The 60,948-nt window shown below is 38.5% G+C and overlaps 1 protein-coding gene across 1 annotated transcript; it reads left to right on the top strand.

Annotated features, from left to right (window-relative positions):
* Nucleotides 1–11,778: 11,778 nt before the first annotated feature.
* Nucleotides 11,779–28,267, top strand: CDCA7 (cell division cycle associated 7). Its single transcript, XM_044666501.1, has 10 exons — nt 11,779–11,799; nt 16,466–16,591; nt 17,013–17,255; nt 22,110–22,352; nt 22,750–22,827; nt 23,597–23,791; nt 24,448–24,585; nt 25,521–25,670; nt 26,457–26,593; nt 26,925–28,267. The coding sequence occupies exons 1-10, from the start codon at nt 11,779–11,781 to the stop codon at nt 26,959–26,961; spliced, it is 1,368 nt and encodes a 455-aa protein (XP_044522436.1). The 3' UTR covers nt 26,962–28,267.
* The last annotated feature ends 32,681 nt before the right edge of the window (nt 28,268–60,948 follow it).

The raw sequence follows: 60,948 nt of genomic DNA, 5'->3' as shown, positions 1-60,948 counted from the left end.
GAATTAAAGTTTGGGGGGAAGCTATGTGACTCAGTGGATTTAGAGTGGGGCCCAGAGATGGAAAGCCCTGGGTTCAAATTTGATCTCAGACATTTGCTAGCTATGTGACCCTGGGCAAGTCACTTAACCTCCATTGCCTAGCCTTTCCCACTCTTCTGCTTTTGACCAATACACAGTATTAATTCTAAGACAGAAAGTAAGAGATTTTTGTTTGTTTGTTTTTAAATTAAAGTCTGACAGAGTAACCATTTATTCTAAAGAGGAATATAAAGATAAGCAGTCTTAAAAGACTGATGTGTCTGCATAGGGAATCCATCAATCACTCAGACTTCAAATAGGCTACAGAAAAATGGAAGAGTAAGAGTCAGTAACAGAAGATATGTACAAAAGAGTGGCATGGTCCCATTAGAACAATAGAATACTAAAGCTCAGAACAAAGATGAAATCTCAAGAAAACAAAAAAATTCTTGTTATTGTTGCTATAATTATGTCAGCAGTAATAAAAGATTAAAAAGGGCTAATATATACATATAAATATGAAATCCTAAAGAATCAACTAAAATAATTAGTTGAAACTATCAATAATTTTAGCTAAGTAGCAGGATATAAAATGAACTCATATATCATTAACATTTCTATATATTAACAACAATGTCCTACAAGAAGAGATAATAAGAGATAACCCATTTAAACTAACCACAGATAGAATAAAATACCTAGGAGTATGTCTTCCAGAACAAAACAAGAAACTATATAAACATAATTATAAAAATTTTTATAACAATAAGTCAGATTTAAATAATTGCAGAAATAGTCATTGTTTATGGATGTACAGAATCAATATGATTAATAATTATTATTATTATATAGGTTAATAATAATCCTATCTAAACTAGTCTACTGTCACCCCAATTAAATTACCAAAAAAAGTTTTTATTGAACTAGAAAAAAATAATAACAAAATTCAATTGCAAAAACAAAAAATCAAGAATACTAGAGGAATTAAGGGGAGAAGAAATGTAAAGGAAAGAGGTTGAGCAAAACCAGATTTTGAACTATATTATAAAGTATTAATGCTTAAAACTTTCTATTACTGCCTAAAAAACAGAAAAGTAGATCAGTGGAACAAACAGTTATAAAAGGTTATAGTAATAAATTTGTTTTACAAAAGTAAAGATCCAACTTTTTGGAATAAGAATTAACTATTTAGTAAAAATTGTTGAGGAAAATGGAAAGTAGGCTGGCAGAAATTAGAGTTAGACCAATATCTTACACCATTTACCAAGATAAGATCAAAATGGATACATGAAAGGGAAATATCATAAATTAAAACAGGGAATATACTATCAGATTTATGGATAGAAGAATTTAAGAATAAATAAGAAATAGAAAGCATGGTGAAATGTAAAATGAATAATTTTGAATACATTAAGTTGAAAAAGCTTTGTACAAATAAAGCTAATGTAGCCAAGATTAGAAAAAAAAAAGTTGGGAGAAAAGTTTTATAGACAGTCTCTCAAATAGAGGTTTTATATCTAAAATATATAGAAAACTTTGTAAAATATGTAAGAATATGAGCCATTCCCCAATTGATAAATGAACAAAAGATATGAACAGTTTTTAGATGAAGAAATCAAAGCTTTAACTATATGAAAAAATTATTTAAATCATTATTAGAGAAATGCAAATAAAAATAACAGATATCTCACACCTATCAGATTGTCTAAAATGACAAATGTTGGAGAGGAGGTGGAAAAATGATAACACTAATACACTATTGGTTGAACTACAAACATCTAACCATTTGGAGAAGATTGGAATTATGCCCAAAGCGTTATAAAACTATATATACCTTTTGACCCAGCAATATAGCTATTAGGCTTATTTCCTAAGGTGATTAAGGAAAATGGAAAAAAACCAACATATATGTTCCAAAATATTTATAGCAGTTATCTTTGTGAAGGCAAAGAACTGGAAACTGAAGGGATGCTCATCAATTGGGGAATGACTTAAACTAAGTTGTGGCATAGGATTGTGAAGGAATACTATTGCATCATAAGAATGATGAACAGATTAATTTTGGAAAAACTTAGAAAAATCTATATAAAATTATGAAGAGTAAAATGAGCAGAACCATGAAAACATTATCTAAAACAACAGAAATATTGTTTGAAGAATGATTTGTATATGTCCATCTTCAGAGAAAGAATTGATAAATGGAAATATGTAAGATATAGTTTTATATATACCTTTTTGTCAAATGATGCTTTCTCTAGTGGGGGGAGTGGAGAGAGTGGGAAGGAGTTAACTAAGTATTTTAACACAACAAACTAATAAACATGTATTTTTTAAAAGGCCTATGACCAATGGCTGAGATGGATGGGACAATGGAAATTACTAAAGAAAGGTGATAGAATGACTATGATTTTGATCCTGTTTGTTGTTTGTCTATTTTTCTTCCCTAGGAAAATACTCTTAGACCTGGAATGGAAGAAATAAAAATAGTTAAATAATCATTTTGGTGCTTTAAAGTTTATGACCTGTTCACTACAGCAATCTTATGACTACTGTCAGACCAAAAAATTCATTTCCATTCCTTCAAATTCTGAGTGATGTCCTGGTTAAAAGACATTAATTTTAAATTTAATCAAAACTCAATTATAACTGAATTAGGGTAACTGTATAAAGAAAAACAACTTTTAGACCTTGGCCTAGAAGAGCCAGCTAGACCTCTCTCATTCTTAATGTGCCAGATATAATGAACAGCTTTTATCTACAATTGAAAAAGAAAGGGGGAAAATAAGCTTTTTTCTTTTAATTTTGTATTCCCCTTTGTTCTTTTTACTATGAATTTAATCATCAGCAAACACAAACATGCAAAGAACAAAAAAGAAAACTGTATATTAGGCCCTAATCTTCTGTTATATACAGTTTTTTAGAGTATATGTTATATTTAGTAAGGTATTAACAAAAATGACCTGTTTATATCCCCTTCTGAACTTGACAGGGAGTCTTCTAACCAGAACATCTCTTAGAATTTGGAGGATTGGAAATGGAAGAAGAGAGGAGGACTACAAAGACACAAGTAAGCAAATTTATTCCAGGATCATTCTGTTTCATTCATTTTGTTGTTACTACTGAACATTTGGAAATTATGATTCTGTATGCATTACTAGAGAAGAACTCTGTTCTTTTTTAAAAGTCCGATAATTTCACTCAGTAGCCTATAGTGAGCAATGGTTCAAAGCATACCTAATTGTGAGAGATCCATTCCATGGCAGTTTGGAGACATTCTGCCCTGTGAATATCCTCTCTTAGGTGTGAAGCTATTTTCTCTCTTCTGTTTCCGTAGGGTCTTCTGGGCAATAAAGCTTGCACAAAATCCATTGTTGACCCCCAAAACATTTTCACTTCCATCTTTGTCTTGCTCTGTGGAGTACTTCTACTCCCCAAATGAAGAGGAGAATTCTGTGAACTTTTTTTGTGTAGACTTATTCAGAGATATCTAAATTCAAAGGCTCCAATGTCTTCAATCTATGACTTCCCCTGGAGCTGGGTTTCACAGTCATGTGCAGGGTGAGGTTGTTGAGAATCCAACCATTCTAAGAATCTCCATCCTTGGTTCCCTGAGAAGGTTTTTCTCTTTATCGATTGTCCAATTTGATAAGTGCCGCCATCACATGGGCCATTTTCCTTTTGATTTATGCTTCCTATTCTCTGTCTTTTGTGGTGGCGGCTTTGAGTTACCTGGTTAAGTTCATTTTTTAAAATTCCTCTGATGAAAGCTTCTTGTTGAATATCAGAAATTTCTATTGTCACCTTTTTTTTTTTTTATGGCTCTCAGGATTTATCTTGATCTTGACTGCAGTTGTGAAGCTCTTCTATTAAGTCATCTGATTTCATCCTGGAATCAGGTCAATATTACCTGAAAAGTGGCAGGCCTGTTATCTAAAGAATATAAAGCAAAGTAAACCCCTTGGGAGGCAGTACTGAGGAAAGATTAGAGAACAAGATGATCATTCAACTCATTCAACTGTGCCACTCCAAAATTCCCTAGATTCCCTGCCACCAGTTCTCTCTCTCCAGGTTCATCATTGGTATACCATTTGTCAATTCTGGTTCTTTCTTAACTCAGTGGATAGACTGCTCAGTCTGGAGTCAGGAAGATGTGATTTCAGATGTAGCTTCAGACACTTACCAGTTGTATGACTGATGGGGGTGGGTGGGAGGGAATCTAGGGAATTTTGCCTCAGTTTCCTCAACTGTAAAATGAGCATAATAATAGCACCTGTCTCCCAAAGGTACTGTGAGAATCAATTAAGATTATAATTATAAAGCTTATAATCATAAAATTCTAATTATAAAACACTTAACACAGTGCCTGGCACATAATAAGAACTATTCAAATGTTAATTATTATTAATTGAATTACTCCAGGAAGCAACTGTGGGATAACTCATTCTCTTTATTTTTGAGGTTGAACCTGAAGAGAGGAGTAACCTGTAGTAAACTGTTTAGTGGCCTAGTGTCATAGGGATTTATTCTGTCTGCTTTGAGAAGCTTGTTGAGTTTGGTATGTTAAACTGTGGTTTTTCAGCATAGTCAACATTTATATTTGTTCAATGCAGGAATTCTCTCAGACTTTAGCTCTCTTCTCTGTTCCTGACATGACAGGTGGGGGGTTATTAACCAAAGATTCACTCAGTTAAACTGATTGCTCATTGGTCTTATAAACATTTCCTAGAAAATCAAGATGAACTGTGTCAACAAACCAGTATTAAGTCAATTAGTTAACAAGCTTTTATTAAATGGTTACAATATTCCAGGCATTGTGCTAAGTGCTGAGGATACAGAGAAGGGTTAAAAAAAAAATAAAAGTCCGTGACCTCAAAGAACATATATTATAAAGTGTGTTTTCTGAAGTAAGGACTTGGATATTGCCAGACTCTGGAACTACAAGAAATCATCTCCATATTAGTCTGGTGAAGACTTCCAGTCAGAAGTCACTGACCTGTGTTATGCCTGTCAAATTCCAAATGATCTGAAGCCAAAATTGCTTCTTAGGACAGGGGAATTAGAGTCCAGGACAACCATGTAGGAATTTTCAACAAAGGTCCTTCAAGGAAGGGACATCATCAGCCCAGATAAATGAGCATCCACATCAATGTGTTAATCTTTTCAATATCACATAGTCAATGTACTTGTCCTGTTAGAGCCCATCTTGATAGCATTAAACATATTCTCTCAAGTCATCCTGACTCCAGGTCCAATGCTCTATCCACTGTACCACCTTGATATCTAACAGTAAGGAAATTATTATAAAACTAGCTAGAAGGGATATAGCCATACTATGGAGAGTTTTTAAAAAGAGAGAGAGTTTAAGTTTACATAAATAGGAAAGAGGAAACAATGAAAATTTTCGTTTTTGTTTTTTCCCTCAGAATTGAGGTGAGATGGTATTGTCAGGGGCAGCTGGATGGCTCAGTGGATTGAGAGCTAGGCCTAGAGACAGGAGGTCCTAGGTTCAAATCTGGCCTCAGACACTTCCTAGCTGTGTGACCCTGGGCAAGTCACTTAACCCCCATTACCTAGCCTTGTATCAAATAAAATTAATATAGAAAGATATATACATATATATAAGATATTGGGGTTTAAAAAATAATTTAAAAAAAAAAGAAGGTATTGTCATAAGGAAGTGATGTTTAAGGGAAATTGGTCAGGCATAGATATGCAGGTTAAAACAAAGGTGGAGAGAACCCTCAAGAGGTTTCTTGCCCAAAGAATTTAAGGAATGTGTTTTTTTTTAAAACCCTTACCTTCCATCTGTATAATTAGAAAATCTTGAACCTTTGGACTTCATCTCCCAGAATTCCTTTACTTTTTGTCCCCAAGTTGCATGCTTACATTGTTTGTTTATAGTTGTGTGTAACTGCCTCTCACTCTTTTCCTGCATGCATGGCTGAGTTAGGTCCCTTTTTACTTTCCTCTTGCTTCAAGTTATTATTAATAAATTTACTACATATAATACTTGGAGTATTTGTATATTAATTTTAAATCTTACACATCTTAGAATCAATATTGGATATTGGTTCTAAAGAAGAAGAGCGGTAAGGGCTAGGCATTGGGGGTTACATGATTTGCTCAGGGTCACACAGCTAGGAAGTGTCTGAGGTCAAATTTGAACCAAGGACCTTCTGTCTCTGGGCCTGACTCTCAATCCACTGGACCACTCAGCTGCCCCCCTGCTCCCCCCTACCCCGGGAATGTTTTAACAGATATTAGAGATTTGTACTACGAGAAGGACTTCTCAAAATTCTTTGAGAAAATCATCAAATATTACATAACTTTTTGGGGGGGAGGGAGGGGAATTTATCTAAACAATGAAGGATATAGATCATCAACTCCTCCAAAATTGGGAATAATTGACTCAAAGATTAAAGATTAATTAATCTTCTCCAAACAGTTTGCCACTTTATTACCTGAGGCTAAATATTTCACAGTGATGGAAATGCTTATTCTTGAGAAGACTAATGTTTCATCTAGTTTGTACTGTGACCTGGTCTAGTCTCTTGATCCCTCTATTCTCACCCCACCTCTAACCATTCTCTTCTCCTTTCTCCATCTTAATTCTTTACATGGTTTTCCTCTTGAATTCCTAGCCTTCTAATCATATCACAGATTATTCCCTGCCAAGTCTTTGAAAGATATGCTGCTGAACAAAGAGAAAATTATATAACCATTCTGACTAGGTCCAAATACAAATTTATGTTATACAATCTCATCTGGGCTCTCACTATTGCTAGACAATACTATCTTACCTCCTTTATCAATTTACTATACAAGTCTCCACAAATGCTCTTTCAAACCTTTCATCCTTCTTCAAAACTCCTACGGCTCCTCCTTCCCCCACTCTTTTAGCTGATAACCTCACCTCATAGTTTATAGAAAAACTTAAGACCACTTTTTGTGAACTCCCTCCACCCCTCATCTCCTATCACTCAGATACCTTCTACTACTATCTCTTCCTTTATCCATCTCACAAGATAAAGTAAGTGGCCTTACTACTATCATACTTTCAACCCTCATCTCTACCTATTCAAGCGGTCTTATTTTATCCTATATCTTCCAAAAGATTGCCTCCTCTGTCATTCCTACTCTTTCACTATTTTTAATCTTTCCCTTTCCACTGACTCATTCTCTATTGCTTACAAACATTCTCATATTTACCCCATCCTCCAGAAACCTTTATTTGATCCTTCCAGGAACCCTGCTATTGTCTTTTATCTCTTCTGCCCTTTGTAGCTAATTTCCTAGAAAAGGCCACTCTCACAAAAGTTACCTATGATCTCTTAGTAGTCAAATCCAATGGCCTTGTCTCAACCCTCATTCTCCTAGATCTCTATGTAATTACCCTCTCCTCCTTGATTCTCTCCTTCTCAGTTTTCAGGATACCACTCTCTTATGGTTCTCCTCATACCTGACTTTTCTGTTGGATCCTCCTCCATATTATACCCTTTTAGCATAAACTCAATATGTCTAGAACAGAACTCATTTTCCCCCTTCCTACCTTCCTTATTACTATAGAGAGTATAACTATCCTCAAGCTTCCAACCTAGGAGTCAGCCTGGATTCTTCACTCTCTCTCATGTCCCCTCATACCCCACCCACCATATCCAATCTATTGCCAAGGTCTATGGATTTCACTTTTCCAACATATCTTCAATATGCCCCCTTAGCTCTTCTAACAATACTACCTCCTTGGTACAAGCCTTTATTTCCTCATACATGGATTATTTCAAAAGCCTGCTAGTGGGTCTGCCAGCTACAAGTCTCTCCCTATTCCAGTCCATCCTTCATTCAATTACTAAAGTGATTTTCCTAAATCACAATTTTTCATCCCCTTCTTCAATAAACTCCAATAAGCTCCTTATTGCTTCCAAGATCAAAGACAAAATGCTCTCTATTTGACATTGGTAATCTAGTCGTCCCCCCCCCCCCACCTTTCCAGTTTTTTTGTTTTGTTTTGTTTTTTTTAACTATCCAACTTTTTTATTTCCAAACTGGCTCCCAAACCCATCACAAGTTTGGGAGTGTGAGGTGAAAGAAGGGAGAGAAAAAAGACCTGAATATTGTTTTCCAGATGCCCCAAAAATATAGATGTGGGCAGTGTAGGGGTAGAGAGAGATCTGGGGTAGGGAAAAGGCCTGACCATTGTATCTCAGGCAGTGGACAATGACCAGTCGCTAGGATAGGGCAAGGGCAGGAAGAGGCATCTTGATCCCCCAGTGAATTCTTATAATGCTGATCCTGGCCTTTCCAGTTTTCTTACACCTTATTCCCTACCATATATTCTTGGATCCAGTGACATGGGTATCCTTGCTGTTACATGAACTAGACACACCATCTCTCGTCCCTGGACATCTTCTCTGGCTGAACCTCATACCTGGAACATTTTCCTTTCTCATCTTTGCTTACTGACTTCCCTGGCTTCTTTTAAGTGACACTTAAAATCCTGTTTTTTTTTTTTTTTTACAGAAAGCTGTTCCTAACTATAACCCATCTTAATTATACTTCTTTCTTTCTGTTAGTTATTTCCTATTTATCCTGTATTATATAGCTTGTCTCTATATATTTGTTTGCATTTCATCTACCCCATTAGATTGTAAGTTCCTTCAGGACAGAAATTATCTTTTTTTTTTTTTTTTTTTTTTTTTTTTTTTTTACATCTCTGGCACTAATATAGTAGGCACTTAATAAATGTTTATTGATTGATTTAGCCATTCCTTGATTGATGGACACCCTCTTGGTTTCCAGTTCATGGGTCATTTCCCACTTTCTTTGATCTCTTTGGGGGGGGGGAATAGGACTAATAGTGTTAGAGCTGGGTCACAAGAATGAGAAAATAGGGCAGAACTGGTATCTGTACAGCTGGTAAGAGTAGTTACATTGATAAAAGCAAGAAACTTTCAAAGTATCAAAGTATAATATAATCGAAATTAGACACCGGAGTACAATTTGGAAAGTTTATTTTTGTGGATGAAAGTTGGCTGGGGTGGTAATTAGCTATTTGCTCCCAAGGTATGGGTTCTGGTAACAAAAAGCTTTAGGCCTTTTAGGTTTGCCTGCCTTTGTGTGCCTTCTTGAAAGTCACTAGGGAAGGTAAGTCCATAATTAAGGGGTTATTGAAAACAGAGGTTCATGACATGGCAGATTGCAGTTTTCTTAAAAGATCCTGTAACTACACAACCTTAAAAAAACTTTTGGTGCTGTTTGTATTCTGTGTTATGACCTACTTACAAATTCAGCCTGGGTTCAAGTTACAAGACACTGAAAAAGGGCCTATGAAACTGAGGGTTAGCATCGTTCCCCATGAGATTTCTGAGCATGGCATATCATTTGGATTATTGCCCTGGATCCACCCCAAAGCATTTGAATGTTTATTCATTGTTGCATAGCTCATCTGAAATGGAACTCAAAAGCTCTTGTTAATTTAAATTTGTCTCATAATACAAGAAGTTTGGCAATATTGGTTCAGAAGGAAAAAAGACACTTGGATCATTTGTAGTTAATCAAATTTCAGAGAATTAAAAGTAAAGGTATGCATTCTGAAAGGTGTATAGGAAGAATAGCTAAGGCAGTTCATGCAACAATCATTAAAAGTTTATATAGACCTGAACTAGAAGAATGCAAAATATTTATTAGGAAATGGGAATTTCTTCTGGAAAGTTTGTACATACAGATTGGTGCCAAAATTTAAACTGCAGATAAAATTGTATATCAGCCAACAAGCATTCACTGAATGTCTACTTTTTTTAGAGATGCTGTGTATGCTGGGTAAGTGCTTATGAGATCATTGTATTCCCTCTTTTTCTTTGGAATTTTATAGTGGGCAGTCTGGTTACAGAATGGCTCTGTGGTCTTGGCCCTAATCTAATTCTATTTGTTGATTTTTTTGTATTTAACTACTATGTACCTTTGTTTCATCCATTTGTAATGAAAATCTGTAATATTTATATTTTATAGCTAGTGCTATAAAACTTTAGATGAAGCATCTACAAGTACAGTACAGTGCAGTACAACTACTCCCATTTACTTATTCCTGGTAAGAAGCAACAGTTCTATTTATTTATAGATTAGCAGAATAATTTCATCCCCTCCCCCCCACATTGGGTTATTTTTGTCCATCAACTAATAATTTTAAATACAGAGAATTTTTTATTTAAAAGGAACTGTGCCATAATTTTTTGAAAATGAAAATCAAGATCCTTTTCTAAAGTGAATAATAAAATTATCCCCTACTAGTCTAGGTTTTCATATAGTGATGCATACTTCTATTTCCATTTGATCCAGGCTTTATGTCTTTTTTTTATCATACATTTCTTTGACCCTCTGAAAGCTTATAGAACTCTTCTGAAAGGAATGTTAAATGCAGAAAATAAAATATATAGGATTATAAATAGTTATGTCAACATTAATCTTCCACCTCCAAATTCAGGGATCCTTGGTTAAAAACTCCTAATCTAAACAGAACAGAATAATAATTTTAGTTTATTTCAAAATACTGTTTATAACTTGTTTTGAAGGCATAATTTTTACTGGAAGAGCAGATTATGTTATTCATCATAGGGACATACAATACACAATTGATGTTGAAAGATACAGTCTCTGGTGTGGGAAAGTTCCTCCTTCAAAAAAATTAACAAAAAATTTATGACTATAGGATTCTCCTCCCTTCTTTGTTTCTTTCTCAAATGATATATTAGAAACAATTAAGTTACTTTTTGACTATAGAAGATCTGGTCAAGAGACAACGAATAAACTGTATACAGAAACACATAACAGTTCACTTGCACACACATGTGAATACATCAAAGCATTTAGTTTGGTCCTAAATTCTGGGAGAAGGGGAAAATCCGTTAAGGATGTTTTCCTATTGCAAAAGTGAATGCTTTATTTTCACAATTAATAATAATCAGTTTTATTTGTGAAATTACTCCAATTACTCCGAATTTACTTCATCTATTGGTGAGATTTTATCCAATTCCAGATATCTATCAATCGATTTGCTTTTTGCTCATCTGAAGACACTAAGGAATTTCACTTTCCATGCTTTCAGAAAATACTTTTAGATCTGGGCTTTCTGTTCATAAAAATGCTAATAGGTAGTGCACTATAGAAGTGAAAATGCTCCGATCAGTGAAAAACCCCAAGCAAGAATGTAGAGCCCAGAACTGAAGTACCTAGTTAGTTACTCCGGGCTGGCTAGGTCAGGCACTCCATTAAAACTCTACTCTTTCATCCTCCTTCTTCCGCCCCAGTATTATGCAAATCGTCTCTGCAATCCGGGGGCAATATGAACCATTTTCCCGCCACTCGCTAAAGGACCAGATTGCAAAGTAAAAAGAGTAGGCTAAGGAAGGTAAAAAAAATTGTTCGCTCGTTTGTTTTTAAGGCGGAGTTTCCTATGGTATTCTCTACCCTTTAATAAGCGAACCAAGGAAAAACTCTCTTAGGGGCGAGCTGAGAGTGTCTAGGCCCACGCGTTACCGCAGCGTTCAGGACCTGCGCCTCTAGGCGCGGGAAAGCCCGGGCCAGCCCCGCCCCGTCCCGGCTCCGGCTCGGCGCGCGCCCCTCCCGCAGTCCCCGCTCGCTCCCTCGCTCGCGCTCCTCCCGCTACCGGGGAGCCGCTGCCGGCACGCGCTATTCCCCGCGCCCCTGCTCCCCCGGAGCGGTCTCTTCCCTTTAAAGCGCCCCCCTTGTGGACTCCCGCAGCCAAGCATGGATCGTTTCGGCATGCAGGTGAGGGTGCGCGTCTTCGAAACTTGGAATTCCACGCGAGTGTGTAGGATTAGGGGAGAGAAGAGGGAGGAAGGCCGTGGGGGGCAATTTGGTCAACTGCAGAAAGACTGACCTTTGGATCTAGGGATTGAGGCGCCGCAGCTTTCTTGCCCAAAGCGGAGCCTGAGCCGGAGTAGGAGAGGACCTGGTGTCCCCACCCGGTCTGAGAAGTAGTTATTTCCAGTGTATGCATGTGTGTGTGCGCGCCTGCAGGCTCCACGTGGAGCTGGTCTGCACGCGATCGGTGCCAGGAGTGGCGGCCCTTGAACCCCAGGCTGTCGCTGTCCCTGGGTTCTGCTTGCCCAGGGTTCGTTTCCCCTCCACCTCCTCTGGCCTGGGCCATCCCAGGAGTTACTAGTGAAGGGGACTTCAGCCCGCAGGCGGGAAGAGTATAGGAATTTTGCATTCTCACACATCCCCGCCCCTTCCTTCGGCTTTCCTCTTCCCCAGGGCTTAAGCCGCTTCCCTGCTTCTTCTTTGCTTGACCCCTTTGCATGCTCCTTGTCTTGGCCTCCATCCCATCCCCGCTATGCCCACGTACTCGCGCCCTAGTGTGCTTAGCGGGGAAAGGAATGGGGCGAACGGGATGTTGCAGCTACAAATGCGCACTGATGTATCTTTTTTTTTTTTTTTTTGGCATCTCATTTAATCTCCGTGCCCCTCTACATCCTCATCTGAATAAAGTTGAAGTCTTACCAGTCCCTTAAACTCTCATTTCAAAAGTCACCTTTTTCTGCGAAGCCATTTGGGATCCCTACTGCTAGAAACGTTTCTTTCCTCCTTTGGTATTAGCATTTGTGTTTGTGTGTGCCCTTTCACCCAGTTAGATTGCAAATTCCTTGAGGTTAGGGATTCAGAAACCTGTTAGTATTCTTAAAGTCCCGTTAAATGGAGCTTTTGCTTTCCGACCTCCACTCCCCCACGCAATTCAAAGGCTGCAGGAGCCTTTGAAAAAAGGGAACTCGAGAATGCGATCTGCACTGGGGCCAGAAAAATATGCGCCCACCCTGACCCCACCCCCACCCTCCTTTCAAAGGCTGCAAGATAGAGCCTATGAGAAAGGGAACCAGAAAGTAGGGTCTGCCCTGGGGCCAGAGCAGTGGGGGCTGGGCAAAAAGGAAAAAGCAAAGCTTTCCCCTAGGGAGGGAGGTTAAGTGAAGAGAAGTGATGTGTAGGAGGTGGAGCTCTGCGGGTTGTGAGAGATAGATAAGAAACTTTTGCCGCGGGAATCAGTTCAGTGACCTCTGGGATTGGAGTTGTTTTGCTTTATACTCTGACCTTGGAATAAAAAATTCTGACCTAGGAGAATCAGATTGGCATTAATGCTTGCTTTTGGTTGAATGTTTGAAAATAAATGATTCTGGAGTCTGAACTCGTGTTCAGAGGCTGTAGCTGACACCTTTGTGGCTCTAAAACTTAACCACGTACTCTACAAAGTTTTATTGAGCTTGTGGTACTAGTTAAAGTGTTGCCCACACCTGCTTACCGAGAAATGGGCTCTCGTCTGAGGCAAACCTTTGTTTCCTTCTAGTTTAGCAGATGTATGCAGAACTGAAAGACCTGGGAATACAGCAAATGTAGAGATAACAGATACAAAGTACTAATTGAAATATTTAATGCATACGCCAAAGGTGCTTTTTGATGCCTAATAAGGAACTCAGAACAATAAAAATCACAATTTTCCCCCTTTAGTCTATCTTCTAAAGACATAAAATATCCGAAGTAATTCCTGAAAGTGACTACTATGCCTCTCCCAAGTTTTCATAGCATTTCCAATTTGTGCCTTTAATGACATTTCCCTTTCTCTACTTTGTATCATAATTACTTGGCTACATAACCTGTTTCCCTGCTCTGCAATAAGCTTTGATACTTAATTTTGTATCCTCTGTCTCTTGTAGAGTACTTTGCATAGAATTGGTCCTCAAATGATTGAATAAAAGATTAGTATTTGGAAAGTAAGCTGTGTGCTTGGGTTTAAGGAGTATTGGAATTGCAATCAAGACCTAAATTCCAAGACCTAAATAAGAACTAGAGTTGTTCTTCCACTTACTACCTGATTCACATTTGAGAAACTACTTAACTTCCGAGTCTCAGTTTCCTCCTCTGTACATTTAAGGGTTGAACTACATTCATGTAGACTTCTTCTACCTCTAAATTTGTGGTACTCCTGGTTAAGATACTTTTTAAGTCAAAGTCTACATTCAGCTGAGGGGGATCATTTGGTGCTTTGGCAAGATACTGAAGTAAAAGAAAGACTGAGCTAGGGAGAGATATAGAAAGCATGCATTCCTGGCATCTGAAAATACATCATGCATGTCACAAGCCAGCACCAGATAGGAGAAGAGCTAATAGTCCATTTTAGCTGGAAGGTAGATGGAATGGAGAGTAATAATGTTAAGTAAAGCTGGGAATATGATAAAATATTTGGTCACATTAACAATTGAGTGCTAGCCAAGATAAGAAAACAATTTAATTGTATGTAATTTTTCTGATAGGTTGGAAAAGGTGCTTTGGATTTCAAGTCAGAAACTGGGTGTAGAATTCCAGCTTTTCTGTATCTTTGCACAAATTACTTCTCTTTGGGCTTCAGATTTCCTTTTGTAAAATGAAGGGATCAGACTATGTAGTCTCCAAAATTACTTTCAGTAATGTCCAGAATCCTATGAATTCCATTTTACTGAGGGAAGACAGGCAGGAAGAGAGTAGGCTACCTTTTATTAAAACAAACAAACAACTTTTATTTAATGTTGCAGGTGCCTTCACTGAAGTTGATTTAGTAAAAAGTATAAAACAAAGGACAGATTTTTGTTGTTGTTGTTCCTGCCAGGATTTTCTACTGAGTATCAGAAATCTTAGCATTTTATGGGCTACTGATATGGATCATAGAAGTCCTGCTGGAATTACCTCTTGGAGGTAGTATGGTACAGTGAAAGAAACACTTAATTTGGAGTCAGAGGATTTAGATCTTAATCCCAACCATTACTTAAAAGAAGGACCAGAGTTTAAGATTGCCTAAAAAGACCAACCTGTTTCATTTGACACATTTCATTTTTTTAATTGCTAAGAAAAAAGGATGAAATTTTTTATTTCAAAATAAAATTTTTGCATCAGTTGATGGGCTTAGCCCATCTGATGTTAAACTGTCTTTGTGATCTTGGGCAAGTCTTAACCTCTTGGCCTCAGTCTCCTTATCTGTAAAGTATATTCTTGAAAACTAGATCATAGAATTCAAGCTGGAAAGGGCTTTGGGTCAACTGTTTGCATAATAAATGTAATGTCTCTCCCAGTTCTTAGCCCTGTAATTACTACTATTATAAGAATTAAAGGACTTATCTTTCTGATTTATTAGGCCAGCTCCAACTGCTTTAGACAATTTAAAGCATAAAGCTATAGAGAAATAACACAGAAGGAACATAGTTTTAAGTTTTGAAGAAGCAAAAAGTTCCAACATAAGGTACCACATGAATTTCTGTATTTGTGTTGAGTTGAATGTGAGTGCCATTACTGAGGAATTGAAAAAAACTTCCACAAGTTGCATAGAATAGAATCTGAAATTCAACAGGTGGGACTGGAGGCTTAGAATCACTCACTTAGACACCCTTCTTGTTGGATACTGTTTCCCAACAGATCTGATAAGCAAACAGTTCCATGTCCATTACTTTATGAGAAATTACCATCTACCCGAATACCTAAATAGAATTTGGCAAAACATATGAAATAAAGTCTTTGAGTGTCAGTCAGACTTTTTTTTTTTTTTTTAAACCCTTACCTTCCATCTTGGAGTCAATACTGTGTATTGGCTCCAAGGCAAAAGAGTGGTAAGGGTAGGCAATGGGCGTCAAGTGACTTGCCCAGGGCCACACAGCTGGGAAGTGTCTGAGGTCAGATTTGAACCTAGGACCTCCCGTCTCTAGGCCTGGCTCTCAATCCACTGAGCTACCCAGCTGCCCCCTAGACTTTTAACTCATGAAAAAATCCTCAACTTGTTAAAGGCCATTTGTTTCCACAGTGTTGGAGCTTTCAGTTTGTGAGAATATGGGCTCTAATCATTGTCACTTCTGATTGGAGTAAAGTCATATTTGGAATCTCTCCACCTTGATCTAATGACCCTGCCCAATTTCTTAGCTTAGAAAATGAGCATCCCTGTATAATTTCTGATCTGTGTAGAGAAAGACCTCATTGGTTTGATTTTGGCTGAGGGAGAAACAGCTGTTATTTTGCATTTTCTTTCAAAAGTATAGCATGATAAAATTGAAAGAGGCAGAGCTCAAAAATTTGGGAAAGCAAATGTTAACCTAATGTTGAGCTTAGAAATTTTGAAGTTAGATGATAGTTGCCTACAAAGATGTTTGAATAAATTATTTTAAAAATTGTAATTCTCTTTTCCCCATCCCCAGTTATGAACAGCTTTTCTTGAGAACATGTTGACCTGGTTTTTGATTGATTTTTTTTTCTTCTTCTTAATGGCCAGTCCTGCTTTTTTATTATCTCATCAAGAACATAAGAAATGGGCTCCATTGCCACATAATGTTTTAAACATACAAAACTCAAAAAAAAAATAATGTGTTGAAAAGTTAGACGCTGCAGTAAGCATCATATTTAATCGGATTGCCATTTCCATTTTCAGCAAAAGGACCTTTCTGTAAAGAAGAACTTCAAAAATTTCAGAAATGTGAAATTGATTTCCATGGAAACCTCGTCATCCTCTGATGACAGTTGTGACAGTTTTGCTTCTGATAATTTTGCAAACACAGTAAGTGCAGTACGAGAATAAACAGAATTGAGTCTGCGATGCTGAAAATGCCCCAAATGCTTTGTACGTGATTAAAACTGCTTGCTTTTTGCCTACATTTCTATACAGCCGTTATGAAAATACAGTATGCTCTGTAATTTCATTTCACTTTTTGCTGTGGTTCTAGGTAGTAATTGTTGGAGGTAGATTAGCTACTTATTCTATCCTTTTGAAATGTCGCCTAACCTAACATGCCTGATGATTTGCCATAACAACTCAGAAATCATTTGTAAACCCCTGAACCATTTTTCTTTGTAACAAAAGCTATTCTCTTGTAGTGCACTTGTAAATGTGATTTGCTCTCTGCACGGTTTATGGAAAATTGGTTCTTGAAAAGGGAAAAAAAAAGATGCACAATGGCATTTATTTATTTATTTTACAGAAGCCCAAATTCAGGTCAGATATCAGTGAAGAACTGGCAAATATTTTTTATGAGGACTCTGATAATGAATCTTTCTGCGGCTTTCCAGAAAGTGAGGCTCAAGACCTAAGAGGGGATTGTGGAATTTTACACAAACCCAAATTCAGGCCAGATATCACTAAAGAATTGGCCACTATTTTTTATGCCGACTCTGATGATGAATCATTCTGCGGCTTCTCAGAAAGCGAGATACAAGATGGAATGGTGAGTTTCAGGGTATGTCAATACCTAGAATTGATGTATAGTACTAGATTGAAATACTCGTTCCCAGTTTGATTTCTTTTTATAGTTTACCTTTTTTTTTGGTTATTTAAAGTGATTTACCCTAAAATAATTACTTTTAGATGATAAATTTGACATAATTAATGGTTTAAAGTTTATGTTTTATAAAATTCCTGAAAGAAAAATAACTATAGTTTTAAGGAATTCACAATGATAAACACTTGTCCTTTTGTGGTATTTAATCTCCACTGAGTTTTAGTCATAAACAGTTGGAGAATATCATAGAGATATTGAAATTGTGGTTAGTAGAAAGTCAGAGGTTGATTCATTCTATTCTAGAACTTTTAAGTTCTATGAAGCCAGTAGTGGGAAATTCAGTTTGAAAATCTGGTCATGGAAGGTACTTTAGCAGGGGTATGGATGAGCGATTCTTCATTTGCCCAGTATTTCAGTGCTTGGCTTTATTCGCTGCCATCGCCACCGCTACCGCTGCTGCCACTGCTGCTGCCATTGCCGCTGCCACCACCTCCTCGTCGCTACCACCTTCCCTACTCAATTAGCTCAGAAATCTTAGTGGCATCCTTCCCCAAGGATTCCCTAACCCAAAATACATCTAGGAGATGAGTGTGCTATGCCCAGCTTTGTAGAGGAAAATAAATGCCTTCTGTACCTTATAGCTATTAATTTGGTGCCTGGAGTGGAAAAGTGAAATGAAGATCAATGGAGAACTCTCACAGCCCAGTGATTGTGTTTTATTTGCAAATATCATTCCAAAGCTTCAAGAAGAACTAACAGCTATGGATGGTGCCTAAGCTAATCAGTTTAAGAACAAACTGAAAAAAATGAAGCAGCTGCGTAATATTTCCCTTAAAAGATTAAAGAGCTATCAAAAGGGGCTTATTTTGGTCACCAAAACTTTGGAAGGATGACAACAAGCATTTTCAATGACCTCTATAAAGTAGTAATGTTTTTCTTTTGCCCTGGTCAAGTAACTTAGCTTTGTATAAAGGACAAGTTGATATCCTTCCTAGAAGGTAAACTACAAGGATTAGAGGGACTCTTCTCCCATTTACCAGGTTATCAGGAAGAATGATATATTCCTTGGGGAAAAAAAATGGAAGGTTTCCAAGATGAAAACAAAGAAGGCAAAGAAATTTTACCTTATATCAGGAAGTAGGAAGGTAAAAGAATTGGAAGATGAAAGAAACAACCACTTAACTCCTAGAGCTGAGGAATGGGTATGAAGCTCTTGCTATTGGGTGGGGGGAGGAGAGGATGAGTTGGACCCCCTAAGAATGAAGCAGCTATCTGCACTCCTGGAATGATGGTGAGATTCTATAGGTGGCATCAGAAGAGAAAATCCAATAAGGGTTTGAGGAAGGAAAAATGTTTGTAATTCCTGAGGAACATCAAGGCAGCAAGTTCTGCTCTCTTGGGAGGATATGTATTTAGAAAGTAATGGAACCTCCCTATAGTTCTTGGATCTGATGAGAACTTCATACTTGAATTCACATGAGGGAAAATGATACTTCCAAAAGAAATCTAGGAAGTATTACTAGGCATGAATCCCTGGGTAGCTGCTATCAGTTTGAAGAAAGGAGCTTAAGAGAGGAAGATTTGGGAATTGAACAATTGGTTAAGAAGAGATTGCCCCCTCTGCTTTCACAAACCTCCACCCCTAGAGAAAGGGTCATAATGTTACTTATTCCCCAAAGCCAATTTGTTTGTCCACTCCCCCCCCCCTTTTACTATGTAAAAGGCACCCTTCCTTTGCTATCATCAATCAGCAAGCTTATTTTCTTTTTGGACTTTTAACAATATCCAGTTGTATCACCCCATCCATATCGTTTTTTCTTGCTATCTACCAACCTTTCATCTCAACTGTAGGATTAATATCTAATAGCCTGACTTCCCTGTGCATTAACTTCTACTATCCTATGCTTTAGGTCTCCATTTAATCTCACCTAACCAAAGGGTGGTTAGTTATACCTTTAATCTCACCATCACCCCAAACTTCTGTCTCTAAGACCCTGAACTCTTGAAATTTTCTCCATAGTCTTTTTAACTTTTCCACTAGTGCCTCATTACTCTTAAATGGCTCTTTTACTGCCACTTTTGATTGATCAGTCACTTCTTGTCCATCAGCCTCTTCTCTGGCCTAATTTCCTTTGATAATTTTGACTCTATTATTTAATCAGTTCAGTAAAACATATTGGCTTGAATCCTTTGCCCTCTTGGCCTTCTGTTCTCTATACCTTACTCATTCTCAGCCTTGGGCTGCCAGATGTGATTTTCCTCTTACCCCTAAGCTGTGTGGACTTAGGCCCACTACAAATTGCTATTGTCAGAACTCAACAAAACCAATACATAGCAAACTTTTTACTCATTTTTGATTGATTCTCTATCACTATCTCCATAATATTTGCTCCAAATATTAAGTTTCTAACCCTCCCCCCAAATAAGCTGAGGGACTTTGCTTAATATTGAATAATATGTAAAAAATTAAAATATTTGAATTTAAAATTGAATATACATATATTCTAGTGGTGTCAAATTCTAATAGAAATATATCTGAGGAGCGTATTGATTTTGAAAAACAAATTAACATTGCCTACGTCATATTGTATTTTTATTGTTTTGTTAAATATTTCCCAGTTATATTTTTAAAATCCTTACCTTCGGGGCAGCTGGGTAGCTCAGTGGAGTGAGAGTCAGGCCTAGAGACAGGAGGTCCTAGGTTCAAACCCGGCCTCAGCCACTTCCCAGCCGTGTGACTCTGGGCAAGTCACTTGACCCCTATTGCCCACCCTTACCACTCTTCCACCTATGAGACAATACACCGAAGTACAAGGGTTAAAAAAAAAAAAAAATCCTTACCTTCTCTTTTAGAATCAATGCTTTGGATTGGTTCTAAGGCAGAAGAGCAGCAAGGGCTAAACAATGACATCTTTTTCTCTTTATTTCCCTACTTATTTGATTACTCCAAATTTTTTTTTTTGCTAGTTCAGCCTCTCACCCATCCAGTGTAGAGGGATGTCTTATCACTTCTCTCTCTCGGACCCTTTTCTTTCTCTATCATGCCCCTTGAAAATCTCATTCACTGTTCCAATATACTCAATCATTCTATCTAGACTGGACTTACTCTGAACTCCAGTTCCATATTTCTGGTTGCCTTCTGTATACCTCTACTTGAACGTTTGTCCCAAGGCTCCAAAATCATAATGTTTAAAACTAAGTTAATATCATCTCTTCTTCCTAGAGGAAGCATGGCGTAAAAATGCCATTTAACTTGGAATTGGAAAGACCTGGGTGTAAATTCTGCCTCCAACACTTAACAGCTATATGATCTGGGACAAATTATTTAATCCCTTTGTACTTGTTTTGTCATCTGTAAAGTGAGGGGATTTGGACTTAATAGACCTCAGAGGTGCTTTCTAAGTCTATGGTCCTGTATTCCTATTTCTATCACTACCATCTTCCTTATCACCCTGGCTCAATACTACAATCATCTTTGGTTTGTCCTTCTTCCCTTTGTCTCCATATCCAGTCACTTACCAAGTCTTGTCCATTTTCTTGTCATTATATTTCTCAAATTTATCACCTTTTCTGTATTTACCCAGTCACCTGGTACTCTCATACCCAGCCTAGGTACTCTCCTCATGTGTGTCTATCAAACTTCCCTTCCTTCAGGACCCAACTCAAGGGACACTTACTCCCTAAAACCAGCCTGACCCAGCCCTGCCCACCTGAAAGTATTTCCTTTTCAAATTTTCCTTGGGTGCATTGACTCTCCTTTACTCCATCATTCTCTAGCTTGGAAGGGGTGTTCAGAGAGGACTAGCACCACCAGTGTGAGGGCTTACAGAGCCCTTTTCGGGGCTGTTCATCCATCTTTGGTGTCTGCCTGTCACTCAGCTCTCACTTGTAATTCCAAGAAGCTAGAGCATGCACCGTGACCATACCCAAGTAAAAATGTCTTGGCAGATGAGCTAAACCAAGTTGAGAATAATTGACAGACCTCAAGCCTGTTGGTGAATTAGGGGAATGTCTGCCCCAAGTATGTGAAGACTATCTGGAGGAATGGGCAGCAGAGAATTTGTTCTGAGGGCCATGAAGGCAGCTGGAACAAGTGCTGTGGAGGACTTAGAGCTTGGTCAGACATAGAAAAAACCAAGGTCATCTACTGCATCCTGAGCCATCACCAGCCATCCTGACTTTTGTCATGCCACTGGACTTCAGTGACTGGAACAGAGAGAATGAGATTGACAATTTTATGCAACCCTGCCTCACTTGAATCCAATTCACGCCTCAGTCAGTATATCACTCCATAATGTCTTTGGTTCTCTTCAAACTAAGGAGAACCAACTATTTATACATCAACTCAATTCTAGCAGAATATGAGCTAATGAAGGACAGGATTGTCATTTTTTACCTTTATATCTCTTGAACTTAGTACAATGTCTTGAATAGAGTAGGCCCATAATAAATATTTAAAATAGATAAAAATTGGATATAGGCAAAAGCAAAAATTATACATACTTTGGTCTGTTGATTAGGTAAAATGTATGCATTAGGAAATGAACTAGGTGACCTAGGGCAAGGCATTAACCTCATTTGGTCAGGGAATAGATTCTATCTCAGATATTTTCTGGCTGTGAGTAATAGTCCTTTGAGAGTAAATACAATGTGAGATTTTCTGTTTCATTCTGACTAGTGGTGATAGTAATAATTTTATTACAACTAGGGAGTTGATTTATTTAATTATTTGTTCATTGTTTATTTTTTGGTGCATTGGGTAAGTATCGTAAAATTAAATAAATTGTTTTGTTTGAACAGAAATTGGATTCTGATGATGAAGGCAGGAGGACTCGGAGTCAGATGAGACGTTCTGGTTCTTTGCAAGTAGCTCTAAAATTTCCAACCCGGGGGTCCAAAAGAGCAAGGAATCAGAAAGCAACCCCACCCAAAGCCCCAGAGGCCCCCACTTCCTATTCTGATTCTGACTCTGACTCGGAAGATGAGAAAGGCTCCAGTTTTTTGGAAAAGAGAGCACTAAATATAAAGGAAAACAAGGCAATGGTATGTGTTCTAGGCTCTTGTGGTCAAATCTGCTGTGTTATTGGGCATTTGTAACACTTTGTATCAGATATATTGATTTCTATCCATGTCCTAAGGATGGTTTTTTTGTGTTCCTATAATAGTTAATAACATATTTCCTCAAATTGATACCTCTTTCGTCACTTGTGAAACTGTACTTAAGTATATTAGTTAATACCTTAAAAGAATTCCTGTGCTCTCAAGATTGTTAAGATGGAAAGATTTGTTAACAAAAGAATGAAATAAGGATGATCTCAATTTCTAAAGTTGCTGCCTCCGGTTAGGAAACTGTTCTAATAAAATAATTTGTTCACTTTAACTTTCCCTCTCCCCCCCCCCCCCCGCCCCCGCCAATTTTTCCATTCCCCTAACCCTTCAGCTTGCAAAACTAATGTCGGAATTACAAAGTTTCCCGGGATTATTTGCTGCAAGGAGATCACTTCCCGGTAGTAGCCCTGTAAGTATAAATTAATTGTGTTTACTTATTCTTCATAGAACAAATATATTAGCAGATTTAATTTTAAAATATTTAATTTTTTAAAAAAGCTTATTCAACTTCATGGTTCAAATATAAGTTTTCATAATAACACTGTATGATTGCAACTTTTAGGAATAAAATCAATATGATTCAGAACAATTAGACAGATGCAGTATTAAGAAAAGAAAATTAGTATTACCTACAAGAGACCATTTTCTGTTTGGAGAACTACTGAATATATAGGATATCTTGGGTTCAACAGATAGACCATCTTTACGGAGATTTTCAAAACAGTATTAGAGATAGTATCTGTTCCTTTCTCTTAGCTAAGAAAAATGAATGGATGAATCAACAAACATGAAGCATCTTCTAAGCACTTCTGAGGATACAGTGACAAAAATGACACATTCCCTGTCCTCTGGGAGCTTGTATTTTATTGGGAGAAAAAGCTTCTCTATATAAGCAGATATAAAATGTCTGCAAGGTAAATTCAAAGGCAGCAGTATTAGCAGCCTTGAGAAAAGACTGGGAAAGACCTCATTGTAGAAGGAAGGCATGAGGAAGCTCTATTGTTCTGCAGGAGCCTGCACTTTGCCCATCCTAGTGAATTGGACCTAGTTTCCATAGTTACTTTAGCACTAGTCTCACTTGACTCAGATTGTGAAAACGAGTAGTTTTCTTGGTTTTGAAGAAAGTATTTTTAGGAAAATGTATTATCTTCTTCCTTCATGGGGTTTTTCCATTTTAGCAGTCAAAGCCAAGTCGAAGGCGCTCCTTCCCAAGAGACCCCTCCAGGAGAAACCCTGAAAGAAGAGCTCGTCCACACACTAGGTCAAGGTCTCTAATTGAAGGACCCCCAGATCTGCACTTAGATGATGATATAGATTTTGAGGACAAGTACATGTTGGTGAGAAAAAGGAAGACCTTCGATGGATATATGGATGTAGGTTCCCTCTGTGATTGTTCTGTGAATGTTAGCATTTGGAACTTTAATGTATTGTTGTTCTATCTCCTCTTTTTTCTTTGAGAAAACTTTGAAGCAGAAACTTGTAACTTTTTGGATTAGGGCAAAAAGAGACAAAAATCCCACTCTGATATTTCTTCACGGTATGGCAGTGACCTAGGGTTCTCTACTGCTTTTCTAGTAACACATTGGGGTCTAGTGGGTTCCTTCCAAGCTGGAAAGATTTCAGGTATAGACAGACTTGGTGATGGGCTGTATAACTGTCATCTGAGGACCAATCTACAAATATGGAGAGTCATCAGCAGAAGATTGGGCATAACATCCCATCAAGAGCATATACTAAAGAGCAAGAGAGTTACAGGCTGCTTTAATAGAAGTATAATTTCACCAATGAAAATGGTGGCTCTTAGGTTAAATCAAAGTCTATCAATTTTCGTCAATAGGATTGTTACGTGGGTGCATCTATACCATAATATAATTGTTTATTATAACATGATAACTTTTTCCACAAATACTAAAGAAGCTTTCTAGGCACTTTGTGTCAAAGAAATTAAGAGTATGCCTATAATATTTAAAACATTATTTAAATAATATAAGAAGTGTGGAGATTGTTTTCATAAATTATTATCACCTAGGACGATGGCACACCTAGAAGTCGTCGCCCAGGTACCATGACCCTTCCTCATATTGTTCGTCCAGTGGAAGAGATTACAGAGGAAGAGCTGGAAAACATCTGCATCTCCTCCCGAGACAAGATCTACAACCGTTCATTAGTAAGATCTCTAAATCAGAGACTTTTAAAAAACATTTGTCTTAGAAGTAATGGTTCTAAGGCAGAAGAGTGATAAGAACTAGATGGTTGGGGTTAAGTGACATTGTCCAGGATCACACAACTAGATTTGAACCCAGGATCTTTAGTCAGAGACTCTTAACTTGTTTTGTGTCATGGGCCTCTCTCCCATTGGTCAAGCCCATGAACCCCTTCTCAGAGTCATGATTTTAAATACATATAATAAAATACAGGGGATTACAGAAGAAGCCAGTCATATTCAGATTATTATCAAATATTTAAAAAAATAATCCAGCTTCATTGATCTCAGATTAAGAATACAAGCTCTCTTTTTCAAGGAGATATCTTGTTAGAATGGGTGGTATATTTTTCATAGTATTCAGTTCTCCTTAAAACTTGCATAGGTTGGCTAGGCTAGGTACCCTTTCAAGACAGATGGGCAGTTTGCTAACTCTGCCTCCATGGGAAAAGACTGCAAAGGAAGCATATCCAGATCATCTTGTGGAATCCCTGGGCTCCCCACATCTTGACCAAGCATAGGCTATGATTAAGCCTCAGGAATAAGCAGAGGACTTTGTGAACCTTGGTGTTACCCATCTTCTAATTACTCTTTAAACTGCAGAGTTCTGAAGATAAAAATGGATTCACTGTGGTTCTCTCCACTACCTTGAATCAAACACCCTATAGAAAAGAAAGGAATTTGATGAAAAAATACTATTTAAGTCTTTTCTGATTTGATGAAATCTCTGTGTCTGAAACTGTTTTGCTTTAGGAGGATACTTAGTTCATGATGAAGTATAATACAAATGATAGTGAGCCACTCGAGGCCCTGCCACAGAGGAGTTAAGGCATTAAGGCTGTTATTCTCTCTACAGAAACCAGCCTGCTTGTCCTCACTTGCTGCCTTTTTTGCTTCAGGGTTCCACCTGCCACCAGTGTCGCCAGAAAACTATTGACACCAAAACAAACTGCAGAAACCCAGAATGTTTTGGGGTTCGGGGGCAGTTCTGTGGCCCCTGTCTTCGCAATCGATATGGAGAAGAGGTCAAGATAGCATTGTTGGACCCGGTAAGTGCCGTGGAAGGATTCAAGTTGGATCCTGGCTGCCAATGTGTCCTGCTAAGGGTGGGAAGACTTATCTGGGATTGGGAGTAAACCAATAAACATTTCTTGAGTACCTGTATGTCCTGTACTGTGCTAATTAAGCACTAGGGTAAAAGAAGCAGCAAAAGACAATCCCTGCCCTCAAGGAATTTACAATTTAATGGATTACAAAGCCATGGTAAATGTATAATATCCTATTAAAATTTATATTTTCTCCTGAATTGCTTAAATCTTCTTAGCTATAAAGGTACTAAATTTCCCACACATTGCATGGATTTTTCAGAAATAATAAATATATTTAGGGTTTGCTCTGAAATTAAGAGAACAGAGTAACCAGTAGTTTCTATATCAATCAATCAGCATTTATTAAGCTCCTACTGCATTTTGCTAAACACTGGGGATAGAGAAAGAGGAAGAAGAGTGCCCCTGCCCTCAAAGAGTTTACAATCTAATATACAAGCCAGTACAGATATACCTTTCTTAGAGTTGCATAGATCTGCAGTGGATGGCCTCAGAATTCCCTTCTTACTTTGAAACTGTAATTTTAAGATATAAAGTTCTCGCTATCCAGAAACTTTGCTCTCTTAGTTGTTTTGCTCGTTTTCACCCAAATTTGGGAGGAGTGTGAAGAAGAGGAAGAGAAAAATGTAAGAAAATAAACATCCTGGTTAGAATTTTTATATGTTCAATGTTATTAACCTTTTAATTATTTCTCTTTACTTTAAAAAAATTTTTTTAAAACCACCTTAGAATTGGCATTGCCCACCTTGTCGTGGAATCTGCAACTGCAGCTTTTGTAGGCAGCGAGATGGACGATGTGCAACTGGTGTGTTGGTGTACTTGGCCAAGTATCACGGTTTTGGAAATGTGCATGCATACTTGAAAAGGTAAGTCATCAGTGGACCTCCTGCTTGTGTCTGGTACAAGCTTAAATATAAATGATTGGGGGCAGCTGGGTGGCTCAGGGGCTTGAGAGTTAGACCTAGAGATGGGTTCAAATCTTGATTCAGATACCATCCTAGCTGGGTGACCCTAGACAAGTTACTTAATCCCCACTGCCTAGTCCTTATTGCTCTTCTGCCTTGGAACCAGTGCTTAGTATTGATTCTGGGACAGAAGATAAGAGTTTAAAAAATTGAAGTGATTTAATCCTTGGGTATCCTGGTGCCACTGAAAACTAGAATTTAGTGTTTTTGGCTTTGTTTTTTTCTTTTGCAGTCTGAAGCGGGAATTTGAAATGGAGGCAGAAAATTGATGAAGGATTCACTGGCATCATTTCCTTTCTCTAATCTCCTTTTTCAACTTCAGTAATCTTGGCAGTTATATGGTTAAATAACTTCAGGTTTCAATCTTGATAATCAGTATTTTTTTATAGTGGTGTCAAATTAAGATAAGTTTAAGATCCGTTTCAGAGGCACAAATAACATACCTCTAAAGTTACATTGTTGTTTTTATGCTCCCCTTTTCCCCTTACTACCACTTGCTAGAAAATGATTTTATTGAAATATAGCTGACTTTGTCTCTTTAGTATTTGTGGGGAGGAAGCGGATTTGCTCATGATTGGGGCTAAAGCCCTGGAACCTAGCAATATAACAAAACACTTGGAAATGCCTCATTAAGTATTCTTAGGGAACTAACCTTCCTAATATAGTACTTTATATCCATGGATGATTCTGGCAAGAGGTAGTAGCTTGGTGCTTAGAAACAATATGGAAGGTGACACTGTAAGTGCAGAGGGCAAAGTGTGATTTTTACAGTCTAGTCCCTGAGCACACAGAACCTGCACTTTGAATATCAGGTTTCTCTTGTTATAGTTGGAAATCCTAAACTTTTTTTGTACATCATGAAATTTAAAAGTGTGCATGTACTGGCTCATTACCTTTGCAATATAAAATTTCATGTGCTTCATACAGTTTATATACTTGAATCAGCATTAGAAAAAAAATCACAGGAATCAAAAAGTATCTTAAGAACTTCAGTATTAAATGTGCATCATACTCTCCTTTCTCTGTTCCCCTCAGTAATCTTGCAGTTGAAGACTAGACTAACCTTTAAATTTTTGGTGTTAGACTTTTAACGTATCTGCTTTTACTCCTCTGTATTCTATATGGTTCCTATGTTTCAAAATATTTCTTAGACCATATTATATGGAAAGTTGGCTTAAATAATGGCCTGCAGCGCTTAGAATTTCTGCTTGAGTGAGGAATATAACTGGCCCGTGTACAACGTTGACTTTAGCTTTTAATTTTCTGCTACTGAATGGAAAGTGCCTTCTTGAAGATGGAAGAAATCAAAACGGTTATGACTAAAGTACTTTTTGATACTGTTTTAAGCCTGTGGAATAACGTCCATCTTTGGCTTTTAGTATTAAACTGAATTGGGAGACAGGGCATTACTGTGCTCTGACAGAATCCCTTGTACTTTCCTGACATACAGCATCACACCATGATTCTCATGCCCTTTTAGACGCATAATTGAACCTTAAATCAGAAAATAAAACACATTGTAAATAAATCTTTAGATCTGTAATGTTCTTTTGTACACAAATTTTATTTTATTAATAAAAAGTATTGTTCATATTTGTCTGCTTGTTTTTCTTTGATACCTACTTTAGCCAAAAGAATAAAAAAAAGTATTAGGAGGCATAAGCCTTTCTATTGACTAATTTCAACCAAATATGTAAGTTAGCATGAACCAGGTTCAAGTTTTATTTCTGATGCATATTGGTTCTGTTGCTGGGCGGTTCTCTAAGTCAGTGGTGTCAAACTCAAATGGAAAAGCAGGCCATTAATCCATATTTAAGAATCCCTTTGGGCTCATATTGACTTAAGAGAACCTGTCAGACTCAAATCGAAATGGAGGCCACTAAACCATATGTAAGCATCCCCATGGGAACATTTTGCCTTGGAGAAGTAGGTGTTAATGTTATCTTTGTTCTATTGTGTTTTTATTTATTTTAAGTATTTCCCAGTAACATTTTAATCTGGTTTCTGAAGTCACATATTTGACATCTCTGTGCTAAACAAGACTATAATTTAAGTGCTACCCTGAATTGGTAAAGAGGTTTTTTCACTAGGAATTTCTTTCACTGAAATCACAGGTATATACTCTCTTCCTAGATGGCACAATGACTAGGGTGTTAGACCTGGAGTCAGGAAGACCCATGTTCAAATCCAGACTTAAGACACTAACAGTGTGACCCTGGACAAATCATTAAATCTTTGTCTCTATTTCCTTATCTATAAAATGATGATAGGACCAGCCTCCAAGAGATATTTTCAAAGTGCTTTGCACACCTTAAAAAACTGCATAAATGCTGTTACTAGTGAATTATTAATTATTCTTTTGCTGTTGTTTAACATTCTAACTCCTGCCTTTAATTGTAAGGTCCAGGTGGGCAGGAACCTATGATCTAGGTAGGGATTGCATTTTTTTTTCAAGGAGCTTAACTTGGTTCTTGATTATTTCAATAGATTCCATGCTTTTAGATAAACCAAAGAACTGACATTACTTCTAGCTTGGATGATTACCCTAAGAGTTCTCCAAATGGAGAAATTGTTGAACCTAGTAACCAGCACAGCAAATTCAAAATAGACTCATTTTCATCAGTTATTCAGCACTTAAAATTTATTTTTTCAAATCCTTACCTTCCAACTCAGAATCAATATCAAATATTGCATCCAAGGCAGAAGAGTGGTAAGGGCTAGGCAACAGGGGTCAAGTGACTTGTCCCAGTCACCGAAGTAGGAAGATTTGAACCCAAGATTGCCCTTTTCCAGGCCTGGTTCTCTATCTCAAAGATCTCTTTAATGCCTCCCATGGATAATACAGTTCATCAACTGTTTCCACTCACAGCCTGGTTTTTAGGAAAAGTAATTTATTCACTCACACATCCAATCCTCTGTGTTCCTGTGAAGCAGGATATGAGAAATCAGGTTGGAGTTAGAATCCTGCTTCTGTTCATTATAATCTGTATGACTGAGCCCGAGTTTTCCCATATCTAAAAGGGGGTTTGCTTAGATGGTCCCCCTCAACTCTGAATCCATGATAATCCTGGTGGAGAAAGCAGGTCTGGGACAGAAGGAGGTGAAATAAAATTCAACCCAACTGATTTTTATGGTTAAATCTGAACCAGGGAAATCTGGATGACCAACTAGTCTTCAAGAAAACCTTTTGAATACAATATAGCATCTTTGGGGGGGGAAATAAGTTAGTGGAGAGTAATAGCTCTCCCTTCTCAAATGCCAAAGTGATGCCAATGCTAATTTTTATATTTCTGAGTTTTTCCACTGTTTGGTGGAAATGCTTTATGTTTACAGGGTAAATTTTTATTTTTAAAAATTGATACAGCTTTCTTATCTGGCATCCATTGGGCTTGGGGTTTAAAAGAAATCAAAGTATTACTACTAAAGAGCTTTCAGTTGATTTTCCATAATGTGAGCATTTTGAGCATGGCATAGTGGAGAGTTTCAGACCTTGAGTCAGAAAAACTTGAGCTCAAATCTGGTCTCAGACAGTAATCTTGGGCAAATCACTTAACCCTGTTTACCTCCTTTTGCTTCCTCAGTACAATGAGCTGGAGAAGGAAATGGCAAACTGCTCTTAATATCTTTACCAAAGAAATCCCAAATTGGGTCATAAAGAGTTAGAGAAGACCAAAATGACTCAACAACAAAAAGCATTTTAAGAAAAAACATTTTTTTTTAATTAATGTAAATACTTTGCAGCTTTCTTTACCAGAAAAATGTGTGTAAATTAACAGATGCTTCTGTTAACTAAACTCAAAGGACTAAAACTAAAGGACTAAAAATTAAAACTATGGAGATAGAGGCTATATTTCCCCCTTCCACTATTGGGAAGGGAGGAAAAAGGTATTAACTAAATTCATTTGAATAGATACCAAATGTTCTGATTAGTTGATTTCCACAAAAGAACATAAGAGTAGTCCTAAAATGGAAAAGTAGGCCCCATGTTCTAGTCACTGCTATGTCAACTAGTTTTAAAACTGGAGGTGCCTCATTTATAAAACAAGGGGATTGTATTAAACAATATGTAAAGGTTCTTGGACCCTGGTTGCCTTCATTCTGAGGCTTCAAAGGTGACTTCCTTTGTATAACTAGAATAATGTATAACTCTAGAAACTATTTGAAATGAGCCAATATACAGCACTGCCATTTATATAAATGTTATTGTTAATTAAAAGTGAAGAGATGGGGGTTGTCCCTACCCCTTTGGGAAGAGGAGTGCATAGTGATTCTTTTGCGTTGATTATTCAGTCCTTTCCCCTTTGAATTATGGTTTAGTATAACCCTCTGTATTTCTCACAATCTTTTTTTTTTTTAATCCTTCTGATTTAGTATCAATTCTGAGATGGAAGAGTGGCAAAGGTTAGGCAATTGGGGTTAAGTTACTTGCTCAGGTTCACACAGCTAGGAAGTGTTTTGAGGCTAGATTTGAACCCAGGACCTTCTGACTCCAAGTCTGGCACTTTATCCACTGTACTACCGGCTGCTTCTAATAATAGTCTTAATTTGTATGAGAGGTAGTTCACCTCAAAAATGAGCTTCTCTAATGTGTCAAGTAAGCCATATTAATGACAGTTATAGCTGTGTCTTTTACAAGAGGTATATATATTAATCTGTATAGGTAAAGGGAAATTTAAAATCCCTTGCTTCTGTGGAAATGCTACAACAAAGTTAGTGGGAAAGCATATTGCTGAATTTGCATTCTCTTGCCACTCCCCTTAACCAACTTGAGGCTGATTTTTCTTATTTCAGTGACATTGATCCGGGAAAATATCTCATATGAAGCATGACAAATGCCAAGTAATCTAGAGCAAGAAGCAATTTATTCCATACAAGTAGGGGGAAAAAATATGCTTTCATTTCAGCGGGCTGATAAATTTTTTTGGCCCTGTTTAAAGGGAAGAAATGTTAAAGAAGTAAATAGTTACTTATACTGTAGGCAAAAGGTTCACTTAATGTCATTCTCAAATCTTTTTATCAATCACTGAACAAGCATTTATTAATTTAAATAAAATATTACTATGAGTCAGATGGGGCAGCTAGAAGGAGCAGTGAGTGAATAAAACATTGGGTCTGGAATCAGAAAGATATGAGTTCAAATACAGCCTCAGACATTTAGTAGCTATGTGACTCTGGGCAAGTCCCTATTTGCCTCAGTTTCTCTTTTGTAAAGTGGGGATATGGTGGGGTAGGAAATGGCAAACCACTCCTGTATCTTTGTCAAGAAAACCCCTTAGGAAATAGTTCTGGATCAATGACACATGTAAAACCCAGTGGAATTGCTCATTGGCTTATAGAAAGAGGATAGGGAAAGAACATGAATCATGGAACTATGGAAAAATATTCAAAATTAATTAGATAAATAAACTTAATTAAAAAACTATTAAAAGAAAAGAAAACCCCATAGACCTGAAGAGTTGGGATACAACTGAAGAACAGCAATGAGCCAGACATTGTGCTAAGTGCTGAGTATTTAAAAACAAAATTCAAAACACTTGCTGCCCTTAGGGAACTCTACAGCAATTATTTTCCCTCAGTAAAATCATCACTATTTACTGTGTCCCCTAGAATAGAAATCAAGTATTTAAAAAACAACCTTGACCTTATCAATCATGATTCAATTTAGTATCAGGAAGTGTCTATGAAATATGGTGTCATTTGAGAGTTGCTGGGAAATGCCATTCAATAAACAGCTTTCGCATTTTAGTATTCATCACCAGTTACTTGTTCTTCCCTCAAACAGTTGGAATTTTGCTTTGGGTCATTTGTACAAGAGTAGAGGCTGTATGAGGGAGTGGATAGTTGAATTTGAAGTGAGTAAGAAAGTTATCCAGTTGTTTCAGTTATGTCTGATTTTTTTGTGACCCCATTAGGGGTTTTCTTGGCAAAGATACCGGAACAGTTTGCCATTTCCTTCTCTGACTTTATTTTTTTAACCCTCATCTTCCATCTTAGAATCAATACTATGTATTGGTTTCAAGACAAAGGAGCAATAAGGGGTATAGGCAGTTGGAATTAAGTGACTTTCCCAAAGACATACAGCTAAGCAGTATTTGTGTCTGAGGCCGAATCTGAACCCAGTATATCCCGTTTCCAGGTCTGGTTCTCAATCCACTGAGTCATCTAGCTGTCCCTCCAGCTTATTTTTACAGGTGAGGAAACTGAGGCAAACAGGATTAAGTGATTTACCACCAGCCATAACAGGGCTAGTATGTGTCTGAGGCTGGATTTGAACCCAAGAAGAAAAGATTACCTTTCACATCCTTCCCCTAACACTGAATAACTCTGGACCAGTTACTTAAATTCCCTGAACCTCACTGAACATTTCCCAAGAATTTTAGGATTATTTTACCCTCTGCATCGATGCAAGAATATACCACACAAGAGTACCCTCATATAGATTAAAACTATAGATCTCTGTATAAAATGATGAAGACAAATGAGTGAAAGAGAAATAACTTGAGTAATCATCTGACTCTTACTTCCTGGACCACAATAGCAGCAGCTTCGCAGATGATGCTTATAGGTCATTGCACAAACCATTTTCTCCACACTTGTGTCTCCCCACCATTTCCCCTCCAACGCCAGTTTTGCTTGGAAGTGGAGTGGGTACCTGCATGGGGTAGGAGATGATATCCTTGTGGAAGGAAACAGCGTGTTTTCAAGTAAGTATAAAATATGGACGTAGTAATTTGTGGTTGGTGGAAGAGTCTTTATGATTAGGAAGATCAGGAAAGGCTTCGTGATATAGGAACTGACACGAGCTGCACCTTGAAGAGTCCTAGGAATTCCCAGAAGTAGATGTGAGAAAGGAGTGTATTCTGAACATGGGGGACAGTCCATGGAAATCCCCAGAGGTGATGGCTGGAATGTTGTGCATGAAGAATAGCAAGTACACTATTAGGGCTGAAAGTTAGAATGAACGAGGACCAACAATGTGAGTCCAACCTAGAAAAACAAGTTAGTTGGAGACAGTGTGCAGGACCCTCAAACTATGAAAGCTTGAAACTGTATGAAGACGTTTTGGGACTCACTGTATGACTGGCAAATGTAGAGGATGGAACGGAGGATGAGGGGTTTGCGAGGATACTCCTGGGTGAAAAGCAAAGACGCAGAAGAAAAGTGAATTGTTGTGATGACTGAAAATGTCTTCCCCGGGGTCTTTGGATGTTATTGGAGAAGTTAAAAATGGGTGGTTAGGGTTAAAAATAATGATCAAATGTCTACTGAAATCCAGATATGCTCAAGCTATCACATTTTCCTGGTTTAATCCCTCCCCCAAATTTCTCCACTACCTGCTACCAGATTTCTTTGAGTTAAAAATCCCTTTAAAATGCAAATGGGGGCAATGAGGTGGCTGAGTAGATAGAGTGCTAGACCTATATGTGGCAGGACCCATGTTCTAGTCTCAGTCTGGCCTCACACACTTCCTAGCTGTGACCCTGGGCAAGTCACTTACTCCCAATTGTCTATTCTTGGCAAATATACCAGAGTGGTTAGCCATTTCTTTCTCTAGTTCATTTTAAAAATAAGGAAACTGGTTCAAACCCAGCCTCAGCCACTTCCCAGCTGTGTGACCCTGGGCAAGTCACTTGACCCCCATTGGCCCACCCTTACCAATCTTCCACCTATGAGACAATACACCGAAGAACAAGGGTAAAAAAAAATAATAATAAAATAAAAAATAAAAATAAGGAAACTGAGGCAAACAGGGTTAAGTGACTTGCCCAGGGTCATAGACCTACTAAGCGTGTGAGGGATTTAAACCTAGTCTTCTTGACCCTAGGCTGGTCACTCTACCCATTGTACCACCTAATTGCCTGACTACAGTTAATTTATACTAAAGTAAGAATAAGATATCAGATTCGACTACTAGCTTACATTTATTAAGCTACAACGTATTTTTAACTAGTCACTTTGATCCTGAAAGTAACCCAGTGATATAGATATTGCCATTTTATAGATGATGGAAATGAGTTTCAGGAGGATTAAATAACTTCCCAAAGACACAGCTAGCAGAATGGCAGCATCTATAGTCAGGCCTAAGCCTTATAGTGGCAGAATTTTAGAGTCCTTTCTACTATTGCTCCTACTTTTCTCAACTGAATCAATGGGAGTTTTGTTAAGAGAAATCATGTGGGGAATAGAAAACAAAGCAAATCTGACCAGTGTAAGGTAGTGGAAGTCTCTGAGCAGCTGCAGGACAACACAGAAAATCCTGGGAAGGAAAGAAGAGAGGGAGAGAAAGTATAAGAAAGAGGGAAGAGAAGGTGGGAAGGAGTAATAATAAACTCATCTCTGGAACTTGGGAGTCTTACATGAGGGAAAGGTACTATCTTTTCCTTTTCCCCCCCTTTCTTCAGGAACATAATCCTGAGAAGCCTAATGAAAACCATATCATCCATCTACTACTGTTGCTCCATGGCTACAGCTGTGGTTCTAGATTTCAATTTTTAAAATTGATGACATTTGATTGTTATGCAAAAATAAACAATGTTTCTTCTCATAGAACTAGAGTTAAGTTCTGAGTGAAAAGCTGTATCTTTTCTTAAACTCTTACCTTCTATCTTAGGTTCTAAGTCAGAAGAGCAGTAAGGGCTAGCCAATGGGGATTAAGTGATTTGCCTAGTTATCAGAATCTTTTAAAAAACAACTTTATGGACTACATGTTAAGAACCCCTGCCCTAAACTAAAACTGCCTTTGCTGATGTCTGTTTATGTATATGTCTGTGTCTAAATAAATATGTCTACAAGTACATATGTACATACACAGACATATTTCTTTCTATATAATATATCTTGCCTCTTCTTGTTAGAAGGTAAGTTACATAAAAATTGGGACGCTACTACATCGCTGGTGGAGTTGTGAATTGATCTAACCATTCTGAAGGGCAATTTGGAAATATGCCCAAAGTGCTATAAAAGAATGCTTACCCTTTGATCCAGTAATACCACTACTAGGTCTGTATCCCCCCAAAATAAGAAAAAATTGGGAAAGGACTTGTTTGTACAAAATTATTTATAGCTGCACTTTTTGTGGTGGCAAAAAATTAGAAACTAAAGGGATGTCCCTCAATTGGGGAAGGGCTGAACAAATTGTGGTATAGGATGGTGATGGAATACTATTGTGCAGTAAGGAATGATGAACTGGAGGATTTCAGAAAGAACTAGAAAAAACTACATGGACTGATGCAGAATGAATTAAGCAGAAGCAGGAAGACACTGTATACAGTAACAGCAATATTATGGAGTGATCAAATGTAATAGACTTAGCTTCTGATAGCATGATCCAGAGCAATTCTGAGGGACTTATGACAAAGAATGCTATACAAAGCCAGAGAAAGAACCACTGGAGTCAGAATATAGATGAAAGCATATGATTTATCACTTGTTTATTTGGGTATATGTTTTGGGGTTTTGGTTTTACAAGATTATTCACTTACAAAAATGAATAATATGGAAATAGGTTTTGCATGATAATATATGTATAACCCAGATTGAATTGCTTGTCAGCTGTGGGGGGGTGAGGAGGGAAGAAGAGTGGGAGACAATTTGGATCATAAAACTTCAGAGAACTTATGCGGAAATTTGTTATTAAAACTTAAAAAAAAAGATTGTAAGCTATATAAAAGCAGAGTCTATCTCACTTTTATATCTATTTCCAGTAATGACACATTAATAAATAGATATTGTTTGATTTATGGGGAAAGACTTTCTCTGCTTTGTAGAGAAGTCTCTGATATACATCTTGGATGAGACTTTATTATTTATTTTCTTTAATGATTATTTATTCATTATTACAGTTGATTTTAAAAAAAAGGAATTTTGGGGAAGCTCCAATCTATGCAGAGAAATCTATTATCCAGAGGAAAAATCTTCTCAATTATAACTGAAGTTTTGCATTCTGTTCTACACATAATAGACAGGAAGATCTGAGTTCAACTCCTTTCTCCATCATTTACTAGTTTAATGACCCTGATAAATCAATTCACTTCTGTGAGGGGGTGAATGGGATGTGGAGGGGGGTTGTTAGTAGAAGGAATTGGGAGGATTGCCAGTTTTAGTCAGCCTTCCCCCCATTGTTGTTCAGCCAGCCCTAAAGGCTGCTATCCAAAATGGATAGTCCTTCAGTGAATCGGTGGCACTATCTGAGGTAAGACAGATACTTGATTCTCACTCAGCAGCCAGAACAGGGGTGGTTTTTCCAGGCTGAAGCAATATTTCTGACCACAAACACTCAAACAACAAACCTCTATTTCCTCCAGCCCTCACTTCTCCTCCAACCCCCTTTATCCTCCCAGCTATATGTTACTTGTGAATTGACACCAGGGATGTTTACTATTCCTGAAGAGTCATTTATATCGGTATTACTACAGTAAATTCTTTACAAAATAAAAATCAATAGTCACCGACATACTGAGTAGTGAGGAAAATAATTGTTTATGGCACTCAGCTTAAGCTGTTCTGGTAATCACGTTGAAAAATACAATATTTATTCATTAGATCAAATTTAATGAGGCCTCCTGGCAGTAATTATAAAAATTACTGTAGCAGTAAATTACTAATGAGTTGTGATGTGCTTCCTACCTGTGAGGAAGGACTGGAGGTTGAAAAAACCTGATATCCAGGCAAGGGAGGGAGAGATCTAGAGCCCCAGTTTCATTGAGCTCTCAGCAGCTCAGCAAAGAGTGAGAGTACATAGAAAGCTACAAAACCAAAATGGAAGAATAAAAAAAGAACCAAAAATACTCCGAGTTTCATAACCCAGGGGATTTCTCATTTGTTTCCCATTCAAATAGGATCAGAATACAGCCTTCTTTTCCCAGAGGTGAATATCTCTGCAGAGATGCCACATTTCTGGTGGCACCCCACTACCCAGCTGCTGGAGAGGATACCTAAGAGATTGGAAACGGATTCCAAACTCATGCCCTTATCATATTAGGGCAAAACTCTGACCTCTGAGATACTGCCCTAATTATTTCTTATAAGACTATTCTTTTCACATTCTATTCAATAAACATCTATTACAGCTCCAACTATGTGCAGGGTTGTGCTAGGCACTGGGGTGTGTGTGTGTGAGTGAGTGTGCAAATACACACATGTCATTGCTCAGAGGCTTTAGTTCTGGAAAAGATCCCAAAGATCCCTTTGTCTGAATCCCTACTTTTACCGAAAGTCCCACCTCTGAAGGATCCGAACTAGATGAAGCTTTAACTCTTCTATTTATAGAAAGCAGCCAAGTCATTTTTTTTTAGGATGCCAGTCATTAATTTTGATTGGGAATCTGCACTTTTAAAAAGACACAAAATACACAAATCTGGAGGCAGGCACAGCCTGACAAGAAATGTATTTTGGCCGCCATTTGTACGGTAAAACCTCGACCGGGTAAAAACCGATAGAGATTTGTCGAACAGTTTCTGGATTCAGTTTGAGGAGTTCAGAGCTGTCGTTGGGGGAAGCCAAACCACTGCCATTCAATAGTAAAGCGTGACCGCCGGGGAACTAACAAAGCAAATCAGATCTTCCCACCACGAGAACACTGAGGCCCAGGTAGAGGCACGGAATCAGCTGAGATGTTCTGCAGATGCCACGGGAAGAGGTGTGTGTCTCTGAATGGCAGGTGGGCTCCTAAAGTGACAGCTATCTATTCCGGTAGCGCCTGCCTATTGTCTACCCCACACATAACACCGAGAGGATTTTTTATTTAACTTTGTGAGTTCTGACAGCATCTCAGAATGTCGTGCTCAGAGTGAGTCCAGCCCCCTCCTCTCACAGGGAGGGCACAATGACATTAGAGTGTGAAATTTTTCTTTAATTGCTGTGCCTTGAAACTTAGATTGTCAGGTTTGTGGGCTTGTCAGACTAAAGTATTGAGATTGTCATTATGTATTATATCACTAGAATATGATCATTGTATATGAAACTAATGAGTAATATTGTACTTAGCGAGGGGGGGACTTAGTCTCAGTAACTTTATAAATCTTTAGCAATTTGGAACAATTGCTACGTTCGGTGTGGCAAGAAGGGAGAGAGACAGATGACTAGAGGGAAGGGCAAAAGACATGACTACTTGGTAGCAGGGTTACCCTGACTGTGGGGCAGGTCATTTTAGTTCTGTCTCAGTTTACTCCCCCGTAGTATAGAACTCATAATCACGTCTCTACCTACCTCGCACGCATGTAATCGGGACCCAATAAGATTGTATATATGAAGGGAGGGTAAATGTCAGCTATTGTTGTTATGGAATGGGATGTGGGGAATTTCAGCAAGGAGGAAGGTCACTAACAGCTCCCTTAGAAGAAGGGAAGGGGGGGCAGCTACCATTTTGTAGAAGAAGAAACATATTTCAGAGAGGGTAACTTCCTTAATGTCTCAAAGATTCATAGATTCAAAGACTGTCCCCTCCAATCCCCTCTTTGAGGGCAGCTGGGTGGCTCAAAGGATTGAGAACCAGGTCTAGAGATGGGAGGTCCTAGGTTCAAATCTGGCCTTAGGCACTTCCCAGTGGTGTGACCCTGGACAAGTCACTTGACCCTCTTTGCCTAGCCCTTACCACTCTTCTGCCGTGGAGCCAATACACAGTATTGACTCCAAGATGCAAGGTAAGGGTTTAAAAATTAAAAAAAAAAAAAAAAAAAAAAAGAAAAGAAAAGAAAAGAAAGAAGGGAAGGGTTATTATTAAGTAAGGTCAGTGTTTAGAAGCCTAAATAACCCAAAGAGTATGTGTGTTTATATATGTATGTGTTTGAGGAATAGGGAAAGGATACTTTGCAATAGACATTTGTATAGATGGATATTTATCAATATTTTGCCCCAAAACAATCATAGGATCATCAATTTGGAAGCTTGAAGGGACTTCAGGGACCACTGAGTCCAATCTCCCCTGGTCTCCTTTTACAGATAAGAAGACAGGTACAAAAAGATTAGTGGCAGCTGGATGGCTCAGTGGATAGAGAGCTGAGCCTAGAGTCAGGAAGATGTTATAAGTATTTACAAATACAAACACCAATACATAATAAGGTTCAATATACCTTATTACAAAGACCTGAGTTTAAATCTGACCTAACTAGCTATTATGATCCTGGGCAAGTCACTTAACCCAGATGGGCTCAGTTTCTTTATCTGTAAAACGAGCTGGAGAAGGAAATGGCAAACCACTGCAGCGTCTTTGCCAAGAAAAAACCCTAAATGGGGTCATGACTGAACAACGATAACAATAGAGAGATTAAAAAATTTGCCCAAAGTCCTGCAGCTATTGGGCAGGATTATAACTCAGTCTGACTCTTAAGTCTAGTGCCCTGTTATACCAGGCTACGTCTGGAACCATCCTCAAGCACTTATAAGAGCCTGTGTCACTGTGCTTGCCATGAGATAGCGACACAAATGAGGTGCAATCTGACTCCAGAAGGTATTCTGCAAGGATGCATCTGGGGCTTTGCCAGTTTCATTCTAGTGCCAGTCTTCATGATTCAGTTGTCAGGAAACCCAAACTCTTGTTCCTCAGGTTGACAGACTGAAGGTTCTTTTTGTTTTGTTTTTAGGCTCTAGGCACACAAATGCCTATCGACCTCCACTAGAACAGAGAGCAGATTAGAAAGCAAAGAGGCTTTAGCCAAGACGCCAATACCCGTCTGCACTAAGTTCTACTCTATATCTTAGAAGGTATTATACTACCTAAGTGCCCTGAGTCTTTAAATCTTTTCCAGTGGTACAAAAACAGTTACTAGAGACTGCTACACAGCATAGTGGATGGCACACTGAACCTGGAGTCAAGAAGACCTGAGTTCAAATCCAGTCTTAGATACTTAATAGCTATGTGATCCCTGGTAAGCCTCAATGTGATCCCTTTAGGCCTCAATTTTCTTATCTACAAAATGGAGATAATAATAGCACCTACCCCACCCCAGAAAACTGTGAGACTGTGAGGCTAGAGGGATAATATATGGTTGGAAATATTAATTAATTCATTTATTTTTCTATTAAATTTTTTTATTTAAAAAATTTTCCATGATTCCACAATTCATGTTTTCTCCCTCCCCTCATCCCTCCCTGCTCCCGAAGTTGACATTCAATTCCACTGGGATATATATATATATAATCAATTGAACCCATTTCCATATTATTCATTTTTGTAAAAGAGCAATCCTTTAAAACCCAAACCCCAAATCACATGCCCATATAAACAAGGGATAAGTTACATGTTTTCTTCTGGATTTCTACTCCCACAGTTCTTTCCCTGGATGTGGACAGCATTCCTTCTCATAAGTAAAGTGGGATAATATTTGTAAATGGCTTTGTAAACTGCTAAAGCTTTATTGTTGTGGTTGTTCAGTTGTTTCAGGCTTATCCAACTCTTTGTGACCTTATTTGAGATTTTCTTGGCAAAGTTACTTGAGTAGTTTGCCATTTCCTTCTCCAGCTCATTTTTTTATTTTCATTTTTTAATTTAAAACCCTTACCTTCCATCTTGGAGTCAATACTGTGTATTGGTTCCAAGGCAGAAGAGTGGTAAGGGTGGGCAATGGGGGTCAAGTGACTTGTCCAGGGTCACACAGCTGGGAAGTGTCTGAGGCCAGATTTGAACCCAGGACCTCCCATCTCTAGGCCTGGCTCTCAATCCACTGAGCTACCCAGCTGCCCCCTCCAGCTCATTTTTATAGATGAGGAGACTGAGACAAACAACCAAGTGACTTCCCTAAGCCACCTAGCTAGTAAGTATTTGAAGACAGATTTGAACTCAGGAAGATGAGACTTCCTGACTCTAGACCCAACATTTTATCCATTGTGCCACCTGGGTATCCCTGAAAGCTATTGTTATCACCACTACTGCTACTACTACCACCACCACCACCACCACCACTACTACTACTACTACTACTACTACTACTACTACTACTACTACTATTACTACTACTACTACTACCACCACTACTACTACTACTACTACTACTACCACCACCACTACTACTACTACTACTACTACTACCACCATTACTACTACTATTACTACTACTACTGCTACCACCACCACTACCGCTACTACTACCACCACCACCACTACTACTACTACTACTATTACTACTACTACTACTACTACTACTACTACTACTGTTACCACCACTACTACTACTTATTACTACTACTACTACTACCACCACTACTACTACTATTACTACTACTACTGCTACTACTACTACCACCACCACCACCACTACTACTACTACTACTATCACTACTACCACTACTACTACTACTACTACTATTACTACTACTACTACTACTACCACCACTACTACTACTGCTACTACTACTACTACTACTACTACTACTACTACTACCACCACCACTACTACTACTATTACTACTACTACTGCTACTACTACTACCACCACCACCACCACTACTACTACTACTACTATCACTACTACCACTACTACTACTACTACTACTATTACTACTACTACTACTACTACCACCACTACTACTACTATTACTACTACTACTACTACCACCACCACCACTACTACTACTACTGTTACCACCACTACTACTACTACTACTATTACTACTACTACTACCACCACCACTACTACTACTACTACTACTACTACTACTACTACTACTACTACTATTACTACTACTACCACTGCTACCACTACTACCACTACTACCACTACTACTACTACTACTACTACCACTACCACTACTATTACTGTGTATGTATCATCCAGAATTGGTATCATGTGATGAATTCTTTTGGCCATAGTGACTCATTAGCATTGTCCATGGAATAATTATAATCTGTATCACTATGGGACCCCACAAGGCTGTTGAACCAGTGAAGCTTCAGACCAAGTCAGAGTTAAAAGCATAACCCCAAAGAGCAAAGATCTGTTGATGGGACAATCATCGTGGTGTAGACATGAGGACCCTTACAGCTCCAGCTTCCTTTTAGAGCCTATTGGCAAAAACATAAACGCTAAAGCCCAGCCTAATCAATAAGTATTTTCTTGGTGTTCAGTCTGCCTGAAGCACTGGGCTAGTCTGTGGCAGATACAAAGGAGTCTAAGAACCAGCCTCTGCCTTCAGGGCACTTATTATTTAATTGGAGAGACAAAATAAAATCACTCAAAAACTGAAATTGCCACACAAGGGTTGAATGAAATATAAGAAAACAATGCATGGTTTCAGTGACCGATTCAATTACTCTGAGGACAGGGAAGACGAAGATCCCTGTGGACTAGAGAGAAAGCATGAAAAACTTGAAGGAAGAGAAAGGCTTTGCAGGCTGGTAGGATTTAGGGAGAAAGAGAGAGGGAAGGCACGTCAGGAAGGGGTGGAGTATTATCATGAGAATGGTGAAGGAAGAAAATAGGTTGTGTTTAGGGGGGTAAGTAGATGCCGGTTTGGTTAGAATGGAAGATTTGTGTCTTCAATTAGTTTGGAAATAAAATTTGCAAGACAGTCTGTGGAAGACTTCAAATGCCAGACTAAGTGACTTGTTCTTTATTCTGTAGGCAATGGGGAGCCATGTTAATTTTATGAGTAGAGAAATATAAACAAACATGGCATTTTAGCATAGTAATTCGGTGATGTTGTGTAATGGATTTAAAGAAACCCAAATAAAAGAAGACAAAAAGTCCCCCTTCCCCTGCATTTGACTTTTTTTTTAAAACCCTAGCTTTCTGTCTTGGGATCAATACTAAATATTAGTAACAAGGCAGAGGATTGGTAAGGGGCAAAGCAGTTGGGGTTAAGTGACTTGCCCAGGGTCACACAGCTAGGAAGTATCTGGGGTCCAATATGAACCCAGGCCCTCCCAGTCTTTAGGTCTGGCTCTCAATCCACTAACCACCTAACTCCCACTTTACCCCATTTGATTTCTGAAAGCAGATAATCATAGAGCATAAACCTTTTCTTCTCCTTTTTGAATTTCCTTATGCCATATGCTTCAGGACTAAGTCAGAGGACTGAGAAAGATGATGAAGTTAAACATAGAGAAAACATGCTGCTGATTTGGGGGAGGAAACAAGGAAAGAGGGGAAAGGAACTCTCCCAGTGTTCTGGTTGATTGTGTCTGTAATCCAGGACTTAAGAAACTGCTTACAGAAAAAAGAGGAAAGTGAGAGAGAAGAGATTAGGAGTGGGGAGGAGGAAGAGAATATTGTGAGGAAGAATAGGGAAGGCAGAGAGAAAAGAGGCGGGTCAACCTCTATGGAAGCAAATATGTATCTGGAATGCAGATGGATGGCATCATATCTCCTTGTAAAGAATGGAGATTTCAAGTATAATTTGATGTTCACATTTTCACTCCACAGGACAACAAAAGCAAACTAATTACTATATGAACATTCATTTGGGTATTTGGCTAATGAAATTGTACCTTCTAAAATGTTCAGATTTTACTTTTGCCCTATAACAGTCATAATCCTGCTTGGTGCACACCTCCTCCCCTCCAGTGGACTGATATGCTGTGCCAGTGGGCATCTATGTATTTTATAACAATTTTCCCATCTGCTTTGAGAGATGTACAGCTTTGCCATATGCCCTGCTTGGTGATAAAGAAAAGTGTATTCCTTCTGATCCAGGCTTATAATATCCAAAATTAAAGGTTGATATAATAGCTAACTAGGAAATAAATGCACTTAGTAGTCAAGTGACCAGAGAACCATCATTTTTTTTGAGTGGCTCAAAACATATTTGACTTAAAATCTGCTTCTTTACACCTAGCTAAGAATAACTAGGTAACTCAGTGGATAGGGTGCTAGCCCTGAAATCAGAAAGACTTGAGTTCAAATCTAGCCTCAGATACTTCCCAGTTGTGTAACCCTGGGCAAGTCACTTAACCCTGCTTGCCTCAGTTTCCTCATCTGTACAATGACCCAGAGAAAGAAATGGCAAACCACTCCAGTATCTTTGCCAAGAAAATCCCAAATGGGGTCATGAAGAGTGTTGTAAGGAGGATTAGTTAGTTATTATTTAGGAGACCTAACAGGAATAGTTTGAGAATTTCAAATGGAATGGGGAAGCAGGAAGTGTGGCTTGCTATCTCTCTGAGACGGACTCCATGGTGGTTGGGACAAGTTGCAACTGACCCCAGGAGACCTTAGATTTTCAGAGCTCCTGAAGGAAGACTGACATCTACTTGTGGGAGATTTTGGTAGAGACTATTAATCCCAACCTGAGTTGCAGGTTAACTTGGGCTGGGTTAGTTCCCAGAATCTACCCACCTGAAAGAGCACAGCTAGTGGTCCTGGGGGAGCTGGTACATCACTGGAGTGAGTCTGGACTCTGCTGTGAGGATACCCACTTCAGTCCTGCAATTCTCAAGCCCTTCCTGCTAGGTCTTCTAAATAATAAGTAAGTAATCCTCCTCACAACAAGAGTCACACACAACTGAAATGAATGAACAAGATTTTCCATTTCTGCACAGATGGTTAGAGTAGCTGTTTTTTTCTTCCACTTATATTCTTCTGTGAATGTTCTGTGAACAGTGGGTTCACAATACCCATAAGATCGTAGAATTTAGAGCTGGAAAGGACCTATGAGTTCATCTGGTTCAACCTACATAATTTTGTATAAAAGAGGAATCCAAAACCCAAAGTGGGAGAATGTTCTACCCCTGATAATATTATTAATTGTTATATTTATATAATATATTTATATATAATTAATTAAGTAGAAGACCATATATTTAGAGTTAGAAGAATTGTAGAGGTCATTGGGTCCAACCCCCTCTTTTTATTAAAGAAAAAACAGAGTTATAGGGGAGTTAAAGGAATTGGCCAAAGGTCTAATAAGTACTTACTAGTCTAGTCAGTAAGTATCTGAGGCAGAATTTGAGTTCAGGTCTTCCTGACTCTGAGCCCAGCACTTCGTCCATTATGATATCTGTTGTTCAGTCTTTTCAGTTGTGTTTGACTCTTAGTGACCCCTTTTGGGGTTTTCTTGGCAAAAATACTAGAGTAGTTTGCCATTTCTTTCTCCAGCTCATTTTACAGATGAAGAAACTTAGGCCAACAGAGTTAAGTGACTTGCCCAGGGTCACCCAACTAGAGTCAGAGGCCAGATTTGAACTCAGGAAGATGAGTCTTCCTGATTCCCAGCCCAGAGCTCTGTCCACTAGGACACTAACTGCCTAAACTATGACACGTAGCTGCCTTTTAAATCATTTGGGATTGCAACCTGGGTCTTCTGAATCCAAACCCTCTCTGCATAGTCTCTGACAGAGAGAAGGGAAAATTTCTGCAGATATCCTAAGGGGAGCCAACAATTTACCCTGTCACATTCCATGCAGTAACCCAAGATATCAATTCTTTGTTCATCATTCATCCCTACTATTCCATAGGCTGAATGGTAGCAGATGCCTAGGAATTCCCTCATTTTTCCTCCCTTAGCTGCCTGGAAACACAAAGTAGAAGATATATTTTGTGCGGGCAGGTCAGGGCCTTATATATTTTGTGAATATATTTATAAAGGATTAACTTGCATCTAGCATTTGTGGCCACTGATTTAGCTAACACACATATATTATTCCACTTCGTCCTACTACCCCTCAGTTATCTGAGATATTCGTTATTGAAACTGAGGTATAATGGACGTGATTAGTATTCCTCCTCGGTATGACACAGCTTTTCTAACCTGTACTTCTAACAGATTTCATGCTCTGATTTTCTGAGAATTTTGGACTGGAGGGGAAAGTACTCAAAAATGGTTTGAACTACCCTCATAACCAAAAAAAACCACATCTGAGCAAATGAGCTCTAGGAACTCCATACTGGCTTTTTCGCTTTAAAATGCAGAAACAAGGGTGTGTTGGGGAGAGAGAGAATGGAAGAAGAGGCAGAAAAGAGAGAGGAAACAGGATGGAAACTCACCAGTCCTTCAAAGGGTCGCTTTGTTGGGCTCAGAGTGTCCCAAGCGCATGAGGGCAGCCGCACATTTACGCACGCGGGTTCGCTGTCCTTTGCATTCAGGCACTCTGCTCCTGGGTGACTTTTGGAGCTCATGGACAAGAGTGATTTAAAGAGTGATCTGTGTCTGCCACACGCATACACCGGTCTGTTCTTTGTGGACGCGGCCAGTTTAGAACTGGCCTTCTTTGTCCCCCACACACACAGCCTACTGTTGTTGGGTTTTTTTTTTTTTTCCCTCTACCAAACGGAACCACTCCTGTCCCTAATTGTGTCACTCCTGCTGTCTCCTCCCAGCTATCACAGACTGTTCAACGGTATCCAATTGTGGTTCTCTGTGTCCTTGAAGCCTTCTTTCTGTCGGCGTTCAATTGCTCTCCTTCAGCTTCCTACGCAGTGGTTGCAGTATCCCAGGGTCACCTATTCTCCTCCTAGGATCAGCCCAGTGTGGCTGAATGGGTAATGAACACGGCTTCTGACAGGCAGACCCGCACAAGCTTTAGAGCTCTCCTCGCTCAGGCCACTCTAAAAAAATTTGGTCGTTTGTGGCCTTTTCCCCTCCGCTAGAAAAAAATATCATCTCTTAGTCTCTATGCTCGATAAATACTGGACGAGTTCAAAAAGGAATAAGTCAGACCACAAAATGCCCACAACTTTGGGACTCCCAAAATCTTTCATTCTCGGGTCTAGGCTCCGGGGTTTTTCTTCATCCTCTCAGAATTTCACGGCTCCCTTTCTTGACTTAATACAAACCCAAACTCACTGCTCTTTGTTGGTTCGATATTTTCTTGAAGAGGCAGGAGGATTAGGCCTTCATCGCCTGGTTCTTAGCCAGTGAGGGTAAGTAGTGGAGGAAGAGGAAATTTGGAGGTGGAGAAATAAGTAAATGTCAGACAACTGTCTGGGAAAACTAATAGCAATGAGGAGGAATCTGGGACGGTTGTAAATACACCCTTTTAACAGTGGCTTATGAAATTTTCCTAACCCACTTGGAGACAATGGCTTGATTTAGAAAATGCCAGAAGTTGAATATTTTTGTCCATGCTTATTCTGAAGGGTGTTCCCCCCCCCCCAAAAAAAAAAAAACCCAAAGCCTTAAAATATGATTGACTTTGTGGTGTTTTATATTAAAATAACAGTGATCTGTCTCTTGAATTATTATCAATTATTATGAGTGTTTTAAAATCTTTGTTTTAATTTGTGTTAAACTCTTACTTTCTGTCTTAGTAATAACTTAAAAAAAATCCTTACCTTCTATCTTAGTATTATGTATTGGTTCCAAAAAGAGAATGGCAAAGACTAGGCAATGGAGGTTAAATGACTTGCCCAGGGTCACACAACTAGGAAGTGATTTGAAGGTAGGATCTTCTGTCTCTAGACGGGGCTCTCAATCCACTGAACCACCTAGCTGCCACTTCTTAGTAATAACTTTTAAGACAGAAAGGCGAGGACTAGGGAAACAGGGTTAAGTAGCTAGGAAATATCTAAGTTAAGATTTGAACCCAGGTTCTTACAACTCCAGGCCTGGCACTCTATCTACTATACCACTTACCTGCCCTTTGTCCACTGTTTTTCCATGTTGCTCCAAGAGCCTGGCAGCCAATCACTTTCCCAGGTTTGTATGGATCTTTTAGTCCAAGCTTGGGTGTGTTCCTAGTTGGCACTGATCTGGTTCTTGATCCCAGCCCTGCCTCACTGTTTGGAAGAGAAGATACGTTTGAGCATGCCCATCATGGACACGGGGAGTGCTATGTATTATTATTTTTTTATTTCTGCCCAGAATTCATTTCCAGATTGTTGGAAAATTTCCTCACAGGCCATTCGCTCCTTTCAATTCACAGGGGAAAAAAAATCCATGGCTCAAGTCCTTGAGTGAAGTTGTTGTAATGTCACCCCTTCCACTTGACTGACAAGCACCTTCATGAATACCGCCTGTGCATTCCTTTCCATCCTAATCCATGAATATCACTGCACTTGTTTTCTAGCCCCACTCCCCAGAGCTCTTCTTGCTGTCTAAGCTTTCATTAGGCGTCTCATCCTCCTTTTCAAAGCATCAGTGCATTGGGGAGCAAGAGCTGCCTAACTTTCCTAACTGGGGAAGGGCGATCGAGTCAGTTAGTTTACTGGTTTTAAAAAATTAAATAAATCCTTTAACTCATTTTTTCAGCTATAGGGGAACATGATCAAAAATGATTCTTGGAGAGGGATGCCTGTGGCAAAAGGGATTTTTTTTTTATTAGTGTTAGGCTTGTTTCCATCAGCTTTACCTGGTTTCTGCCAGCTTAGAAGCAACAGGAGTGGATATTTTCTTTGATGGAGGGATGCCAGACTTTTATTTTTTTAGAGGCTTTAAGTCCTAGGGGAGTCATTTACTTTTCTTGCACTCCATAGCTACAACACACTATGCTCCCATCCTCCTAGCCAAGAAGATTTACCTTTTCTATTAGAGAGGTTTTCAAATATTGCTTTTTCAGCCCATCACTCTCCAAAGCACTTGCCTTCTCCTAATGGATGAGGAAGATACATTCTGTGCTTACCCTCAAAACTTACTCTAACCAAGGGGCTTTGCGGGGAAGTGGGAAGCAGAGAGAACAGAAAAGAAAAAAGAAAGAAGGCCTAAAGGCTCAGTTGAATCCAAGTCTCCTACCAGGGCCAGCCATATCGCTTTTCATTGCCCAGCTGCAGGATTCAAGTTGGGTACAATCATGTTCAGAATTCTAGCCTTACAGCTTGAAGACGATTTGTCTTAATGCCCTTTGAAGGATTCTATAAAACAAAACAAATCCCAGTCAAAGGTGATGACTAGAGCTGTACCTAAGGTAAATGGACCAGGGCTTTATCCCACACCCCAAATTTAGAGGGTATAAAAAGTACTTCAGTAAAAGAAAAAAATTGGAACTTGGTGCTTGTAGGAATCAGTTATGCTGACTTTTTCCTTTTCTTTTTTCTTTCTGTTTTTAAAAAAAATACTACTTATTATATGGGATGGCTCTCAGGGAGGGGGATGGATACTGGGGAAAACTATGGTGTAAGAAAAGAAAAGAAAAGAAAACGTATTAACGTATTTTAAAAACAAAATAGAAACCTACCAGATGACCCACTTTCCTCACTTGGCAGCTGAATGCCAGGGAAGGTCCTACGTGGCTCTGCAGAGCCCCTTAGTCAGTCCATAACCTTCTCAAGGATCTATTCTCGGGGCATTAAAAAAAAAAAACAACCCAAACCTTTACCTTTTCTTTTAATAACATCTTTAAGACAGAAGGGCAAGTGCTAGATAAACAGGCTTAAGTGACTTGCCCAGGGTCATACTTTTAGGAAGTTTCTGAGGCCAAATTTGAACACAGTTTCTAGACCTCTCAATCCACTGAGTCATCTAGTTGACCCCCACAGATTTGTTTTTACTTTCACAAATGGGAAAAAAAAATTGCCTGTGACAGCCCAGTCTGTTTCCCTAGATATAAATGCAAATTAAAATAGATAAATGCTTCTCCTTTTTCACCCCTAATGCCCATGACACTCTCTCAACCTTTTCCTCCTTGGAAGGTTTAAAATACAAAGAATCGCTGGAATGGGAAAGGATATGCCAAGGATCAAAGCTTAAGAGTGGCATCTTTGTACCTGTTTTGGGCAAAGGGAATTTCATTTCATACTTGCTTTCTCTCTGTTTAATTTTTTTCCCCCTGGAAAACTGTTGCCACTGGAGACAGACAAGTTGAGTTTTCTGATATTACTGGAGGAATTATTACATATTTTGTGTTATAGCCCCAGATGCAACTTAGAACCGATTTTACATCAATTCAGCCCCTCCTTCACTCTATCCTCTGCTCCTCTCCGTGCTGGCTGCTGCAAGGGAAAGCCTAGCTAAGCTGAAATAATGAAGGCATCTTTCGGCCTCGCATATTAGTGGGTGTAATGGCCTGAGAATGGTCCGTGGTACCAGTAATGGCAGGCTAAGAAGAACCTTCCAGAATTGGAGAGGAGAGAAGGATATTTCACAAGTTTAAGACACCAGAGAGTTCTTGCTACACGTTTTCTTGATGGACAAGAAGTGACATCCACACTGTTGGCATGTGACTTACCACGGAGCTAGGCTGTGTGTTGATGGATAAGCCAGTCTCATCCAAGTGTCAGGAAGATTATCAGAAAAAAGAGCTGTCTGTAGTTGTTCCATTTCTGAGGAGATTGCCAACTCACCCTAACAAAAGGAAACATTAATGTGCTATTTGCGTCTCAGAAAGAGACTGTGATAAGATGACATGATAAATGATAGAAGGGGAGTGGGGGAGGTTGCCATAAAAACACATAAGGTAGCTAAATTGTGAAGTGTAAAGAATATCTCGCTTTCACGACCGGTGAGACATTTATTTTAAAAGGTGAAATGGTCAGAACAACAAAAAAATGTGGCTTTGGGGTTTTCAGTATCTCAGGAAACAACTCTAGAATAGATAACTGGAGGGAAAACATACACATAAACCGAATGCTAGTATTGTCGAATGTTCAGGGAAGGAACGACTTAGTATTTTCAAGCCAGAATTTCTCTGCTGGCTTTAAAATTAAAACAGACAGCTCTCAAAGAGGCAAATCAAACCTTAATTCTAAACACACAACCTGAAGCCCAGAGGCAGCTCAGTGACTTAGTGAGGGAGGCTTGAGTTGGAATCCCGCCTTTCCTACTGGGTATATAAATCCTGGGCAAAGCAGTTAACCTCCCTAATCTTAGTTTAATCCTTAATCTCAGTTTCCTTACCTGTAAAATGAGGAAGTGACTTTAGATGGCCTTTGAAGTCCTTTCCAGTTCTAAATCTATAATATTATACTACTCAGCTGTAAAATGGTAAATAATAGTCACATTTGCCCCATGGTTGGGAGACTCAAATGAGAAGAAAGAATGAATGAAAAAATATTTATTAAGTATTTACTCTGTGCTAGGGATATTTTTAAAAATGAGGAGGGGCTCATATTTCATTTATTTGTTTGTTTGTTTGTTTATTTATTTATTTTGAAAATGTATTTACTTATTTAGAATATTTTTCCATGATTTTATGGTTCATGATCTTTCCTTCCTTTCTTCCCTCCCCACTCCAGGAGCTGGCGACCAATCCCACTGGGTTTTACGTGCATCATTGTTCAAAACCTATTTCTGTAGTATTAATATTTGTAATAGAGTGATCATTTAAAGCCAAAATCCCCAAGCATATCCCCATCCAACCATGTGAATCAATCATATGTTTTTCTTCTGTGTTTCTGCTCCCATAGTTCTTTCTCTGGATGTAGATAGAGTTCTTTCTCCTAAGTGAGGGGCTTATATTTTAATAGGAGAAGACAACTCAGAGAGGGGCTAGTGTTTGAAAAGCATGGTGGAGAGAATGGCTAAGTGGGGCTGACCTGGGGCCAGACAAGATCAGATGAAAACTTAATAATCTGAGTCCAGGGTAACCCAGACAAATATTAAAAATAGGTAACAGATAGAAAGATGGATAGAATGAACTTTTTGAACTTTTAAGAGCTTTATAAGTTATTATTTTGGCTCTAAACTGGGGTTGCGGTGGATAGAATGCCCAGCCTGGAGTCAGGAAGTTCAAATTTGGCCTCAGAAATAAACAAGCTGTGTGACCCTGCGCAAGTCACTTAACCCTATTTGCTTCAGTTTCATCATCTATAAAATGAGCTGAGAAGGAAATAGCAAAGCACTCCAATCCCTTTGCCAAGAAAAACCCAAATAGGGTCACAAAGAGTCAGATATCACTATAAAATGACCAAGTTAGGAAGAAACTAGGTAAATGTGTCATTTCCCTGAATTCCAGATGTGGTCCACAGTTGGGGGATCAGCCTTTAAATATAACAAATATTTAGGGACTAAGTCAGACCTGAGGTGGTTCTTAGCTCCTGAATTAAAACAGATTCAAACCAGAGTGGATCAAAATAGAAAAAAAAAAAAGTCCCTCTTTCCTCCTTCCTCACTCCCAGCCCCAAGATTCTCCCTCCTTGAGATGTCCTTTAGAGTGCTAAAGATTCAACACTAAAACAGAATTAAATGAGCCCCCAGAGGGGGCAGCTGGGTAGCTCAGTGGATTGAGAGTCAGGCCTAGAGACTGGAGGTTCTGGGTTCAAATCTGGCCTTAGACACTTCCCAGCTGTGTGACCCTGGGCAAGTCACTTGACCCCCATTACCTACTCTTACCACTCTTCTGCCTAGGAACCAATACACAGAAGTTAAGGCTTTAAAATTAAAAAAATAAAGAAAGAAATAAAGAAATAAATCCCTAAGAAAGGGGGGCAGCTGGGTAGTTCAGTGGATTGAGAGTCAGGCCTAGAGACGGGAGGTCCTAGGTTCAAATCCGGCCTCAGACACTTCCCAGCTGTGTGTCCCTAGACAAGTCACTTGACCCCCATTGCCCACCCTTACCACTCTTCCACCTATGAGCCAATACATAGAAGTTAAGGGTTAATAAATAAATGAGCCCCCAGAGTTGAGCCAGGAGCTACCTAGGCATCTGCCCAAACAGCAACCCCAGTGTCACACTGTGAAGCCAATAATGCCAACAATTTACCATTGTTTGATTTTAGTTTTTATCAATTTTCTAGTAGTAATTTATGATTTATAATACATGATAATATGCAGAAATTGGTAAATTCTAAACAGGAAGAAAAGGGCTTTGGACAGATCTTTAAAGGGGTTCACAGAGAGTGTCAGTGAGAGGTATATTTTAAAAACATCTTTCGGGGTGCCTCTGCCTCCTTGTCCAAAGAAAAAGCCAACAGAGATTGAGCTTCCCCGTGGAGGACTGGTATGTGTCTAGGAGAGTCTGTGTGAACCTTATGCAGTTCTAGAGCCTTGAGGGGCATCATGGTTTACTAGGAGTTCGGGTCAGGATCAGGCCAGCCCTAGTGGTCCTGTCCAGGGATAACTTGAAAATCTCTGAGATGTTCAACCAGGGATTTCTAGCCAGAGATCCTAGATGGTGTAGTATAAAGACTAATAGGTTTGGAGTCAGAAAACCCAGTTCCAAATTGAGCTTTGCTACTTATTATCTGTCTAAGACCTCTTTAAATAAAGAGGAGGTCAGAACCAAAGACATTTTCATCCATCTTCAGGCTGTACTACTGATTCATCTCTCCCATCTCCCAAGCTCCTTTTTATGGGTTGCCTTTCCTCATTAGAATGTAAGCTTCTTGAGATCAGGGACTGTCTTTCTGCTTCTATTTCCAGTATTTCACAATGCCTGGCACATACTAAGCACTCTATAAACGCTTGTAGTTGACTACATGACCTTAAGTGAGTCACTTAATTTTTTGTGCTTCAGTTTTCTCAGCTGTAAAATGAGAGTTGGACTAGGTGACCTCTAAGAGCAATTCTAGAGACAGTTGGAGTCAGGAATGCCTGAATTTAAGTCCAATCTTAGATACTTTCTAGCTGTGAGATCCTGGGGAAGTCACTTAACCTCTGTTGGCCTCACTTTCCTCACCTGTAAGATGGGGATTAATAACAGTGCCCATCTCACCAGGTTGTCATGAAGTTTAAGTATGTTAATATTTGTAATAACATGGTAACTTACAAAAATAAATATATAGGTTAATATTTGTAATAACATGATAACATATAAATATAAATTTAGATACGTTAATATTTGTAGTAACATAAAATAAATATATATCACATTACTGATTTTAACACATTGATAACATATAAATAAATATAAATTTAAATGTGTTAATATTTGTAGTAACAAACAATGAATATGAATGTAAATATATTAATATTTGTAATAACACAGTAACATATAAATCAACTTAAATGTAAATATGTTAATATTGTAGTAACAAAAATATGGATGTAAATATATTAATATTTGTAATTACATAGTAACATATAAGTCAACATAAATGTAAATATGTTAATATTGTAGTAGCAAAAATACGGATGAAAATATATTCACATTTGTAATAACACACTAACACACAAATCAATATAAATGTAAATATGTTAATATTTGTAGTAACAAAAAAGAAATATGAATGTAAATATATTAATATTTGTAACAACACAGTAACATATAAATCAATATAACTGTAAATATGTTAATATTATAGTAACAAAAATATGAATGTAATCTATTAATATTTGTAATAACACAGTAACATACAAATCAATATAAATGTAAATATGTTAATATTTATAACAAAGTAACACAAATAAATATAAATATATTAATTTTGTGATAACATGCTAACATATAAGTATATTAAAATATCTTAATAATATTCCTAATAACACAGTAACAAAAATATAAATTTAAGTATGTTAATATTTGTAATAGCATGGTAACCTAGCATGGTAAGTGGCATGTAGTAGATGCTATATAAATGTTTTTTTACTTTCCTTTCTCTTCCCCTTTTCAACTTTAAACCTATGACTGACTGACTCAGGGAAACTGAGAGATCCTAGTAATTTTCCATAACCTTCAAGTCAATTTGTCTCAAAAGTCGACTGTGAGTCTTCCTCAGAGCTTAAACAGGGACTGCCGAGTGTTCTGCTGAAGGCACCTCTTCCCAGTTGCCTACTCTGTTAAGAGGAAGCTGACCAGCCTAATCTGAAGAGGAACCAAATTAGAAGAGGCCATTGCATAATCCAGAGGATCCTTGGTTGGCCAGGCCCTGACTACCAGAGTGACATCTTTTCTGCAGAGTATATTTCTGGGATAAAATATAGTCACTTTTATATAATAGTCATAACAAGGGAGAAACTCTGACTCTGGGACAGTGGCAAATTTGACGTTTCTCTTACCTGTGTGTTTCTGCTTTGCCCCTAATAGAGATCTTTTAGTGAAGTGAATAGTTGCATCTTTAGGGATGAAAGATACATCGTCATAGGAAAAAACTAAGTCATCTTGATCTTCAGTAGAGTGAAGCATTCAGCTGATGGGGGATTGGCTTTCTGTTCTATTTGGGCCTCTTCCCTTAAGGCTGACCAGCTAGGAGTCTGAGTGACACAACAATCCTGGCTCATTTCTATCCCTCTTCTTAGCTAGTCATATGTAATGGGAGGGCCAGTCAGACAAGGTCTTTGCTAGACTAAATAAAAAGGGTCACTTGTGCTGCCTTGGTTAGTTGGGGAAACTGTGTCACGGCCTAAGGCTATATTTCCCAATCAGCCATTTTTTGTCCTCAGATGCCTTCAGAAGGCTTCATTAGAGCCTTGAAGCAGCCCAGCTCATGCCTCTGGATCTAGTCCTCCCTTATGAGGCCTTTCATATACATAGATCTGGTGTTTTGTACTATGATCTTCTCTATCACTGCCCAATCTCCTCTCCCACTCTGCTCTCCTGAATTACCCTTGATACCTGGGCCCCTGGAGAGACAAAGGCCCATTGTCACTTCTGTGGCTCCTATGCTTCATCATTCCTCTCTTTTCTCTTCCCCTGACAACATCAGTCTACCATATTCTTTTCAAAGACTTACTGCCTTCCTCTATACCAGTGTAGGGGCCATAACTGCAACCTTCACCTACTTCAAGCTGTTTCTAACAATATGTGTGTGTGTGACATTCTGAATCTCCAAGGGTAAAGAATCAAATTAGGAAATCTATTGGCTATGAGTTGAAAATTTGAGTTCTTTTGATTATAATATTTTTTTATTGTTAGTGGTATGGAACCATCTTTCATATAGTGCTTAAGTTTATTTATTTATTTGTATTAGTTCCCTATATATTTTTTTACATCAGACTCATATCAGAAATATTTAAAGGAATGATCTTTCCCTGCAATCAATCACTTGCCTTCTTATTCTAGTTGTGTTGGTTTTGCTCATGAAAGTTTTTTTAATTTCATGAAATAAAAATGATTTATTTTAGTTTTGATAACTGATAGGCCATAGATTTAAAAGATGTGGAAGATGTTAAAGAATTAACAAAATGAAAAGAATGTTGAAGAACAATTTTTCAAATTTCAATAATTTCTCCATCAAGAGGGAGAAAGATGAAGACAGTGAGTAAGTGAGTAGATAGAGAAATCAGCAGGCTAATTAAAAAAAAATTGGAATAAAGACTCCAAGCACAGAGAGAGCTTCAAATATCTTCTGAGTCTCAAAGACATCTCCTAGTGGCTCCTCTAGGAAGGAAGAGTAAAATGGACTGCCTGCCTAGGCCACCTAGGATTAACTAGGATTAAATAGTTAAGAATTAACTAGTTAATCTGTTCAGAACATTAAGCCATTTTAATTTTTTAAAAATTTAACTTAAAATTTAAAATTTAATCTAATTTTGAAATTAGCCTCTAGTTGAATCCAAGAGCTTTAGAATTAGAAGGAACCTTAAAGTCCACCTAAAATGACACCTTTATTTTAAAGGCAAAGAAACTGACACTCAGTAACATCCAGCTAACAAGTGTCAAAAACAAGATTTGAACCCAGATCTTCCTGACTCAAGATCTAGGCCTTAAACCATGGTACTGTGTGCTACCTATGCCTTTTATTTTACAGAATTGACCTATAAATTGTCAAATAAAGAAATCAAGATGTTCAACAGAACTAATTTCATGACTCTTGATGTTTGTCACTATAAAACTTAAAATTAGTTTTCTTTTGACCAACAATTGATAGCATCTTTTAAAAAAGATACAACTTTTAACCTAAATATTAATTTTCATATTGACCTACATAAAGGATTCTTTTGTAGAAGTGATCACTTGGAGAAGATTCACCCAAATTGTATTTAAACTTGATTCAAGTTCATTTCAATTTGATAAACATTTATTAAGTTGTCGACATGTTCAAGGCACTGCTAGGTGCTGGAGACAAAACAAAAATGGAATAATCCTTTCCCTCAAGAAGCTTACATTCTCCTGAAGAGTGGAGAGACAAAACAGGTAGGCAAGTGTAGTATGAGAAAACTTGAGAAGAAAAAGACCACTCACTATTAATTGTGGTAAAGGGATTAGGAATATATCCTCAGAGAAATACCACCTCAGCTAAAGTTTGAAGGAAGACAAGAATTTCAAGAGGTAGAGATGAAAAGCAAAAGAGTTTCCAGCAAAGGGAGTCACTTTTGTGAATGTGTGAAGAAGATGGAGGATTGAGTTTAGGAAATGGCCTAGCAGATCAGTTTGGCTGAAATAGAGTTTGTGAATTGGAAATATTTATAGAATAAAATTAGAAATGTAGCCAAAAACCGGAGGCCTTAAATGCTAAACTCAGGAATTTGTATTTTGTCCTATTAGCATTGGGGAGCCACTGAAAATAATTTTGAGTGTGTGTGTGCAAGGGAGAAATATGGCCAGTCCCAGGCCTTAAGAAGATTATTTTGGCCGCTGTGGGGAGGATGTTTTAGAAAGGAGAGAGATCAGAAGCAATGAGACCAGTTAAGAGTCTATTACTGTAATTTAGGTGACAAGTGATAAAGGCCTGAAGTAGAGAGGTGAGTATGTAGGTAGAGAGAAAGGACTAGATTAAAGACATATTGTGGTGAAAGAATTGATAAGACTTTGCCATGTGGTTGGATATGGTGGATGAAGCATGGCAAAGCACGAAGGAATGCCTTTGTTCTAAAACTGAATTAATCCATCATCCCACACCCTTGAATACTGGATTTAGAGGCAGAAAATCTGTGTTGAAGTCTTGACTTTGTCACATTGGGCAAGTCACTGGATTAGATGACCTTTCATGTTCCTGCCTCCTCTGGAACTTTGATCTGATGAATTAAAAAGGGATGTGTCATGTTAGTAATCATAATAATAGCACTTTAAGGTTTGTAATGTGTTTTAAATATATTATCTCATTTGCTCCTCCCAGCAACCCTGGGGGGAAGGTGCTATAATTCTCCTCATTTTACAATTGAGGAAAATGAGGTAAATAGAAACTATTTAGGGTCACACAGCTATGTAAGCATCTGAGGTGGGATGTGAACTCAAATCTTCCTGCCAGAATTCTATCTATGACACCATTTAGCTCCTTATTAACTTATATAAAGATTAAAATTAATATACAATCACTATTATATTTTTAAAAGTTTATTAATAAATACTAAAGTAAAAAAGCTAGTTAACCAAGCCATGGTTAAGGGGGAAAAAAAAGAGAGAGAAAGAGAGACAGACAGAGAGACAGAGAGACAGAGAGATAGAGAGAGCAGTTATAGAACTATATAAACAATAACTTAAAGACTCACAAACAAAAAGGGAAAAGGGATTTTGGGAAGAGGAAAAAATACTGGGAGATGGAGTCCAAAGGTACAAAATTCTCTAACTATGCACTTTGTAGATGCTACAAAGGCAGGAGGGAAGGTTAACCTGTTTAATAACATATATGTAAAGGTGTTATATGTATATAATATACACATATATATTTCAGAGAAATATTTGATCCCAAGTGTAAAATATTACATTAATTATCCCTATTTCCTTTCTTCTTACTAGATTGTAGTATTCTAATTTGCCAGAATGTCTTGAATCTTGATTCTATTATGTCTTTAAGGCATGGGTGACCCTGGGGACTTGTATATTCCTTATCACACTAAGAGTGAATGAGGAGAGTCAGTTAGGTGGCTCAGTGAATAGAGAGCCAGGCCTAAAGATAGGAGGTGCTGGGTTCAAATTTGACCTCAGCCACTTCCTAGCTCAGACCCTGGGCAAGTCACTTAACCCTCATTGCCCAGCCCTTACAGTTCTTCTGCCTTGGAACTAGTACTTAGTATTGATTCTAAGACAGAAGGTGAGAGTTAACAAAAATAGTGAATGATACCCAGTCCTAGGCAGGAAGTAGCTGAGAAATGGGATCTTTTACTAAGATATGAAGGATGGTGGGAATAGGAGCTTATGGAACCACTACTGGCCTGGGGAGAATAGACATGCACCACTATCATCTCTACTCCACCATTTGTGAATGCAGAGTGAAGACAAGGAGTATGTTGTCTCTGGAATGGAGGAGAGGGACACCAGGCACTCATTTCTTTTCTTTTTTTTTTCAGGGAGGCTGAGCCACAAGCAGAAAGGTTGTTGCACCACCAAGTGCAAGAGGAAATGATCTTATTCATGGAAGCAATGCTTCCTCCGATCAGTAAGATGGCCTCTGCCACTGTCCCTGTTGTGAGGAAGATTTATTTAGCAATTTATGTAGCAATAGTTTATATGGACCTAGCAGGAAGGGATGGAGCATTCCAAGATGGAATGAAGGAGCAGGAAGTAGGGCTTGTGCTCTGAGAGAGACTCCATTAGTGGTTGGCACAAACTGTTGCTAGCCCTGGGAGATCTCAGAGTTAAGGACATCCTGCATCCTGATTTCCTGGGATCCCGAGTGGTGGTGGCTTCCAGCAAGGGGACAAGACCTACAGAGCAGCACCAAGTGGAGGAGGAGTTTGGGATCTGGTGGACAGCATCTCAAGCACACTCTCTCTACTTGGGTACCTTGGACCACCTTGGCTTTTGGCATCCTGTGTTCATCTGTGGATTACCGTGAGAAACCCTCAAAGCCACCCTCAGGCCCTTTAGCTGTGCTGGTCAAACCTGGCTGGAACCAGGTTTGAAGCAGCCTCCCCAGTGACTCCTGCACTGCTCCTTTGAGCCCTGCCTGCTTAGGTCACTAAGATTAGAGAAGTCAAGTCCTCCCCTTGCCCTGTGGTTTTGCCCTTTAAGTTTTAGAGTAGAATCCCCTATCCCACTTTTTTTAGTTGAACATAATTAAAACTGTTAAAACCTTTTACCTTGCCTGCTGGTTTCAAAGACTCTGGCCTAGTGGTGAGCTGGGTGACAGTTGGCCAACAGCCATTCTTGTCAGTTAGCAGCAGCTTAGCTGTGTACTCTGGTCTCCATATCCTGGTCCTGTCTCTCCTTCAACCCAGTGTGTGTACCCACAACCATTTAGACTATATTTTAACATCCCTGGTGCCCCATTTTTACATCCCTCAGCAAGGAAGACCAGAGCTCATGCTGCTCTTACTGACAGAGTGTCAGACTTGGGCCAGGAGAGTCATGGCGATAGATAGCCAAAGTCTAGCTCTAACACACTTGATCAAAAAGGGGGATGGAAGAGAACAGCCCAACACTCTTTCTTCATGTTCAAATACTCAGTCCCTAGTGTAAATATCCAGAGGCTGCCAACCTAATACCACCCACAGGCATGGCTCAGGGTTAGGTTCCCAGAGGGTTAAGCCCATGACAGACCCAAAAGAAAAAGAACTGCCTTGCTTTCATATCCCTAAACTAGAGTGACAAAATGGTGGCTCATAGTAGAGCTGGCTTTGTTGTTGATGAACAGTTTTCAGGAAAAACCAACATGGCTCTCTAAATAGATTCTTGTTTCAGCATAAATAAGAGAGAT

Source organism: Gracilinanus agilis, chromosome 3 (genome assembly GCF_016433145.1).
Source record: "Gracilinanus agilis isolate LMUSP501 chromosome 3, AgileGrace, whole genome shotgun sequence".
NCBI classification, from domain to species: domain Eukaryota; kingdom Metazoa; phylum Chordata; class Mammalia; order Didelphimorphia; family Didelphidae; genus Gracilinanus; species Gracilinanus agilis.
This window is presented reverse-complemented; position numbering and strand designations above follow the sequence as displayed.

Excerpts from the sequence above, each read along its gene's own strand:
- CDCA7 (XM_044666501.1), top strand. The coding sequence starts at position 11,779 with ATGGATCGTTTCGGCATGCAG. Across the intron at positions 16,592-17,012 it reads CTGATAATTTTGCAAACACA|AAGCCCAAATTCAGGTCAGA; the intron begins GTAAGTGCAGTA and ends TTTATTTTACAG. Across the intron at positions 26,594-26,924 it reads GTGCATGCATACTTGAAAAG|TCTGAAGCGGGAATTTGAAA; the intron begins GTAAGTCATCAG and ends TTTCTTTTGCAG.